The sequence below is a fragment of the Cyprinus carpio genome, chromosome B4 (assembly GCF_018340385.1).
Source record: "Cyprinus carpio isolate SPL01 chromosome B4, ASM1834038v1, whole genome shotgun sequence".
Lineage (NCBI taxonomy): Eukaryota > Metazoa > Chordata > Actinopteri > Cypriniformes > Cyprinidae > Cyprinus > Cyprinus carpio.
In genome coordinates, this window is record NC_056600.1 from 23,323,419 (window position 1) to 23,395,507 (window position 72,089).

At 39.3% G+C, this 72,089-nt stretch overlaps 1 protein-coding gene and 2 long non-coding RNA genes across 6 annotated transcripts in view; 2 read left to right on the top strand and 1 right to left on the bottom strand.

Moving 5' to 3' along the window:
* Positions 1–7,568, top strand: part of LOC122137056 (gastrula zinc finger protein XlCGF57.1-like) — a 15,409-nt gene extending 7,841 nt beyond the window's left edge. For all 3 annotated transcript variants that reach the window (XM_042722418.1, XM_042722416.1, XM_042722415.1), the window contains one exon: positions 6,131–7,568. In XM_042722418.1, coding sequence (XP_042578352.1) covers positions 6,131–7,443 — 1,313 coding nt within the window. In that variant the 3' untranslated portion in view covers positions 7,444–7,568. The remainder of the gene's footprint in view (positions 1–6,130) is intronic.
* Positions 7,569–23,491: 15,923 nt separating this feature from the next.
* On the top strand, positions 23,492–28,787 carry LOC109072781. Its single transcript, XR_006154729.1, has 24 exons — positions 23,492–23,630; positions 23,916–23,961; positions 24,055–24,150; positions 25,298–25,345; positions 25,441–25,537; positions 25,618–25,663; positions 25,748–25,844; positions 25,913–25,955; positions 26,047–26,144; positions 26,221–26,266; positions 26,360–26,453; positions 26,533–26,578; positions 26,674–26,769; positions 26,844–26,890; positions 26,982–27,079; positions 27,165–27,210; positions 27,306–27,400; positions 27,477–27,522; positions 27,614–27,713; positions 27,799–27,844; positions 27,940–28,035; positions 28,118–28,163; positions 28,257–28,353; positions 28,443–28,787. It is a non-coding gene; the product is annotated as an uncharacterized LOC109072781 (long non-coding RNA).
* A 10,049-nt stretch (positions 28,788–38,836) lies between these two features.
* Positions 38,837–44,068, bottom strand: LOC122137272. 2 transcript variants are annotated; one of them, XR_006154731.1, is made up of 4 exons: positions 43,881–44,068; positions 43,728–43,799; positions 41,728–41,784; positions 38,837–39,033 (listed from the first exon to the last, which is right to left on the bottom strand). It is a non-coding gene; the product is annotated as an uncharacterized LOC122137272 (long non-coding RNA). The 2 variants fall into 2 exon arrangements; XR_006154730.1 differs by having other exon boundaries at positions 41,728–41,787.
* Between the last annotated feature and the right edge of the window lie 28,021 nt (positions 44,069–72,089).

Sequence of the window (72,089 nt, forward strand, 5' to 3'; positions counted from 1 at the left end):
CTCCATAATCACAGGTAAACTGTCTGATCTGTCAGGTGTTTGTCATGAGAATTGTACCACAAAACAGCTATGGTTTGCTGACTGTTATAAGAATTGATGTTACAAATACATCTTTTGAATATACTGTGTGAACTCATTTTCCCATTAGCTCTGAGAGCTTTATTTTCCCTCTTCAATAAATTTTGACAGTTGTTTTGTTTATTGGTCTAATTCTTGTTTCTGGTTAGTCACTTAATTCTGGTTAGTCACTCAATTCATTCTCTTGTGCTTCATCCCCACCCTTCTGAATTATGTTGCGTGAAAATCTTGGGAACGTGCTCCAGAAATTGCAGAAACAATTTACATATAACCATACAGACTTCAACAGATGAAAATGTGTAATATGCACATACATATAGTCAGTACACACAGTGTACTATTAGACATACTTACAGTTAGCACTACGAATTATACGCAATACGTACTTATATACAGTTAGCACTACACATTATACACTACACATTATTTACACTTTCTACAATATATAGACATATACACACAAAAATATGCTAAGGTGCAACAGATTGTACATGAACTGGATACAGAAAATGTCATGGATGTGCATTGGATGGTATCCAGTGGTAGCAGATAGATTATTGTATTAAATGCAGTGTGTATTTATAGTCCAGTGTTGAAATGTTGAAGTTAAAGTGCAGTGTGTGGCATACCATATTGTGGGAGTATGCTGTAGGGTGTATTAGTTTTGACTTTTCATTAGGCTGATAGCCTGAGGGAAAAAGCAATCCCTCAGTCAGCTAGTGTGGGATCGGATGCTGCGGAGACGTCTTCCTGAGGGCAGCAGAGAGAGCAGTCCATGGGATGGGTGGCTGGAGTCACTGATGATCCTCCGGGCTTTCCTTATATTCCTCCTGGTGTAGATGTCCTGAAGGGAGGGAAGCTCACCTCCAACAATGTGGCTAGCAGTTCGCACGACCCTTTGCAGAGCTTTACGGTTGCCAGCGGTGCTGTTTCCAAACCAGGCAGTGATGCAGCGCGTCAGGATGCTCTCTATAGTGCAGGTGTAGAATGATCTGAGGATGCTGGGGCTCATTCCAAACTTCCTCAGTCGTCTCAGGAAGAAGAGGCGCTGATGTGCCTTCTTTAGCACTGCATCAGTGTGTGTAGACCATGTGAGATCCTCACTGATGTTAACGCAGAGGAACTTAAAGCTGTTTACCCGCTCCACAGGTGTCTTGTAGATGGTGATGGGTGTGTGTTCTCTGCTCTGTCTCCTGAAATCCACCACCAGCTCCTTGGTCTTGTCGATGTTGAGTGAGAGATGGTTCTCCTGACACCATTTAATCAGGATGCTCACCTCCTCACTGTAGGCCATCTAATCGTTGTCGGTGATCAGGCCTATTACTGTTGTGTCGTCAGCGAATTTGACAATGAGGTTGGAGCTGTGTGTGGCTGTACAGTCATGTGTGTACAGGGAGTACAGGAGTGGGCTGAGGACACAGCCCCGAGCACCAGTGTTGAGGGTCAGCGGGGATGAAGTATTGATGCCCATTCTGACCACCTGACTTCTGCCTGTCAGGAAGTCCAGGATCCAGCTGCACAGAGATCTGCTTAGTCCCAGAGTCCGGAGCTTCGCAACAAGTGCTTACATTTGTAAGGTAAAAAAAAAGGCCTTTATAAAGGTAAATACATCTTGAGGTTAATAAAAAAAATATGGCTTTTTTGTGTTTATGGGGTGCAGTCTAACGTGTTCATGCTTCGTTTTTTAAAAAATGCATTATTTTTCACATAATTTACCTTTATTCCACACTGATCTGTCCCTTCTGACAAACACTTTGATTATTTCCTGTTTTTATGAAGCCCCTCCCTCAGAAATACGCCATGGGCTGAGATTGGTCAGCTGGTTCAGTGTGTTGTGATTTGCTAAACCGCCACTAGAGCGCGTCTGAACATCCCGCCCCTCAAGCTCAGAATGTGCTCCGGTTGTATTGTAAACAATGACGTCCTCTTTATTGCTTATCAATTTGAGCCCGATTGAGATGCAGAGGTTATTAATGAAGAGGATTGTGCAGAACCTGTGCAAGCACGGCTCTTAACCCTTTAGGCGCCAGAGGTTTTTTCCTAAAATGTTCGATTTTGACATCTTAATTTCAAAAGGCTATATCTTAAAAGTGATAAAAGATAGAGACTTTCTGTAAATTATAGAAATATTAAGGATGACCCAAAGTTTATGTAGGGATTACATTTTCCCATATAATTTGCATATTATGTCGTCATATGGTGGCGGCCATCTTGGACTATAGAATTTTCATGAAAAGTCACGTTTAAATGATAAAATGCAGCACTTCTTTCCCCCCAAAATGTCCCTCACCTTCTGTATGCTATATTGCACAATACTGAATGCTCAGGTAAATAGTAAGTAGTAAACAAACTGTGTAAATCATTACTAATAAATGGTAGAAACAAACCGAATGCATGTAGCAGTTGGCCTTTTGCTGTAGAGATTTTCCATTTACTACATACAGTAGGCACTCTGATTCCATGTATGGGGCACATATAATGACTCTCTATCCATCCAGGTGACATTTCTTGTAGTGTTTCATGGTGTGCTACCTTTCATTGCAAGGCACAACACAAAGACCCACCCCACACTGCCTGCACATGTATTTTGTTTGACGGCGGCCTTTAGGGCGGGTCCAATCAGAACAAACTACACAATCTGGGTAACCATCAGCCTGGCAGATAAAGTGGCACTCACTGAGTCTTTGTGGCAAGTCTCCCAGTGAGGACGACTTTCGGCCTTTGTTGCTCTCTTTCCTGGAGAAGCCTTCCAGTAAAGCAGTGATGACATCCTGCACGAAGACTTTCAGGGGCTTGTGAGGAGCAGCAGTGCAGCAGCAGTAAATGATGTGGGCATTCACCATGCTTACACTGAGAATGGCATTGAAAGTCCTGTTGTACCATTTCCTTGACCAGTGGGGAAAGAGGTAGGTCTTCATTCTCTGGTCTGCTGTGTCGACACCCCCATGAACGAATTGTAGTCATCAACACAAACAGGCCTATTTATCTCCCTATAGCCACTATCAGTGTGTTTGGTCCTGATGCGCTTTCTGACACATGTGTTGGAATGCAGTGTAGAGAGCATTGTGAGGTGCTTTGTATCATGCTACGCACAAGCTAGCATTTTCCCTCTTCCTCATGAAGACTGGGTCATCTCCTTTGCTGAATGTTAACTGTTCACGGCTGAGGCCCTTTGGCATCCCCTTCCTCTTACTGCTGACAGTCCCACACAAACCCGAATCATTGCTTGCCAGCTCATCAGCTATGGCTGGTGAGGTGTAATAGCTGTCCATGTACACCTCATGCCCTTTCCCTGTGTACGGGGCCATCAGCTCACGGACAATAAGGTGTGTAGCACCGAAATCACTTGTATTAGGCCTACTTTGTCCCAGTGTACATGGACCACTGTAACACATAGCCTGACTTGGCTTCACTCAGAACAAATACTTTTTAGCCATATTTGTCTGGTTTGTTTGGGTTGTACATTTTTAGGGTTGATTTCCCTTTGAACGCAATGGTCATTTCATCCAATGACAGCTGCTTAGATGGACCATACATTGCTGAAAACCGGGGGATGACCAAATTGATGATTGGGCGGATTTTGAATAGCCTGTCATACCCTGGCTGACACCTGTCAACACACTCCTCATTATTGGTGAAGTGAAGGAAAGACAAAATCATCTCAAATCTATTCCTGGACATCACCTTGCCAAATCCAGGTGTTGCTGTTGGCCAATATTCAGCCCAATAATCCTCCAACTCTGGCTTCTCTACAAGACCCATACTCAAATGCAGAGAAAAGAAGGCTTTCATTTCACTGACAGTTACGTCAGACCATTGATGAAATCTGGAGTGTGGATGGAGTTGATGGGAGGCTAAAAACTGATGGTCTTAGCGATTTGTCTCATTAACAAGTAAATTCCAGAAATCATCAGAAAGACTGATGGAAAATCTTGGGGCGAATTGGCATTGGAGAGTTCTCTTTCCCCCAGATATCCAATTGGCTGATCAAAGGGCGTGATCCAACTTTGGTACACATCCTCATTGGCCAAGTACTCAAAGCCGGCATTACCATCAGCTTGCGATAGACTATGCATAATAGCCCCTCTGCCCTGTGTCACACCGCCTCTGCTCCTGCTACGAGCCGCGCGGCCAGATCTGCCTCGTGCGCGCGCACCGAGTGTGCACAGCTTGGACTATTGTCATTGTGACTCCCCACCCTGCCTCCACGTTGCCCCCTAACTGTCCTATGAATACTTCGACCTTGTCTAACATACCGAGTGGCATTAGACAAAGTCTCTACTGTCGCCGCAATTGCGGAGAGGCACACGGTCAGAAGACAAAGCTACATGGCTACTCCGGTAAAAATCTCCCGCCTCGTTCTCCACAACACTAACACGCCTGCTAACTTCGCGATGAACCCTCCGACCCTGGGAAACATTGTTCCCACCACTGACATTGGGCAAAGGACCATCTACACTGGGCAAAGGATTCACCGTTTGTGCTTGGTGTAGGGCTATACTTTCACTTTCAGAATAACCGTCATCTTCTGAAGGCAGATATTCCCCTTCAGAATCAGGGTCCGCGAATAGAAGTCCCAACACCTCATTGCGGGTAAGCTTTATTGATGCCATTAGATAATAATAATAATAATAATAATAATCTAATGCAAATACTCGCTGACGTTGACAATATTGCTCTTATAAAATGGCTCACTCTCACACTAGCTCCGCTTTTGCTCGCACTGATTCAATGCGCTCTAGCTCGAAGATTTTGTATAGAAGCATGACGTTTTTTTGAGTCAGAGATGAAGTTTGACATGTCTGCAATCTAGTGTAGGGGAGGTCGAATGAAATTTGACACCCTATTTGACAAAATCGGCCATTTTATTCAGTGCTGCATCTTGTCGAGTAAACTCAACCGTGGCGCCTAGAGGGTTAATGGTATGTTTGTTTGTTGTTGTGCTACTGCTTCTGTTAGCTTTTAATATACGGTTTTATTCTGATTAAAGCTTTAATACAGCACAGCAACTGCACGCGCGTCCATGTATAACGCTTCTCATTGTTATGTGAAAATAAGTGCATAAATGGAAGTTTGTTGGAGCTGATCTGACGATCTGAATGAGAGAGATAGATGCAGAGTGACACAAAGAACAGTATTAAGAACCGCTGCTTTAGAACATTGATTTTGAAACTTGTCAATCCATTAGAATCGTTAGAAGACAGAATCTTGATTCATATATGAACCGATTTTTACGTGCACCCCTAGTTTTCTCTTCCTCTTCTCTAAAGCAGCACAACATGGCCTCGCCCACTTTGTTGCGTTTTCCCTGGGGTGGGGTTTATCTGGGTTCTTGGCGTAACGTACCCGGGAAGAAGCTCTTAACAAAATAACAAAAACAAAAGTATGTTTTATGCTTGTAAACATCACATACTGATACCTACGTAAAAACAGTGAGACCAGGCTGGGAATGCAGCATTAAAGTGAAACCTGATGCAGTTTGTGTCACTGATGTAAACAAAAGAAAAAGGGGGAAAGGATTGAAAAAGAGAAATCACTCATTGTTCTGCTCACTGATTAACTTTTGTAGTTTGAATAAAGATTCATTTATATTCAATTTATAGTTTATATGCATATGCTTTGTGAAGATTGTGTTTTAAGTTCACTATTTTTCAAAGCCTATTAAGTGTATAATAAGGAAAACCTATAATGGCTTCCAATTATACTGTAATGTAATGTTGAATGACTAATTAATGGCTAAACTTTCAGGGGAAATGCATTTAATAGAGACGGATCAGTAGCAGTATTGATATCAATTGTGGCCTTCATTATAATATGCTACTTGGATAAAGGATGTCAGTAAACCATATATTTTAAATGCACAAGCTATTTTATTTCTACATAAATTTGGAGATTCAGTGTGAAATTATGACAATATGAATGCATTGTTAAAAAGCACAATTAATTGGTTAATTTTAAAATGGATTGACTGCACTAGTCTAAATGATTTGACATATTTTGCTTTGTGCCATTAAACTGGTTTTAACTTGTATTTTTTCTTATTTCACCTCAGACCTGATGGCACTTAAAGAGGAGAGTCAAGAGCTGAATGAAACAGAAGAGAAAGACCAAAAGGAGAAACATCATGATTTCAAAACTGAAGACAAATCAATTAGTTACTCAAATACTGAGAATATTTCCTTACGAAATAAAGCTCAAAAAACACAAATTACAAACCTTAATTCCCACAAGAGAATGCACACTGGAGAGAGACCTTACACCTGCCAACAGTGTGGACAAATGTTCAATCGAAAAGGAACCCTTTCAGTCCACATGAAAATTCACGTTGAAAAGAAGCCATTAATATGCCCTCAGTGTGGAAAGAGATTTACACAGAAAAAAACCCTTAATGCCCACATGAGAACTCACACTGGAGAGAGACCATATGAATGTGATCAGTGTGGAAAGTGTTTCGCACAGAAAAAAACCCTTAACATCCACATGAGGATTCACATTGGAGAGAGACCTTACACCTGCAAACAGTGTGGGAAGAGTTTCACAGTAAATGGAGATCTTAAAATTCACATGAAAATTCACACTGGAGAGAGACCATTCATATGTGTTCAGTGTGGAAAGAATTTTATAGAGAAAAAATCCCTTAATGTTCACATGAGGATTCACACTGGAGAGAGACCGTATAAATGTGATCAGTGTGGAAAGAGTTTCATACACAAAAAAAACCTTAATGTCCACATGAGGTTTCACATTGGAGAGAGACCTTACACCTGCAAACAGTGTGGGAAGAGTTTCACAGTAAATGGAGATCTTAATAATCACATGAGAATTCACACTGGAGAGAGACCATTCATATGTTTTCAGTGTGGAAAGAGTTTTAAACAGAAAAAATGCCATAATGTTCACATGAGAATTCACACAGGAGAGAAGCCTTACATCTGTAATCAATGTGGAAACAGTTTCAGATATAAAGACAACCTTAAAAATCACATGAGGATTCACTCAAGAGACAACAGTTTTAAATGTCAGCAGTGCGAAAGGAGTTTCGTAGACAAGAAATGTCTTAAGAATCATGTTACAATTCACTTGGGAGAAAAGCTTTTCATGTGCCATCACTGTGGAAAGAGTCTCACAAACAATGCAAACCTTGAGACTCACTTGAGAATTCACACTGGAGAGAAACCTTTCACCTGCAAACAGTGTGGAAAGAGTTTCAGAGTGAAAGGAAACTTAGTGCCTCACATGAGGATTCACACTGGAGAGAAGCCATTCACATGTCTTCAGTGTGACATGAGTTTCACCTATAACAAAGACCTGAAACATCATTTGAAAACTCATTCTGGGAAGAATTTGCCATTTTCCTCAGTGTGACGAGATATTTAGAAAATGAGCAATGCAGTCATTCTGGAAGACAAATCAATTATGGTCAGTGAAATAACTCTGACAGATACATGTGTGAAGTCATGCAAAAGTGAGACCCTGTTTGTGTTCTTTGTTGAAAACAAGGCTATGCTCACACTGTAGCTGAATGCAGACTACATCTGATTGTCACCTTCATGATTCCTTTTACTTTAATATGCACCCCCTTATGCTTCACCATAAGGCTGTTCATTTTCTTTTGTGCATGTGTTTTCTTGTGGCCATACCTGACCATCTTCTTGGCTGTAGTTTCAAGTATTGAGTGGTTACAGTAGATTCCATCTAATTTCAACTATGTAGAGCTGTCACACAAACTTCTACCTTGCTGTGAAATGTAACAATGTAACTAGAATATATTAATAAATTGACATAGACTGAACACAATGACTTGTTTCCATTAGGAGTGTTTTTAGCTTAATAATTCAATTTCACTTCAAAATTTTAATATCTGGATACATTTGCTGATTGTGGAACCCTGTAAATACCAGGCAACTTTAAATTTATGATCTGGAAAAGCATGGAAATACTTTAGTTATGCTTAGCTCTGAAATATTTTTTATCAGCACAGTTCATTCCTTTTTTAGTTTCCAGAAGCCTTCATATACTTTACTGTTTAATTTTAAATTAATTTTCTGCAATAAGCAACCCTAAGCAGTTTGTCTTCTTTTCTTATTCTTGATAAATATATATTAGACAAAGTATTTTAAATCATTTATCAATTATTGTTGCTTGAAGGCTTGCAGGATGCTGGAGCTGATCCTACAGTGCATCCGTAAAGTATTCAGAGAGCTTTACTTTTTCCACATTTTTTTATGTTACAGCCTTATTCCAAAATGCATTAAATTCATTATTTTCAATAGCCCATTAGCCCATTATGACAACGTGAAAAAAGTTTCTTTGCAAATTTATTCAAATTAAACAAATCACATGTACATAAGTATTCACAGCCTTTGTCATGACACTCAAAATTTGAGCTCAGATGCATCCTGTTTCCACTGATCATCCTTGAGATGTTCCACCTGTGGTAAATTCAGTTAACAGTGCATGTCAGAGAACAAACCAAGCAATAAAGTCCAAGGAATTGTCTGTAGACCTCCGAGACAGGATTGTATTGCACAGATCTGGGGAAGGGTACAAAAAAAATTCTGTAGCATTGAAGGCCCCAAAGAGCACAGTGGCCTCCATCATCTGGGCTGACTCAAGCCCACCGTCCACACCGATGTCAAGCCCGACAGTCATCTCCAGCCTCAGCCTCCGCTCCAGCCACAGACCTCACTCTAGTGAGGTCTCCTGTTCCTGAGTTTAGCTCTCAGAGGGCTCCTGATCCTGATCGCCCACCCCCCTCCCCCTGTTGAATGTTGTATGGTGTGGGACTTGCCTTCCAGGAGTGGGGAGTTATGTCAGACTCTGGTCCGTGTTTTGTGTGTGTTTTGCTCCCCATGTGCCTTCCTTACCCTTATTTGCTCTTTCCTGTTCCTGTCCTCATTGTGTGAATTCGTATCCAGCTGAGTTTGATTAATTAGTTCATTTGTTCCTAGGTGTGTCCCATTGGTGTCTGTGTATTTATAGTGTGTTTTGCCCCTTGTTTCCCGTCTGCTGTTAAATGTCATCCTGAAGTTCCAGTGTTTTGTATCCCTTTGTCACCAAGGCACATGTGCTGTGGTTGTGTGACAATAAGTGACTTGACTAGGAAGAAAAAGGCAGAAATGGAACCCTAACAGACTGGTTCAGATGTTGAAAAACAGAAGCTGAATGAACGTGACAACTGGCTAGTTCGCCACTATTAACTGGAATATAGTTAGCATGAAACCTTACAACAAATCAAAAGTTTAGGAACTAAAGTGATGCAAGTAAAGGAACTTAAGTAATTTTACACCACTTTTTGAAAGGAGAATTCACCTAGGGTGTACAGGCATTGTTTTTGGATCAGATTAAGATCATACAGTGGCTTAACATAATGGGCAAGTTGCTGAGGAAACCTATCAGTGTGATTGTCAAAATGAATAGCATACCCTCCTTAAAGATTAAATGTGAACCAAGGTTAAACCATTTAACAGGAGCAAATAGTCAAGTTGAGTGAAAATGAAAATTCAAGACGTGCAATTTGAAGTTTTACATTTTATTCATGTGATAACGTAGAAACACCACAAGCATGAGCAGGTTGGATACACATCATGAAATGATCATTTAGGCAATTGAAATGGATAACTTCTGTAAACAAACTTGGTTAAAAAAAAAAAAAAAAAAATTTCCATTCCACTTAGACCACTTCCCAGAACCTCACTGTTGGCATTCCAGATTTATGTGGGTAGAGATGTGATCTATGGTGTATTGACTGGTAATTGTATGTGTCCATGTAGAAATATGTACATATATTGATGCATACAAGAACATGTGCACGTTTGTTGTTAGTGTATGTGTGTGCGCATGTTCTACGTACGTATACGTAGCTGTGTATGTACCAGTGTATGTGGGCATGTTCTACGTACGTATACGTAGGTGTGCATGTATCAGTGTATGTGGGCATGTTCTACGTACGTATACGTAGGTGTGTATGTGGGCATGTTCTACGTACATATACGTAGGTGTGCATGTATCAGTGTATGTGGGCATGTTCTACGTACGTATACGTAGGCGTGTATGTATCAGTGTATGTGGCCATGTTCTACGTACGTATACCTAGGCGTGTATGTCGGCATGTTCTACGTACGTGTACGTAAGTGTATGTGTGCACATGTTCTTGTATGCATCGTGTAACAAAAAAAAAGTATGGATGCATGTTTTTGTTGGATGGGAAATTATTTTTGTTGGCTGAGGGGGCAGGACTCTGTGGGTTGAATGGCTGAAGGCGTTTCAGTGGATGTTGTTGGAGTGGTTGAGCTGGTGTGTGGGAAGTCCTCCATCATTAACTGCTCCAAATCTTCTTCGGATTGGAACAGTTTGATGGAGGACTGTGTAGGGGATGGTGGGGTAACGGTTATGTGAGGTATGACAGTGTGTGGGATGGGAGGTTTGATTACGGAGATTTGGGTGATGTTTTTTCTGGTATATTGTGATGTCTACAGGTGGGAGATCAAGGAGGGCGTCTATGACCATGTCAGTGGTGGCGTTGTGTGGGACTTGAATGATAGATCTAATGAGGTGGTTTTCAAGGTGAACAGTGCGGATTCCAGTTTGTGTTTTAATTGTAAGTGTACCGTAGCTGTAGTGGGTTATGCATTGTGACTTGTAAAAGGTTTTGCATTTTGTGCAGAGAACTTTTGATGTAGACAATGGTGTGTCTGGGATGTTGTGTTTTTGTGGGCAAATGTGCAAAATGTCTATGCTTGCGCCAACTACATCTGCAGTGAGGTTCTGGGAAGTGGTGTGGGCTACTGGACAGATTTCTTCCGTACATTCAATAACAGTTATTTCAGTGTCTTTTGTGGTGGAAATAAAAGTGTCACCTTGAAAGTGACGAACAGAAACATTTGAAAATCGATACCAATCACCAATGGTAATGTTGAGGTCATCATTGTGTTCCCACACAGTCAAGTCAATCGATGCACTTTGGTCTGCAACGGTGTATGTGGCATTGAGGAGAAAGGTTCCATCGCGAACAAAGTTGTGCCCTTGAATCTTCTGCAGAATAACCTTTGCCTTGACATTAACCTGCATTTTTTTTGGTGGGGGGGTTAACAAAGTTAGTGTTCGTTTGTGCCCCTTCAGAAAGTAGTGATGGCTGTAAATAAACATCATGCAGATGGACTGGACTTCTGTTTTAAGAAAGAAAAAACAAAGTTTGTAGATTAAAAAGATCAGACACAAAGGGATAGGTATCCATTTGAATAAAGTCTTACCTATCGTTGTTGACTGCTTCAAACCGAGTACGCAGTTCAGGTTTGAACACAATGAGTTTTTGAACCTTGTGTTTCTGTTGCACTTCAGCTTCAAAGTATGGTCTTTTTGTTCCTTGTTTCATTTTACTAATATTATGAATGTAGCCAACTACTGACTGAGGGGCAGTGTTTTTTGGTCCAGCTTCCATCTAAGATCAAGAGAAGTTTAGAAAAAACCCAACACACACACACACACACACTCCCCATGAAAGGTTGGAGAATATATAAGCATTTTGGGTATCTACTAAACTAATTGTTTAAACTTATGATCCTTACCTTCAGTAAACCAGAGGAAGTTTAGGATGTCAGGGTCTGCAAGGGACAACTTTGAAAAGGATGGAGCCAAATGGGGTCAAATGTGTCTGGATAAACTGTTTAGAGTATTAAATGTATACAGTGTAAACCTTAATGAATTGAGAGAGAAAAAACTAAATATAGCACTCTTTGGTTGTTTGTGGATGTAGTACCTGTTTTCCAGACAGCAAAAAAGGACAGCTTCTTCCAGACAGCAAAATGTGGCCTGCTTTGCCTTGACAACTAAAGGGGCTGCTTGACATTGTGTAGAAGAGAGGGGGAAAAATAATTACTAAAATAAACCTTGCTAAATATAGCACTCTTTGGTTGTTTGTGGATGTAGTACCTGTTTTCCAGACAGCAAAAAAGGACAGCTTCTTCCAGAGCAAAAAAAGGACAGCTTCTTCCAGACAGCAAAAAAAAGGACAGCTTCACAGTGTAGAAGAGAGGGGAAAAAATAATTACTAAAATAAACCTTGCTAAATATAGCACTCTTTGGTTATTTGTGGATGTAGTACCTGCTTTTTCCAGACAGCAAAATGTGGCCTGCTTTGCCTTGACAACTAAAGGGGCTGCTTGACATTGTGTAGAAGAGAGGGGAAAAAAAGAATTACTACAAGAAACCTTGCTAAATATAGGACTCTTTGTTTATTTGGGGATGTAGTACCTGCTTTTCTGTTAAATGGGGGTTGTTTGGCCTGGATGAACTGTATAAAGTTAAGTCAGATAAGGAAACCTTAAATACATACAATAAATAAAAAAAAAGAAACATTGCTCAAACGGTTTGGAGATGTACTACCTGCTTTGCCTGGAAAGCCAAACAGAAGGTGCGCTGCCCAGGCAGCCAAAGAGAGGCTGGTCTGGCTGGATAAAAGGTTGAAATTAACATTAGAGAATAGAAAATAAGTGGCAACCAAATCAAATCAGTGGAAAATCAGTATTTTTATAAATGACATGACAATGGCATTGTGAAAGATACCTATTTTTGTCCAACAAGTTGCTTGTCCAAAAGCTATAGTAGACATGCCGGTTGTGGCTTACACTTGCGTTCAAGTCATCTCGTATCGATCGTATTTACGAGTTGAATGCACATGAACGCCACCACAATATCGTAAATACCAGTGGGGAGCTCGGGATTTTCTTTAAGCCCCGATCTGTACGAGTTGGGGGCGTGTCAGTGATTAACACGGCGGAATCAATGGATGCAACGTCTGTAGTTGACGGTAAATTTTAATTGAATTTCAATGTTTACTAGTCTATAAACTGTCATTTATCATGATCATCATTAATCTTGTTATAAGCAGCAAGTTAATGAATTACAACTAAAAATCCTAACATTTATGCACCTTTAGACGAGAAATGGTTTGATTCGCAACATTGCACATGGCTTTAACATTTTTTTATCTCTCCGTTTAGCATTTTTCTATAAGCAGAGTTATTAAACCTTGCTGTAATTTCTTGCTATTCATTAAAAGAAGGTACAGCGCCATCTTGCTCCGACGAAACTGACTTGAACGCACCTCACGTCGTCAGCACGACTTCCCTCCTCGTAAGTACGAAATTCCCAGGAGGACTTGAACGCACCATTAAAGCTTCAATTCATTTGATTCAGCTGATTCTTGTTAGGATCATTGGTTGTGGTAAGAAGAAGGTAATTAGTTTAATGATTCTAATATAATTAGATGGCAGATTACTGTAGAAACTTCAAAGCATTTGTTGTTTTGAGGTATATTGGCATTTAGACTTTAAAATTCAAAAAGTGTTCATTGCTTTAATGGCTTTCAAACTTGATTTCTCTGTACATTTCATATAAATGCTTAGACATGAGATTTTTCTGTGAGGGAAGAAATACACATGGTTGCACTTTAAACTGCTACAAGATAGGTCACAGCATGGGAAACAGTAAGCTTAATGTGAAGTTAATATACATATTTAGAACTATTTTTTTAAATTAAAGTCTTTCATTTAATGTGTTTGATATTTATGATGAGTTTGGAGACACTACATCAGGGATAGGCAACTTCGGTCCTGGAGGGCCACTGTCCTGCAGAGTTTAGCTCCAACCCTAATTAAACACACCTGAACAAGGCAATTAGTGTTTTCGGGATTACTAGACAGATACAGGCAGGTGAGTTTTTATGAGGGCTGAAGCTAAACTCTGCAGGATAGTGGCCCTCCAGGACCAGAGTTGCCTATCCCTGCACTACATGTTGACTGGGAGCAGTTAAATAATTGTAATGACAAAAGAATATTTTTTGAACAAAAATAATTATGGCAAGCCTTGAATGGAAAATTTTTAATTACAAGAATAAATTGTATATATAAAAACACTTGTCAGCAGCATAAAATCATAAAAGCCATCTTCATAAGTTACTGCTGAAATACATTAAATTTTATATTAAATTTGCAGTTTTGATGTACAAATTGATTTCCGAATTTCAATAACTGTCTATTCACAATTTAAAAAAAATTTAAGCTTAATAGGCAGGCATGCTTAGCTAATATAGCGTGTGGTAATTGAGAAGTAAAGTGATTTAAAATTTAAGTTTAAAAAAAAAGAGGGCAACTGTTAACAGTATATTACTGAATAGATTGGTGTTAAATTTTCATAAATATTAAAATGTATATCAGTGATCCTCAAATCTGGCTTGCAATATCCACTTCCCTCCAGAGTTTAGCTCTGCCCTGAGTTTGCTAATCAATGTCTTCAGGATCATTAGGAAATGACAAGTAGGTTTGTTTGATTAAAGGTGTAGCGTATGAGGCCTGAACCAGACAAATTAAAGATTTGATCGTGAGCATGGTTGAAACAAGAGAAGCCAAATTCCTCGGAAAGGCAACAGGAGGCTGTAAATCAACTCCTAGCACCACAGTCTGATAACCAACCAACTCTTTCAGAGAACAGCTTTCAACATTAACACCATTAGAACAATTATTGACAATTTCAATTCGAAGAAGAGATTGTCTAATTTGGGGCAAGTAATCGAAGAGATGGACAGTCTGACCCTCACATGTAAAGCTATGAGAGTAAACAAGATCGTTGGATTGACTTCCCCCCACCTAGCAGAACCAGACTGAAATTCCTAAAGAGACCTGTTAACCCCTCTGGTCTTCACAGGACATATCCTTACTCCCCAGAATGGCACAGAGAATGCCTTCCAATGCAGATATGCACCAAAAATGAACTCAAAAAAAGACTTCTAAATGGATATCAGTCCATTGCTTAACTCCATATCATACATGAACCCACACATTTGATTATAATGTTTCTAATCACTTATTGTGTATATCTTTTTAAATAACTCTTGAATAGCTTAAGGGATCATATTCATGTTTAGTATATGTGTGTTCGAATCTTCTTGCTTGAAACGTTTCTGACCATCAGTTATTTGTCAAATGTATCATATTCTTGTTATAGGAACCATGTCCAAATTATACCCTGCAAGAGCGGGAAAATTCGGACCATGTGCTTGATAAGATAACATATGATTTATGAATGGATGGGACAAACAATGCAACACCCCGAGAAAAGACAATATCTAATTGGTCAAGACAACATTTGAGGTGTGGCCAAAAGGCCAGTTTAAATACTCAGGACACCATCAAATTTTGCTTTTAGCTTTGCTTGTAGTTTAAGCTTTTAGTCATGCTTTTAGCTTTTAGCTTTGAGCTTTCGTTTAGCTTTTGCTATCAGTCATGCCAGCTTTTAGCCTGATTTTAGCCTGGTTTTTAGCTGCTGCTTTTAGTCATCACTTTTAGCGTTCTTCGAGGGCTGTTCCAGCGTGCTTCGGCCTGCACGCCTGCTGCTACTTAGCCACGATGAGAAGAAACACCACCTAGTCTCGTCAAACTTTACTTCTTTTCTTTTCCGTTTGAGAGTTCGTGTTCTGAGTTAAGTTTTGTAACGCCGTGTCTCAGAGTCTGACCTCGAGTGCCCGTTCAACTTCAACCAGCCCACAACTCCGCATCTTCAGCCAACGCCCAACCACAGGCTTCCCAAGACGTCACTTTAACGACTACTGAACTTCCAGCCAATCAGCAACTTCGGGAAACCCCCTTTTCAGCAACAACAAAGGGAACCCCGTTAAACAGTCAACGCAAGTAACCTCCAGACTCACATCTGTACTGGTGTTATCTAATATAATTTTAACCTCATTGAGGAACTCAGTGCGAGGGTTAATTAAGTGATTAAATGGTTGTTCATGTCTATGCAATTTCACGTATTGCTGTAAACTTGGGATTTCACATTTTCATCCTCTTAAACTCATTCTTTCCTAACTTTATATCTTCCTGCACCTTGTGTGAATGTGTGAGTGCGTGTGCTTATGTGTTAGATTAGTTTATATGTCTTAGATTTATCTAATAAAGCCTTATTCATATTGAAAAGAGAAGTATCTTGTGTTTTGTGCTTACAAGTTAATGTCTTAAACTGCCGATCTTGTTACTGTGCTAATTAATAGTTTTCACTATACTTTGGATATTAATATCCAGCACAGATTTGATGTTAAACGGCTCGTTCAGTGAATCGCTGGCCGTTTCAGTGATCAGCCGTGAAACAGTGATTCTGTTCAAATTCCCTTTAAAATCTTAAATGATTCCCTTTGAGCTAAATTGACCTCATTCAGGTCTCATTCAGGTCGTTAGCAAGTCGTTGATGAGCCTCAGTGCAGGAGGATGGTGTCTTGTAATTAGTGATGGCTCTCAGTCCACTCCACACTGAAGTTGAGTCATTGGAAGTAAACTAAAAGTAGCCGCTCTAATCTCTTTGTTCAGTGTGTTCCTGGCCTGATTGTACAAGACTCTGTCCCCATTTCTTTAGGCATCCTCTTTGGCCTGACAAAGATGTCTGAGTTTTGCTGTAAACCATGGCTTATCATTGTTGAATGTTAAATAAGTCCTGGTAGGAATGCATATATCCTCACAAAAACTAATATATGATGTTACGGTCTCTGTGAGTTCGTCCAGATCGGTGGTAGCAGCTTCAAAAACACTCCAATCAGTGAGGTCAAAACAGGCTTTTAAATCCTGCTCTGTTTCGTTGGTCCATCTCTTTACAGTCTTTACTACAGGTTTAGCAGATTTAAGTTTCTGCCTGTAGGTTGGTATAAGATGAATCAGACAGTGATCAGACAGTCCCAAAGCTGCTCGTGGAACAGAGTGATATGCATCCTTTATTGTGGTGTAACAGTGATCCAATATATTACTGTCTCTGGTGGGACATGTAACATGCTGTCTGTATTTTGGCAGTTCACGGGAGAGATTGTTTTAATCATTCTTGGGGACTTTAATAAAGCCAGAGTCCGGGTGTTGTTGTTCTGTCTCTGTGATCTGGTCAGCGAGTTTCTGTAAAACCAGACTTACGTGCGCTTGCGGAGGGATATAAACACTCACCAGAATGAACGAGTGAAACTCCCGCGGCGAATAGAACGGCTTGCAGTTAATGAAGAGTGTTTCTAGATCTGAGCAGCACATCTTCTTTAACAAAGTTACATCTGTACACCACCGTTCATTGATGTAAAAGCTTGTCCCGCCGCCGCCCGATTTCCCCATTGATTCTGCGTCGCGATCCGCTCTGAACAGCTGAAAGCCCGGCAGATGGAGCGCGCTGTCTGGTATGGCGTCATTGAGCCAGGTTTCCGTGAAACACAGAGCAGCAGAGTGTGAGAAATCCTTATTTGTCAGAGAGAGCAGAAGGATTTCGTCCGCTTTGTTGGGTAGAGAACGGAGATTTGCCAGATGGATGCTAGGCAACGGCGTTCGAAATCCGCGCTTCCTGAGTCTAACGAGCGCACCAGCTCGCTTCCCCCGTTTGCGCGTCCTGAAGCGTTTGATCAGCGCCGCTGCTCCGCCGACAACAACATTCAGTAAAACGTCTGAATAATTGAAATCCGGTAAAAGATCTTGTGGTGTGTTCTGCCGAATGTTCAGCAGTTCTTCCCTGGTGAAACTGATCGTGTTTGTTAAACAAAAAACAGGAAAAACGAACAAAAACAGTACAAACACTGGAGAGCCAAGCACTGAAGCACCCGTCTGCGGCGCCATCGAGAGCTATGAGCTCTGGCGTTCTAAATATAGTAGAGATGGAGATTACAGAGAGAGAAAAAAGAAAATTCTTTGTAGTAAATATTTGAAAAATGTTGACGTTCGTTTATCAAAGTGTAAACGTTCTAAAGCCAAGTACTCAAGCAATATTCAGTTTCAAAAGCGTGTTTGCCAGTATTCTTGATTGAAATATAAATATAATGTCTCTTTTCAGGCAAATGTATGTGAATATTCCAAGAAAAAATATCTGCAAAACCCGTCCTTCAAAGCAAGAGTGCGTGAGTATTCCAAGAAAAAATATCTGCAAAACCTGGCTTTCAAAGCAAGAGTGCGTGAGTATTCTGTGATGAAATACCATAAAGATGTGAACTTTCGTGCGAGTACAATACAAAAAGGTTGTGAAATGTATACAAGAAAGAAGGAACAAAAAGACATTGATGTTGCTATTGATCATTTTAGACAAGAAGTTAGTAGTGGTCCAGAGTTTGTCTGCTGTGTCTGTCACCGTTTACTTTTCAGAAAGCAGGTTGTTGAATGCAGAAGACAATGCTATGAAGACAAAGGAGTAAAAATTGCTGCTTTGGGGAGAAGATGCATCACAACCAGGTATGTTCATGTCTGTGATCAAAAGTGTGAACGAACTTCTGCTTCTTCCTCAGGGTGCAAATTATGGATTTGTCTAACGTGTCATCGCAAAATCCTTTGTGGACAACTGCCCGAAGAGAGCGTTGCTAACAACATGCATTTGGTGGACATTCCAAATCAACTGAAATGTCTGAACTCTTTGGAACAACATCTCGTTGCACGTAACATTCCTTTTATGAAATTACTATGCCTTCCTCGTGGTAAACAACATGGATGCCATGGCCCTGTAGTGTGTGTCCCGGTAAATGCCACAGATGTGTCCAATATCCTTCCACGAAATGAATGTGATAAGGATCAAACTGAAACGCAAGTTAACCTACAAAGGGCATTATGAGTACAAGTATGTACACACTGATCGTGTTCGAAATGGTCTGAAATATTTGATCAGGTTCAATAAGTGGTTTGGTGATGTGGAGATTAATCAGCAGTGGATCAACTCTTTGAATGAACCTGAAGAAAATGTTGTAGATGAAATGGAGCAACAAGACGTTGTTGAAAAGATTGATGATGAAAATGACCCTGATGAACAGCAAGAGGAAGACCTTACCTACATCAAAGAGCAAAGTGGTCTTTTGTCAGATACATCATTGCAACCTGTGGACATCGGTTCAGAAGTAATTGATCAGCATTTCCAGGATGTATTAAATCTGGCACCGGCTGAAGGTAACAGTCCTGTTAGTTTGTTATCTGATAGGTCTAATGAAGCAAAATGTTTCCCTGTTCTCTATCCAACTGGTGGTCCGACGTTTCATGATAAGAGGGAGGTAAAAATAACTTTGTCAAGGTACTTAAATGCAAGAATCCTCAATGCAGATAGACGTTTTGCACGGAGCACAGACTTCATTTTCTATGCACCGTATTTGTCGGAGGTTGATCAAGTTGTATCTAATGTTTCAATTGCTTTACGCAAAGGATCTGAGAAGAGTTTGTTGGCTGAAGTAACATCGGATATGCTAACAAACCCAGACTCGTTATCTAAAATATAGAATTTTGATGAAGGATACAAGTTTTTGAGACCAATCCGTGGAACACCACCATATTGGCAGTTTACTCAAGAAGACCTTTTTGCACTTGTAAGACAGCTAGGTATTCCGACTTTCTTTGCGTCCTTTAGTTCTGCGGATCTCAGATGGCCTGAAATTATTAGTACCATAACCAAACAAGAAGGGAAAAATCTGAAAGCAGATGAACTTGACTGGTCTGAAAAATGTGGACTGATTAGACGAAACCCAGTGACTGCAGCAAGAATGTTTGATCATAGATGGCATTGTTTTCTGAGAGATGTAATCATGTCTTCAGCTCAACCGATTGGGAAGATAATAGATTACTTTTATCGTGTAGAGTTTCAACAGCGTGGATCTCCTCATGTTCATTGTCTGTTTTGGGTTGAAAATGCACCAAAGTTAAATGAAGACGATGAAGAAAATGATGGTTTGGTTGCTAGTTTCATTGATCGTTACATCACTTGTGAGACCCCAAGAGAGGATGAAACTGAACTGTTTGAGACCGTCAATGGTGTTCAGAAGCACAGTGTTAGACATTCAAAGACGTGTCGTAAGAAAAAGACAGTTTGCAGATTTAATTTTCCACGACCCCCATCTAGCCGTACCTTTATTACAAGAGGTGGTAGTCGAGATGATTTGAAAAGCAGTGACGGAAAAGATACTGCACGTACAATTTTAGAAAAAGTCAAAAAGGCTTTAACAGCTTCTGATATGAATTATGATTCAACAGTTTTTGAGTCCATTGGTATTAACCAAGCTCTCTTCGAGAAAGTGTACATGCAGTGTTCCAAAAAGAAAACAGTTGTCCTGAAAAGAAGTCCAAAAGATGTCTGGGTGAACCAGTATGTCACTGATGCTTACTCTGTAGTGGTTTACATTATTAGTTACATCACAAAAGCAGAACAAAAAATGGGTTTGTTGCTGCAACGTGCGCAAAATGATCTCGCTTCAAGATTTCCATTCATGGCTTCATCACTGAAAATGCTTGGTAGTGCATATCTTCACAACAGAGAAGTTTCTGCTCTAGAGGCTGTGTATCGTCTGACCGGTATGCACTTGAAGGAATGTTCTCGTAAAGTCCAGTTTATTCCAATTGGATTGAATCCTGTAAAGATGAGTTTGCCTCTTTGTGTCATCAAAAACAAAGTTGATCAGTCTGGTGAAGAAACTAGCTTTTGGATGACTAGTCTGGTTGACAGATACAAGAATAGGCCAAACACAGAGGACTTTGAGATTCAATGTCTTGCAAGTTTCTGCTCTGAAAACAGGATGTTGTCAAAATCGGAGGTTTCTTCACAAAAAAAAGTCTTCAGAAGACAAGGTGATTAAGCTTAACAACGACTGTGGTTATATGATGAAGAGAACTCGAACTGAACCTGCTGTTGTCCGATATCCGAGATTTTCTCCCAAAAAAAGATCCTGAAAAGTACTTTCATTCATTGTTGCAACTTTTCTTGCCACATTACGAAGATTGTCAGCTCAAGCCTGAGAGGTTTAGCACTTATGAGGAATTCTACAACAATGGTGCTGTGAAATGTGGAAGAGATGTGACAAGTCAAGTGTATTGTTGATGCCAATCGAGCACTGTTTGAAAAGGAAAGTGACAAAATCTATCGAGCTCAACAGCTTTTGGAGCAAGGTGTTGATTTGGAAGATGCTTGGGCTGTATTATGTCCTGAAACCGAAAAGGAACGTCACGAATGCATAGAACTAAGGAAGAGTAAACCAATTCCTGATGAAGATGATTCTGAGTGTTCTATTCCAGATCTTGTAGCAAACCCTCAAACTCCATACAGTATTGAAACCAACCATACTGGAATGTCTAGAGAAGAGGCTTTATGTTTACTGTGATCATTAAATGCACAACAATCTGCAGTCTTTTACAAAGTGCGGAAATGGTGTTTAGAGAAACTTCTTGGAGAAAACCCTGAACCATTTCACTTGTTTGTCACTGGTGGCACAGGCACAGGGAAAAGTCATTTAATCAAAGCAATCTACTACGAATCTTCCAGACTTTTATCTCAGCTGTCCGAAAACCCTGATGATAGAAGTGTGATTTTAACTGCATCAACTGGAGTGGCCAGTTTTCAAATTGGTGCTTCTACAATCCACAATACCTTTTCCATAGGTGCCAATGTCAAACTGCCATATCAGCCCCTAGGTGATGACAAAATCAATTCACTGCATGCAAAACTTGGAGGTTTGCAGATTCTGATCATTGACGAGGTGTCTATGGTTGACCATCATCTTTTGTCTTATGTTCATGGGAGATTGAGACAAATTAAGCAAACTGGTGACTGCTCCATTTTTGGAAGAGTCAGTTTGGTCTGTGTTGGTGATTTTTACCAGCTACCGCCTGTCAAGGGAATTCCCCTGTATGTTGATCCAAAAGGACTGAATCTTTGGGATAACAACTTTGAAATTGCTGAACTAACACAAGTTGTCAGGCAACAAGATGCATCTTTTGCTGAAATGTTAAATCGTCTGAGAGTTCATAAAAAGAATGAAACTCTAAGCCCAAATGATATCAACATGTTGAAGCAATGTGAAACTGGTGAAGAATGTGATGCTATTAATATATTCCCTACAAATGCTCAGGTTGATGAGTACAATATTCAGAAACTTAATGAGTGTTGTCCTGAGGCAATCACCATTCACGCTAGAGACTTTGCTAGAAATCCAGAAACTGGAAGAATAGAACGAAAAGTTGGATTTCATGCAAAAGTTTTCAACTCCTGTTTGGACAAATGTGTTTCCTTGGGTGTTGGAGCCAGAGTAATGCTAAGGAAAAATGTTGATGTTTCTGATGGACTTGTCAATGGAGCCTTTGGCACAGTTGTCCACATAAGCAGAAAATAGAGATGTGATGATGATGATGATGATGACTTCCCATCAGCTATTCATGTTGAATTTGATGATCCAAATGTTGGTAAAGTTCAGAGATCAAAGCAACGACAGAAATACTCCCCAAATTCTACTGTTATTAAAGTGGAAGAAGATCAAGTCACAAACGATGGTGGTTTAAGACGTCAGTTTCCACTTAAATTGGCATGGGCATGCACCATTCATAAAGTGCAAGGACTCACAGTAGATAAAGCGGTCGTCTCATTTGACAAGGTATTTTCTCCGGGACAAGCATATGTTGCACTGAGTCGTGTGAGAACCCTTGATGGACTAATAATTAATAACTTCAAAGACTCTGTCATATATTGTAATGAGAAAATTGACTCTGCTATGAAAAACATGCCCCGACTTGCTTTAGAAAATTACAGTTTCGTAAAGACGCCTGGTGTGTTTACAATTGCTCTTCATAATGTACAAAGATATTCAGGTTCACAGACAGATAATGAATGCAGATTGTATCTGTTTAACTGAAACCTGGCTAAAAGTTGAAGACCAAGTACAGATTCCAGGATTTGTTTTTAAGAACAATCCAAGAGCTGAATGTTATGACAACAGTACTCCACTTTTCACTGATTTGTTTGTTGAAATTGTGCAAACGTATTAGTTACCACCAAGCAGTCCTTATTTCACTGAGGTAATAATTCATATGTGTGACGTACTGAAATCAGTATAACCGCATTATCTTTTCTTTTCTGTGCCCTTACTATGCAATGTTCATCCTGAGCTTCCAATTGGCATAGAACATACCGTCTCAAGTTGTACACTTGTTCTGCAGTTGTAAGACTGTCTATCTAAATGAATAATTCTTATAACGATCCATCAGTTAAATCATCAGTTGAATCTGTACAGATGTTCCATGTTATCAATAAAATAATATCTGAAGGTAATCAATTTTATCTATGCAACACACTGAAATGAGAATTGTATCACTGTATTTTCTGTTCTGTTTTTGTGTCCATACCATGTGAGCACTATCCTGAGATTCCAAGATGGTCAGCGTCCGGTCGATCCAGCCTCGAATTCAAACAAGTGATCATCATTCAAAATCCTACACCACAAATAATCTCCCTTCTTTATCTAGCAAGCAACATCCATCCAACCAAACTAAATCAATCAATTAATATTCATCCAAATTAATTATATACATTCATAATTAATTCTAAATAAACCTAACTAATTAAGAGCTAAATTTATTAAAATTTTTAACTAACATTTTATCCTTAATCTAATTTCAGTCATATTCTAAGCCATCCAAACAATAATAGATGCTTCCAAACATCATAGGAAGCATCCACAAAGACTGCCTGCATCCATCAATTTGTCTCCTGATATCACAAATAAGTAAATAGAACAACACAAATTGTAAGTTGAGGTAAGTTGACTCAGTTGTGCATGATTACACAAACATTAAATGGTTTATATTTTAAACAAAGGCATTTTTAAATTCATCAACTATATGCAAGTAATCTTTTCAGACATATGAAAGGCATTGAAGTCAGAATTTCTCCCATACAACTGATTCTATACTCCATCCCAACACATCATTCTATACCTCAATTTCCATAAAGAAAACTCATACAAATGTAAATGTAGAACTGTCAGCATAAACTTGAACTAATTTCAAGCACTCTTTCACCTAATATCAATACATCTTCAGGTTTGTGCATCAAATCTCAATATCTACTGTCCACTACTCTCAAAAGGTGAGCATACAGATGTCTACATTAGTTGCACAATGTTTCAGTTGTTTAAACACTGTTTATCAAGCAGGTAATGTTCCATGAATGTTTTTTCAGATTTCTGCAATATGCTACACTTCAAACTTCCCTCTCCATTATATGATTCTCCACTCCAGATCTGTTTTTATAAAACGGCACAAAACCGATAAGAAGGTAAATTCCATTGCATTATGTCTGCAAAACTTGAATTGACTGATTTCTTCAAGCACTCCACCTGTTAAAGGGGTCATGACATGGGTTTTTTATTTTATTATTATGGTCCCCTAGGTGCAATTATAGTATTACTATAGTTTTTTTTTTTTAAAAACTTTTAAAATGTAGTGAATTATGACATTTTCCCACCCTGTTTCTCATCCTTTGATTCAAACAGTCTGTTTTTGGGTTGTTTCCCCTTTAAGAGTTCAGTGTTAACGCCCACTGTTATGATTGGCTAACGACAGTGCCTATGGATCAATTATTAACACCCCCAGCCAGAACATTTGCGGATTGAGCATAACTGTTTAGTAGCGGGTGATTCCATGTACGATGTCGCATTTTCATTGGTCAGTCGTTGAAGCCTATTTCTGATTGGTTGTTGCCATTTTGACAGCGTTTATGCCAAGAGCAAAGAGAAAGAATTCGAAGAGAAGAGTACTTGGCCATGCGCGAAAGCACGGGACACAGTCTAAGCACAAACACGCTTACTTTAAGCGAAGAGGAGAGATTCGCGATTGCACTGAACATGGTTTAAGTGCAGGCAGACTCTCTGAGCGAGCCCAGAGAAAATTCTTACAAGAGCAACGTGTATCTGAGAGCGCGCGCCCAGTTCCCGCGCGCGAGCAGAGAGATTCGCGCTCCACACATTTTATTCCGCGCGCGAGCAGAGAGATTCGCACTCGCACATTATATTAATGTACTTTCACGCTACAATAATGCGCTCTCGACATTTGACAGGGAAATAACGCCATACTGCGTGGCATTGTAATTTTCCTGTACACAGACCCACTCGCTGTCCGTCGACTGAACACTTGTGAGGCGCGCAGCGCGACAACGATACGAAATGAGCGTATTTGTCTTGTGCTGGAGGCGGTCATATGCAAATGGTTGGAACGTCACTTCGCACCGTGACGTCACTTCTTACCATGGATCCAGAACGAGCTGTATTTAGAGCTTGATTAAATAAATCGCTCGTTTATAATGGGGAGGACGTCTTAAGCTATGAAACTTGCAGGATGTTTTAATGGTACAAAGACCTCTTATATTCCAAAAGATCAAGGCAAATTTGGTTTCTCATTTCATGACCCCTTTAATACCTTTTCAGGTTTGTGCATCAAAACCCAATATCTACTGTCCAATCTACTCTCAAAACGTGAGTGTACAAATGTCAAAAGTGTTTGCACAAGTAAAACATTTAGCAATTTATGTAATTATCAAGAAGTTAATTTTCCATGAATGTATTTTCAGATTTCTGCAATATGCTACATGTGAAACTTCCTTGTCCGATATTTCATTCTCTATGCCATGAACTGTTTTTATGAAGAGGCACATAACCGATAAAAAGGTAAATTGAATTAATATAATATCTAACAAATCAGTCAGTTCAAATTTTGCAAAGCACTTAACCTGTTAATGCAATTTCAGGTTTGTGCATCAAAACCCAATATCTACGGTCCACGACTATCAAAAGGTGAGTGTATAGATGTCTACGTTAGTTGCACAATGTTTTAGTTGTTTATCAAGCAGTTAATGTTCCTTCAACGTATATTTTCAGATTTCTGCAATACGCTACACTTCAAACTTCCCTCTCCATTATATGATTCTAAGCTCCATGATCTGTTTTTATGAAGCGGCACAAAACCGATAAAAAGGTAAACTGAATTAATATAATATCTGCAAAATTTGAACCAATTTGTTCAAGCACTTATTACAATTTCAGGTTTGTGCATCAAATCTCAATAACTACTGTCCACTACTCTAAGGTAAGTGTGCAGATGTCTACATAATTTGCTAAATGTTTTAGATGTGCAAACACTTTATCAAGGAGTTAATGTTCCATGAATATATTTTCAGATTTCTGCAATGCGCTACATGTGAAACTTCCTCCTCCATTACATGGTTCTCTGTGCCATGAACTGTTTTTATGAAGAGGCACACAACCGATTAAAAAGGTACAATTAACTGCATGTCTGCAAAGATTGAACTGACTTTCTCGAAGCACTGTTTCACCTGTTAATATATTTTCAGGTTTGTGCATTAAAGCTCAATATCTATGGTCCACTACTCTTAAAAGGTGAGTGTACATATTTTGCAACTAAGAGACATACCATGTTTTAGTTGTGTAAACATTAATCAGGCAGTTAATGTTCTATGAATGTATTTTCAGATTTCTGCAATGTGCTACATGTGAAACTTCCTCATCCTATAGTTGATTCTCTATGCCATGAACTTTTATGAAGAGGCACACAACCAATAAAAAGGTACATTTTAATTGATATCTGCAAAACTTGAATTGACTCATTTCTTAAAGCAGTCTTTCACATGTTGATACATTTTCAGGTTTGTTCATCAAAACTAAATATCTATTGTCCCCTACTCTCAAAAGGTGAGTGTACATATCATACCTCCTATTAGTTAAATGTTTTTTCTGTAAGTGTTTTATCAAGCATTTAATGTTCCTTGCGTTCAGTGCATTTACAGATTTCTGCAATACGCTACTTCAAACTTCCCTCTCCATTATATGATTCTCTACACCATTTACTGTTTCCATGAAGAGGCACACAACCGATTAAAAAGGTACATTGAATTGTATATCTGCAAAGCTTCAATTGACTAATTTGCAGTTTCACCCAATAACTGTATATTTTCAGGTTTGTGCATCACTATTAAATATCTACTGTCCACAACTATCAAAAAGGTGTGTGCAGATGTCTACATTAGTTGCACAATGTTTTAGTTGTGTAAACACTATTTAACAAGAAGTTAATGTTCCATGAATGTATTTTCAGATTTCTGCAATATGCTACACTTCAAACTTCCTTCTCCATTATATGATTCTCTGCTCCATTAACTCTTTTTATGAAGCAGCACAAATCTGTTTAAGAAGGTAAGTTCCATTCCATGATGTCTGCAAATCTTGAATTGACACATTTCTTTAAGCACTGCTTCACCTAATAGCAATAAATTTTCAGGTTTGTGCATCAAAACTCAATATCTACTGTCCACTACTCCCAGAAGGTGAGTGTACAGATGTCTACATAAAGTGCTAAATGTTTTAGTTGTGCAATAACTTTAATTATTGAGAAGTTAATGTAACATGAATATATTTTCAGATTTCTGCAATACACTACACTTCAAACTTCCTTCTCCATTATATGATTCTCTGCTCCATGAATTGTTTTTGAAGCAGCACAAAACCAATAAAAAGGTAAATTTAATTCCTATAATATCAGCAAAGTTTGAAATGATTTGTTCAAGCCCTTCACCTGTTAATACAATTTCAGGTTTGTGCATCAAAACCCAATATCTACTGTCCACTACTATCAAAAGGTGAGTGTGCAACTAACGTAGACATCTGTAAAATGATTGATAAATAGTGTTTACGCAACTAAAACAGTTAATGTTGCATGAATATTTTCAGATTTCTGCAATACGCTACATGTGAAACTTCCTCCTTATCCTTTATTTGATTCTCCACTCCATAAACTGTTTTTATGAAGCAGCACAAAACCAATAAAAAGGTAAATTCCGTTGCATGATGTCTGCAAATCTTGAATTGACACATTTCTTCAAGCACTGCTTCGCCTAATAGCAATAAATTTTCAGGTTTGTGCATCAAAACTCAATCTCTACTGTCCACTACTCGCAAAAGGTGAGTGTACAGATGTCTACATAAAGTGCTAAATGTTTTAGTTGTGCAATAACTTTACATTCATGGAACATTAACTTCTTGATAATTATTTTCAGATTTCTGCAATACGCTACACTTCAAACTTCCTTCTCCATTATATGATTCTCCACTCCATGAACTTTCTATGAAGCAGCACAAAACCGATTAAAAAGGTAAATTCCATTGCACGATGTCTGCAAATCTTGAATTGACACATTTCAAGCACTGCTTCACCTAATAGCAATAAATTTTCAGGTTTGTGCATCAAAACTCATTATCTACTGTCCACTACTCCCAAAAGGTGAGTGTACAGATGTCTACGTTAGTTGTTAGTTTAGTTTTATTTGTGCAAACACTTTATCAAGAAGTTAATGTTCTATGAATGTATTTTCAGGTTTCTGCAGTGCGCTACACTTCAAACTTCCTTCTCCATTATGATTCTCCAGTCCATGAACTGTTTTTATGAAGCACACAACCGATAAAAATAAAAGGTAGAATATAATATCCTTTGTGCTTAATAAATTAAGTCAAATTAGTATCAACTTCTGATTAATGATTTTTCTGCTTCTCTTTCTTACAGTGAATACAAAACCATTGTTCAAATATCTTCAGAAAATGTCCCAGCAAAACTCTAAACTGATGCAGGCATTCAATAGTCAAAGTTATTAAACAAATGAATAACCGCAAAAGTAACACAATTATATATTAAATATTGGATGGATGGCTTGTATTATATTAAAGGCTATGTACAGCAAATTTAGATGCCAGCCAAAGGAGGATGGCTTGCCCCTGCTGAGTCTGGTTCCTCCCAAGGTTTCTCCCTAAACCTCTCTGCTGATGATGCTTCTCTTCACTAATTTAGGGAGTTTTTCCTTGCCACTGTTGCCTTCTGGCTTGCTCACTGGGGTATTAAGGCACAATATTTTCAATGTATACTGTAAAGTGTTTGTAAAGAATAATAAATACATGATGATTTAGAATATACTTTTGTCCTTGCTTTCATGAACTTCCATGTACTCTATCAAGGTCCTTATTTGTTTACTGATCTACATTAGATGTTCGAAGTACTAAAATGGTTTAAATAAATTTTAGTGTACACAGAAGTATTCTTGCTGTAAGGCTTAAATGATCCCATTTAAATCTGAGGAAAAACTGAAAGCTCGACTAAAGGCAGTTTTCAAATATTTTTTTATTCCAGTGATGCTCTCCATGAAACCGACAAAAATTAAATGCTTTGCTATAGGATACAATGGCAGGAGCTGACCCTCTCAATACACTTATACTTGTTAAATTGACAGTATTTGAGTTAGTTGAAATGTTGCAAAGATTGCCCTGTATTGTTGATCAGATGTTCTATTATGTCACCCCACAGAAGAATTGAAACCTGTGACTTCATCTGTGAGAGCACAATTCTTATCACACTGCAAAACATGGCACACAGTCACTATAATGTTGAAGATATGTTTTAATATAAAAAGGAACGCAGATGAAGCATAAACTTGCATGCTGACAAAGAATGTTTTTGAAGTGTAGTGCAGAGCAAGAAGAGCTAATACAGCAGAAATGTAATATACATTAAAAAATAAGTTCAGAAGTAAAGAAGTTCAAAAATGAACAGAAGTTTAGGCGAGAATGAACAAAAATACATTCCTGCTTCAATACACTCATAAAATCCAACATCTGGAACAAACGCAACATGGACCACCCTGGATTCGAACCCACAACCTTAGAGGTTTAGAACCAACAGCTTAGCAGAGTGCACCACTCAGTCAATGCACTTCATGGTATACTACAGAAGAGAGTTAAAGGTGTGAGAATAATCTCACAACTTCAAAATCAAACAGAAGTTCAGATGAGAATAAACAAAAACATGTTTTTTTTTTATTCATTACAAACACATGGAACACCCAACATCTGGAACAGACGCAACATTAACCACCCTGGATTCGAACCCACGACCTCACAGGTTCAGAGTCAGTGCCTTAGCCGAGTGAGCCACATTAGTTGACGCACATTTGACAAGCCACAGAAGCGAGGTTAAGGTGTGAGAATGATCTCTCAAAAGCCTGAATTAGCATTTTAGCCAGATTAGCATGCTAAGCTAAAAAATGCTAACGTTGCTCAAAGTTAACCAGATAGCTCAAGAGACCCATTAGAATGAATAGAAACGTGTTAGCATGTAAGCTTATTAGCATGCTAAGCTAACTAGCACAAATCAACTAGCACAGGCACGGTCAACTTCAGAGATGTACATGTTGGGAACGGGAGTGTAAATCAAAAATCTGTTCAGTCATTTCTTTCCGGCTCAGTCTGAAGATCATGTGATAAAATTTTGAACAAAATTGAACAAGATTTCAGGGAGGAGTAGCGAAAAAACAGTTTTTCATTCCATTCAATATGGCGGACAGACACCATATTGGAAAATGACAAATGAGACATCATCAGACTCGACATAACCCAAGGAACGAAATGACATAAAAATAACAAAAATCGATCAACGATTTCAAAAGTTATAAGGGGTTTTGGAAGAAGCGTTATATCTCTTGAACACTAGGTGGCGCTGTCTTCAAACTTCCGGGGTACCTCCGGCACATGGTGTTGATGATGCCTACCGATTTTTGTGCAGATTTGTCCAGTAGATCAAAAGATATTGCAATTTATGACAAATTTCAAAATGGCGGACAGGTGGTCCAGGTGGTCTTGACAAAATTGACATCCACAGATTCAGAATGACCCAAAGAATCCATAGACACCAAGATCATAATTTTCTGACGAATTGTTCAGAAGTTATAAGCAAAAAAGTGAATTTTTGGTATCTCAACACCCATAGGTGGCACTATACCCAACTTTGGCATGGACCCTCAAATCATGGTGTAGATGAAGTGAACCAAGTTTGGTTTCGATTGATCAAAGTTTGACCGAAATACAGCCTCTGAACCGATTTGAGGTCGACCTCATTAGGTTCACAATTTAATAACTTTTGAACAAAGATGAATATCAAAAATCTGTTGAGTCATTTCTGTGCGGCTTACTCCAAAGATCATATGAGCCAAATTTCGGAAGAATTGGACCAATTTTGAAGGAGGAGTAGCGTTTAGACTGAATACTGTACTTTTCAAAATGGCAGCTACTGTAATGGGCTGTAATGGGCTGTACTGTAATTTTTGATGAGTAGACTGTAGCCTAAGACTATCCTACATTTTGAAATTAACTCACTGTACATTTTCTAATGGTTTTTAAAGATGGTACAATGTTATATCATAATGTTATTGTTGTTTTACCTCCTCCTTTTATCTCATTTTACAATTACATTCAGTTCGCAATCCGTCCCTTTGCGCCACCTGGCGGTAGTTTCGCGAATGAATTTAACACGCGGCGGTAGTACCCATTTTGGTTGTCTACCATCTGTATGTCCCAAAGCTTGCCTACTTTTCTGCTACTGCTACTTTTGTTCACAAAAAGAGTACATTATTTTAGGGCACAGTATAAGCAGGCAAATTGGGATGCAGCGTGACACTTGACACTTCCAGTTCTAATTTATTTTTAATTATTTGCTTTTTTTATATAACTTACAGATTGCTAAAAGGGCAGGTCCAAGAAACTGAAGCAGATTTCAGATATAATCAGTGTCTTGAAGGTCCATGACACATGCCACTTCTTGACCAGTTACTTTTTTTTGGGTGCTCTTCCCAAAAGCAACTATGGTCGCAAGTTCCATCGTTACCAGTAGAGTTCAATGGAACGAACCACCATAGTTAGCCAACAATGATTTTGGGAAATGCACCCCTGGTAATGTGAATGTCCTGATCTCCAGGCTGGCCATGAGGCTGATCCTAAAACACATTAACCACTGTGTTTTAGAGGTTCAATCAGCTAAGCACTAAGATGTAAATAGTTATCTGTCTGCATTTATCTGTTTATTTTGTTTGTGTTCCCCCCACCACACAATTTTTTAAAGGTCCCATGGCATGAAAATGTAACTTTATGAGGTTTTTTAACATTAATATGAGTTCCACTAGCCTGCCTATGGTCCCCCAGTGGCTAGAAATGGCGATAGGTGTAAACCGAGCCCAGGGTATCCTGCTTCGCCTTATAGGAAAGATTGGCCCATCTGACCTTTAATTTTCTCAATGTTGTCATACGGGGAAAGGTTACCTCCCCTTTCTCTGCTTTTCCCGCCCAGAGAATTTGGCCCACCAAATGAGCTACTACCGTGCGAGGCGAGCGCAATATTTTTTTTTCCTCGAGAGACATTGCTTGCAAACGAGCGAAACATGGCAGTTGCTCAGTGTTTGGATGTACAAATGAACACCAAAGTATTTTTTTAGTTCCTTCATCCGAGCCTATGAAGAAACAGTGGGTAGTGCCGACACAACTTCCCAAAGTTTTGTATGTCTGCGCCAAACATTTCACCAACGACTGTTTCCTCAACTTGGGCCAATACAGAGCTGGCCTTGCTGAACGTCTGAAAATAAAGTCTGGATCAGTATCAACTCTCCTTGGCTCAGCTAACGTTACAAATCTCAAACAAGTAAGTCAACAACGCTATACAATTTTGTTGCTTTACTGTATATGGTTACCTAGCTTGTTATCCTTAGAATGTGTTTGTAACATTAGCTCTGCAGCTAACAACCCAGTTACTGTCGCTAATGTAAAGGTAGATAGCATCAAGAATGTGTGTGAATACACACACTGTAAGGCGAGTGTTGTACATTTCTTTGTTGTTTGGATAACTGTTCTGGTATTGGTGTTATGGCGCATGCGATATTACATCAAGCTCTGCAATCTGGAAATGTGGATAAGAAAGATTGTAAAAACTTTTAAGATATTTTATATTTCATATATGTATACAAATAAATGATGTAATAAAATTATATCTATGAAATGATTAAAGAATAAGTATTAATGTTATTCAGTAAACATGCTTATCTTCTATCTTATTACAACTTGCACCTGGAAGACATATATACTGTACATATACATTATATACAAAGTAATAAATTGAGGACCAATTTGACCTTATTGTCTCTACACAGGCCAGCACATCAAGTGCTTGCATTCAGCTGCCTCTCTCAAGGGATGTTGCCTGCCAGACAGACCACCTAGAAACACATACTGTAGGCACACAGCTATCCTGAAAGACTCTGCCGCCACACTTTAGAAGTGAAGGTATGTATTTAGGGCAAGTCGTGGCCTAGTGGATAGAGAGTTTGATTCCTAACCCTAAGGTTGTGGGTTCGAGTCTAGGGCCGGCAATACCACAACTGAGGTGCCCTTGAGGAAGGCACCGAACCCCCAACTGCTCCCCGGGCGCCGCAACATAAATGGCTGTCCACTGCTCCGGGTGTGTGTTCACAGTGTGTGTGTGTGTTCACTGCTGTGTGTGTGCACTTTGGATGGGTTAAATGCAGAGCATTAGTTCTGAGTATGGGTCACCCTACTTGGCTGTATGTCACGTCACTTTAATATCTGCCACCTTCAGTACATTTACTTTTGGTGTAGTTAGTAAGTTTTCTGGCATTTCTCTTTGCTTTCATTATGTGTTATTTCATTAGACTTTCCTTAGTAAAGTTAATTTTGGCCACAGGTAGTCCAGGCAAATGTCTCCTGCAAAGATTTCAGTGTTGGGACATCCAATGCAGGCCCTTTGTGCCTGTCATCGACACCTTTAAAGAGAACACCCAAAAGACCTTGTCTAGACCTCGATGAACAACTGGAGGATAATACATTGGAGGACAGATCTTTAGTGGAAGCTTCAAAGGGACAGGATTCCACTTATGATCCTACTGTCTCCATCACAGCATCATTAAACTTTACACTTAAGTCGTAAGTTACTGAGTGTGAAGATATGTGTAGCTCGTGGCTCGCATTCTAACATGAAGAATAAGTCTCAGTGAGACTGTTGTTGTTTATAGCATTACTTTTAGGATTGTTTATGTGCATAAATATTATTAAACCAGATGCAAACAGGGTGATGGTTTAAATTACAGACCAGATGAAAGATCAGTCTGTTTAACTCAAAATGAGTTTTTCTTTCTTTGTGGTTGGATATAGAGAAGATTCATCCATTCCCACCCACAACAGCAAAAAGTACATAGTGTGTAAAAACTGCATCATGGAGTTGTTTAATGTATGTCCAGTCTGCACGGGGGCATGTGATGTGAGGAACCAAAGGCTCCTGACTGTGAAGCAGTGGTGCCCCCATTGCACATTTAGAAGACACTGGAATAGCCAGCCTATCCTTGGGAGCGTGCCATCTGGAAATCTGCACCTTTCTGCCACCGTGTACCTGAGTGGTGCATCTTTCATACAAGTCGTAAAGGTAAATGATGTGCAACTGTAGTTACTTTGACTGTGAATTACTTATATTTAGATCAAATTACATGTATTATTTATCACCCCACACCAACAGGTCTTCAAGGCAATGAAGCTAAAGTTGTTTAGGTATGAAACATTTCGACGCCATGGCAGAGCTTTCATTGAACCGGCAGTTATTCACCACTTGAAAGTCACACAGGATGTGAATCTGCAGTGGCTAAGTCAGGAGGAAAAAGTGATCGTTGGTGGTGGTGACTCTCCAGGTATTGATACTTTACTGAAATAGTGTAGTTTACACAGCAATCAGTAAGCAGAAAGACTGTGAGAAACTCCAGAAGTGGATGAAAATCATCAACAACCACGTATACCGGACTGCAGCTGGCTCAATCTCCGAGCCAGAGAGAATTGCAAAGTGGACCGCGATCCTGAACCATGTTCGAGATGTCCATACACATGAGGATCTTCTTTACCCCAAGTGCGAGCATGCGATCCGCAAGACAACTGAGAAGAGTAAATGGTTCCAAGCAGGTATTTAATCAATATACAGGCTTAATGTCAAAACAGTAAACAGACAACTACACAGTTATTTAGTCACTTTCAGAAATTGACCAGAGATAATCGTTGTAATATTCTGTACTGTATTGTTTTCTAATTTGATATTTTCTTATTGTCTGCAGATACTCTAGCTTTCAACAAGTTGGGGAAGTTGCTGACAAACAAAAGAACGCTGAAGGATGTTGCAAAACGCTCTTGGTTACAAACGTAACCTTAGTTCCCTGAGATGAGGGAACAAGACATTGCTATGGAAATTACCCCTTCCTCCAAATACTACTGAAGCCTTATTGAATCACGTCAGTGAAACTGGCAAATGGCGTTCAAGCGCGCAAAATATGAGGGGGCCCCCCACTCTATAAAAGGCAGCGCTTGAACGTCATCCATTCAGAATCTTGACAGAAGCAACTTGGCATTCTAAGATCCTGAGCTTGGTGACACGGCAATAAGAACAATGTCTCATCCCCTCATCTCGAGTCCGCGGGTTGAGTGGGCACGAACCCCTGTAGGACATTCCATGCCCTTAGAGCTATAAGCCAAGGCAATTGCGTCAATGATCCAGTGTAACAGCCTTTGCTTGGACACAGGCAGGCCTTTTGTGCAACCTCCAAAGCATTCAAATAGCTGCTCCGAGAGTCTGAACTGTCTAGAGCGCTCAATATAAGTGTGCACCGCACGTACAGGGCACAGCAAGAGTGTATTAAGCGGCCGGTGTTTCGGGGCGGAAAGATAGTGTTATGACCTGCGCTTTAAATTGAGTCAAAAGCACTTTAGGCACATAACCTTCTCTAGGCTTCAAGATGAGTCTGCAGTCACCTGGCCCAAATTCAAAACATGTGTCGTCAATTGACAGCGCCTGTAGGTCCCCAACTTGCTTAACAGATGCCAACCCGAGCAGGAGCGCTGTCTTGAGGGAGAGCAATCGCAAGATTGCTGATCGCATGGGCTCGAACGAGGGTCCCGTGAGAGCTTCAAGTCCAAACGCCAAATCCCAAGTGGGTAGGGTGGAAGGGCGAGAAGGGTTCAGCTGTCTTGCTCCTTTTAAAAATCATATGATCAGGTAATTTCTGCCGATTGGGCGATTATTCAGTGGAACAGTCCACGGGGGGGCTACCAGTATCTCCACTAGTTCTGGGAACCACGGCTGGTTGGGCCATTTCTGGCCACTAACAGAACAGATTCCCTTTCCTCTCTGATTTTGCAAAGCACACAAGGCAGAAGTTTCACTGGAGGAAAGGCATACTTGCGTACTTTCGGCCAGCTGTGAGCTAGTGCATCCACTTCCAGGGGAGACCGTGTAAGTGAATAAAACAGCGGGCAGTGAGTGTTCTCCGTTGATGCGAAGAGATCCACCTCAGCCCTGCCAAATACACTCCAAATGATATTGACTGTCAAAGGGTGTAATCTCCACTCTTCGTGGATCACCCCACCCCTCAACAGTAAGTCTGCGCCGTGATTCAGGCGTCCGGGGACATTGCCTGGATGTAGAGGAGGTGTTGATGTGCCCAGAGAAGAAGGTCTCTTGCCAGCCGCTGCAGCGGCCGTGAGCTCACACCCCCTTGGTGATTTATAAATGCTACCACTGTCATGTTGTCCGTCCTGATGAGAACGTGACGGTGGAGAATGTCCGGGAGAAAGCACTCGAGCACTAGGTGTACAGCACGGAGCTCCAGACAGTTTTCTTGAGCAACTTCTCCATTTTTAACCACTTCCCGAAGGCTGGTCTGCCATCGCATATGGCTCCCCAACCCATCCTCGATGCATCTGTCGTAACAGATGCTTTCTCCTGATCACTTGGCCAACAGGAACACCCCGGCAATACAGTGTCCTATCGCGCCAAGGGGTCAGTGCTTTCAAGCAGTCGCACATTACTCGTACGTGCAAGGTGCTCATACACCATGCGCTCTGTGGCATGCGACTTTTCACCCAGATCTGAAGCAGTTGAATATGTAGGAGTCCTAATTTGCACACTGTTGAGGTGGCAGCCATCTGGCCGAGCGTCCTCTGAAAGCATTTCAACAGGGGAGAGTGTTCTAGCTTGAAGACTGCCAGAGAGCTGATCAATTTTTGTGTGCGCTCCTCCAACAGACGCACTCGCATATTGATTGAATTCAGTTCCACTCGTAAAAAGGAGATGCTCTGGCTCGGTACCAGCGGGGTAGCCGAATGTAGAAATAAGCATCCCTTGGAGGTAAACCAATCTCCCGGTCTGATGTGTGAGAGGATTTGCTTTAGTGTAATCATTTTAAACGAAAGAGCGTGATTCAGCGGTCTCAAATCCAAGAGAGAAAGCCGTGGAGAAAGCCTTGCCAGCAAAGTCTGCGGTGGGGCAGCAAGGTTTCGAGGGGAGACACTCTCCAGTTCGCCGCGGCTGCAGAACAGAGGTGAGCAGCAACAGCTTTCTCCACAGGGAGAAGTTTAACGTACCCCGCTCAGTCAGCACCATTCACAGATGACAGGAGTGAGGATCCCGGGTTGTGCACTCGACTGGTGAGTGGCGCGTTCCACAGCGGTTCCTGTTTGACCACTCCTCCATCGCAGACGCTGCCATCGAAATGGTATCATCTTCATCCTCAGCACCCTCCATGGCACTGAAAGACATCATATCCCGCGTGCTGGGGGAGGGGCGGTGCTCAAGCTCGTCACCTGACCCGGAAGCTCACAGCACTTTACTCCGTGGCTCAAAAGAGGCTGCAGAGGAAGAGCGCAGCAGAGCTATTTGAGCGAGTTCATCGCCCTGGACGATAGCCACATGGAGCCTGAGAGTCCGAACGCTCATCCCATACAGAAGTCACATAGATCGAAATATATTTAAAATAAATACATTTTTATATATTGAAATATCTTAAATTTAAATAGAAGAAAATATATTTTTGTAATATATTTTAAAATATATTTACATATATTTTATAAAACATATTTAAATATTTGATTTTGGCCGCATTTTAATATTTTCAACATATATTAAACATATGTAAATATATTTTTATTGTAAATATTTACATATATTTATTTCCCATATATGTAAATACATTTAGATATCAGACTATGTAAATATATTCATTTGGAATATATGTCTATATATTAATTTCTAATATTTGTTAACATATTACATTTCAGTACATGTAAATATATTACATTTATATATATATGTAAATATATTTTATATTGTAAATATTTACATATATTTATTTCCCATATATGTAAATACATTTAGATATCAGACTATGTAAATATATTCATTTGGAATATATGTCTACATATTAATTTATAATATTTGTTAACATATTACATTTCAGTACATGGAAATATATTACATTTATGTATATGTAAATATATTTTATATTGTAAATATTTACATATATTTATTTCCCATATATGTAAATACATTAAGATAACAGACTATGTAAATATATTAATTTGCAATATATGTCTATGTATTCATTTCTAATATTTGTTAACATATTACATTTCAGTACATGTAAATATATATATATATGAATTTAAACATTCAAATACTGAACAGAAATTGGAGACTGAAAAATTTACAAATCCCCAGACAATGCAACTTAAAAACTGTGACAGTATAAATTCACTTTCAAAAATGAGCAGTATATTCAGATGACATAACACCTACTATAGAAAAATAGGAATTTTATTGACATTGACAAAAGAACAGAGTGCACATAAACTGCACAATTAAAAACATAAATCAAATCAGCAACTTTACTGAAATTGCTATTATGAATACTAAAGGATGATGCTAAAACCTGAAAAAGTAATTCTTGAAGAGAAGTTTTTTTTTTTTTTTAATTAAGAAAGAGGGTGAAAAAAAAAACTAAAAAAAAAAAAATTAGAGTTGTCTAATAGAGAGGGTGAAAGAAGAACATCCAAACCCTTGCCCCTGATTTCTTCAAGATTTTATGGATTTATTAAATGATGTTTTTTCGTAAAGTAAAGGCAGTGGCAAAATTAACATGACAATACTTTGATTTTTTTTCTTGCAAATGCAAATTGTATCAAAATTGGTGTTTTTGGAGTGTGTGTGTGGTTTAATTTGTAGAACAAAACATCAAAGTAGTGTCATGTTAATTTTGCCACTGCCTTTACTTTACGAAAAAACACCATTATATAAATCCATAAAAAATCTTGAAGGAAGCAGGGGCAGGGTTTGGATGTTCTTCCTTCACCCTCTCTATTAGACAACTCTAAACTCTAACAGGGAATTGACGCCAACTTGGAATTGATGGCCTGTCCCAGGTGTCCAGCAGTTGCCTTTTCATGGCGTTTCATGACAGCATCTGCAAAACAAAACAAAACAAGAAAGAAGATAAAAAACATTTGGATTAGTCAGTTGTCACTTGAGATGATTCTGGTCAAGTGTTTGTACCCTTAACCCTTAAGGTCACTGCACACTCTATAGTCAGATATTTTCACACACATTAAAAAATAAATACGACCTCACATTGTGTCAATCACGTTTACACAATGCCTCCGAAACTTGTGTCCGTCATAAAAAAATATTGGATCTTAATCACTGAAAGAAGACTAGGACATAAGCCGTGTTTCCACCGCTGGAACTTTACCCAGGAACTTGGGACTTTGGGCTGGTACTCGGTGTGTATCCACAGCAGGAACCAGGATCTAAATAAAGTTCCGTTAGAAAAAAATGCCCCTCAGAAAGTCCCTGCTCAAGAGGTAGTACTTTTTCAAAGGTCCAGAACTTTTGGGAACAGGACTTGGGCACTAAATATGGTGATTGGTTGAGTTCACGCAGCATTGTGATTTCAACCACCATTTATTCTGATAATTTTCAAAATATTATTGTTATTGTGTCATGAAATGTAGTTTTAAAAGTATTTCAGGCAAGAATGTAGTTGTTGAAAACTCAAATCTGTGGTTTATTTATAAAGACAGCGCCTATTTAAAAATGTGTTTCGCCGATTTCGGAGACGGTCAACTCCATGCGATCAGCGGGAGCTCATTGCTCATGTATCCGCCTAGAGCAGTCTCAACTCGGCTAGTCCTTCTGATATGTGCCGCTGGCTCTGATGTCTCTTTAGTGGTTAAAAATAAAATATAATTCATTTTGGGTAAATCTAACAGGTAATCTTTGGTCTTCATTCAATTGTGTGACTGACTGCTGTGACAGTTGACGTACGACGCTGCTGACGTGTTATCTTTGTAATTGGGCGCACCAGAAAACACGTCAGCAGCGTCCTACGTCAACAGTCACAGCAGTCACGTTCACAACAGACCCAGAAGAGAAGACAATCCTGAATAAAGTCATAATTTTTGTTATTTTTGGACCAAAATGTATTTTCGATGCTTCAATAAATTCTAACGGACCCTCTGATGTCACATGGAATACTTTGATGGTGTTTTTATTACCTTTCTGGACGTGGACAGTATACCGTACATACATTTTCAATGGAGGGACAGAAAGCTCTCAGACTAAATCTAAAATATCTTAAACTGTGTTCTGAAGATGAACGGAGGTCTCACGGGTTTGGAACGACATGAGGGTGAGTCATTAATGACATAATTTTCATTTTTGGCTGAACTAACCCTTTAAAATGAAAATAAAAAGGAAATTGATATAATATTTAATTTCATTGTATTGTAGGCTGTATATATACACATTTCCCTGAACTAAGTACATTTCTGCGGCTATTATTATGTTTAAATGAAAACGAAAGGAGGCAATGGTATTTGATATCATAGCCTATTTCGTCTTATTGTAAATATACAGTGAGGAAAATTGCAGTAGCCAAGGCGAGCTGACTGATGTTAAGTACGCTGTTGTTTGCAGAATTACCAGACTTGCGTCGTTTCATCCGAGGGAGATCACACTCCCGAGTCGAACTCGCAAGGTCTGAACTACCGAGGATGCAAGTCCAAAATTTGCATACTCTGTATTGAGAAACACGCGCAGGCTTACGTCACCAGACTATTTGCCTAATCTTCACGGTACTTTAGACCGCGGTGGAAACGCAGAAAGCAACAGGTCTGTGGGGGAAAATAGTTCCTGGGCAAAAAAGTTCCTGGTACAACTGTTACAGGTAATTTCGGTGGAAACGCGGCAATAGATATGACTTTATGGATATACAGCAAATGTGGGGGAAATTATGATTCACACTGGTGCACTTCTGAATAGATGTATTATAGCACACCAAGTTTAATGAATCTCACACCTAACATACAGCATTATGGTCATTTCACACTGCCACCAATTTTGTTTTGTTTGGTCAGTGCGTTCACCTTGTTGGAGTATGGCAAGTGTGAAAAGTTCATTTGCAAAAACTGATAAATGCCATTTAAAAAAAAAAAAAAAAGTGCATTATTCTCCACGTATAGCGCGATCTGAACCCTAAATATGTTTGGTCAAAAAATCCGGTATTGTCCACTATCAAGGCATAATATAATTCAATATAATTCAAACATTAACAATGGTGGTTATAAATGTAATGTGAAGCTTTTACATTCACAATGCTCATTTTGATCTTGGTGGGTGAAATGTGCAGAAAATTCTGCTGTACTGAAATTTAGTCTTTGGTGAACAGTTTTCAAGAGTGCAAATAAGATTTTAAGTTTAAAGCACCTTTCAGGCTTGTGTGAGGTTTCCACAAGCAACAAAGTCTACTTGAATAAACACTTTACTACATTTAAAGTTTAGAAAATCTTACTTATAATTCACCACCTTCACCATCGATCTGGCATGACAGATGACCATTACAGACTGTTTCACTCTGAAGTGAGGCTCAGTCACAGTACTCGGTTCTGTCTTACCAGTATTAATTTTCATTTCAAAGCACTTTATTATCATCTGTGTCTCATTTTGAATTATGTTGTACCTCTCTGGTTGTAGTGTCCTCAGTGCAGTGTTAAACAGGATGGCCTTGTAAGACATACAGGACTCAAAAAATATTTGATATTTATTTGATATATTTTTTTAAATATCTGATAAACTTCTGAATGTTTGAGGTTTTACTTACTAGTCAGATGGTTCATAGTGCCTGGAGAAGTTCTTCAACAAGAGGTCCACTCCAACTCTGCTGCACGGTCATCAGCATGGAAGAATATAGGAAAATAAACAATGTGTCACAGAGCCAACAATACGTAGTATACAATGTCAGACTTATTAGAAATAAACTACAGCAGAGGTGAAATGCAGAAAAGAGAAAGAATAATGTACAGAACATACAAAAAATCTTAAGAAAAGAGAATTTACGTTTTTAGGTTTTAAAGATGTTTGATGATATAGGTGAAATATATTATATATATATATATATATATATATATATATATATATATATATATATAAACGGGTATATATTGTTTAGATTTGTAATGTTTTTTAATGGAGTCTCTTATGCTCATCAAGGTTGTATTTAGTTGATCAAAAACACAGAAAAATAGTAATATTGTGAAATATTATTGCAATTTCTAATATTGGTTTCCTTTCTTATTATACTTTTAAATATAATTTTTATTAATTTACTTCTGTGCCGCAGCACTGTATTTTCAGCATCATTACTCAGAACATCATTCTAATAAGCTGAGTTATTATCAGTGTTGATAATATTATCAACTGTTGTGCTGCTTAATATTTTTGGAACCTGTGTTCCATAAATTAAATAAAAAGTTAAAAACAAAAGAATTTATTCAAAATAGAAATTTTGACAATATTCTAACAGTATCACTTTTTAAAAATGTACTGACCAAACAGTAGTGTATATTTAACACACACACACACACAAATATATTTTGAATAAACACTGTTATTTATACTTTTTATTTATCAAAGAATCCTTAAATAATATCACAGGTCCCGAAAAATATTAAGCAGCACAACTGTTTCCAACACTGATAATAAATCAGCATAATTTAATGATTTCTGAAGGATCATAATGATGCTGAAAATTTAGCATGGCTTTACAGGAATAAATTATATTTTAAAGTATATTAAAATATAAAACTGTTATGTTAAATTGCAATGATAGGCTATTTCACAAAATTACAGTTTTTTCTTTATTTTATCAATTTTTTATTATCTGTTCACATCTTATTTTTTATTATCTGTGTGTTGTTGTTTTCTCTGTGTTCTGGAAGCTTGTGACACTAAAACAAATTCCTTCTATGTGCAAACATACTTGACAATAAAGCTCTTTCTGACTCTGATTTGTGTGTGTGTAATAGCTACACAGTAGGCCTACTACAGTACAAATGGAAATGCTTATTTTTCTATTAAGGATAACTTTAGAATTAATGGACTGCTTTGGGTGCTTGACACTTCATTGGTCGTTTTGTTTTGTTTAAGAATGATATTCAAGGTTAAGAGTACGCTGTAAGTTATTTAAATATAAATAGTTTCATCTAGGTATTTAACAACATTACCTACATTAAAGAAAGACGACTTTCCTTATTGATTATGTCTTCCCTCGGGTAAAATGCACGTTTTCTTGCATGACTGGATGTTGGAATCACCTTGTTTGCATTCTCCCAAACTGATTAGCTGAAGACGAAACGCGAACGTTAAAAACACCTAACTCCGTTAGCGCGAGTCGAGCTGCCGGCAGAGCATTCCGCTTAGTCTTAAAGCCTCCCTCGAACGGCTATGCTCACAAATCAAACAAAGAAAAATAGATTCTCAGCTTAGAGTTTGGTATTCGTATGGTCTAGGTGGTCATACGGCATATGCCTTAAATACGGGACAAACTGCGTTCCATACAGCTCTCATAATGCTTCTTTGATGCCTTAAATACAGGACGATTCCATATTATACAGAATATTATATATTATATATCCATATAACGGTCGGCAACCCTAACAGTGCATACTTTTAGGTTAAATCAATTAGCTTTTTTAATTTATCCATTAACAAATTGCCAGCAAAACATTTACAAAGCTATATAAAAAAACTCATCTACACATAATATGTGATTAAAATCCCAAACTTTCATAAATAAGAGCTCAAATCTATAAGCTAGCTTACCTCTTATAGTTAGCCTCTGTTAGCTCACGGTTGTGATGCTAACGGACTTATTCCCATGACACTGAACCATTTCTGAAGCTTGTCAATTACATGTAAGATAGTGTCAGGAAAAGTTGTATGTATTATTTGTGTAATTTTAGGAACTAAACTTACCTGAAAGCAGTAAAAACATCAGTGAGAGACGGAGAGATTCGCTACTTGTCAGCTGTGTTGCCGCCCCGTTTCCATGGTAACTCCCTCCACTCCAGTTTAAATGCGCGTCGAATGTTCAACGCGCGCGCCCATCAAACACATTACACAGCGTTTACATAGTACATAAAATTATAAACTTGTCCTGACGCTTAATAACATATTGTTTAAGTTGATAGTAGGCCTAAATAGAATTAGAATATAGGATCTATATAATATAATATTATATATAGATAGATATTATATAGATAATATAATACCACGACTTAGGTGCCCTCGAGCAAGGCATCGAACCCCCAACTTCTCCCCGGGCGCCGCAGCATAAAATGGCTGCCCACTGCTCCAGGTGATTGTTCAAATTCAGAGCACGAATTCATACACTGCTGTGTCATTCCACTTTCAATTTTTTAAACTCATATCAATAACTCAGAGTATGGGTCACCATACTTGGCTGAATGTCACGTCACTTTCACTTTTTATAATATAATATAATATAATATAATATAATATAATATAATATAATATAATAATAGCTTTAAAAATGGTTAACAGTGTAGAAACAAAATGCATTGCTGCACTGCAAAAACACATTGATTAAAAGTTATTTGAGGCATGAATATAATGTAACACACACACGCAAACATATGTATTTTTAAAATAGATTTTCAAAATATATTTCAATATATTTAACAGTGCTTCACATATATGTGAATATATTACCTTTCCGTATGGCATATCTCCACAGTGGGGGCAGTCTGTACCCCCAAGCACCACCTCTGCATGGGCACATCCCAGGCAAAAGATGCACAATTCGTGGCCATCAGAAAGTTTGATTGGCTCCATGCATGAGAGGCAATTGTGAGAGGTTATCCTTGTCCGAAGCTCACCGCAACACAGCAGGGGAGAGAAGGCATGTCCGCTGCAGCGTGTAGATCATGGTGAGTATTCTTGATGATAAGCTTCTTGCTTCTTGTAGAAGGTTGGCTGAAGGAAAAGATTCTGAATGGATGACGTATAGACCGTGGGCCGAGGGTTCATATCTGTTTTACTTTTCGAAATGGATGATCCCCATGGAGGGAGAACCTGGATTTGTAAAGTTGGGACGGTTGTTTTATTCTCAACGATATGAAAAGTGTTGCCACTCCCAATTATTGCACATTTTCCCCGAAATCATTATGCATGACCCGTAAATATGCAGACAAACGCGGTTACCTATTATATTAGTTGAGCCGATAGCACGGCAAGATACTGACATGGGATTATTATTATCCAATCAGATGTATCTTATTTAGAACAGCTGTTACACGGATGATTTAGCTATCAGACACGAGCAGCAGCAGCGCATTGATCATCATCAAGGACATTATTTGTGTGATTGTAAGTATTCATTTAATTAGAATATGATATCTACATAAAATGATTGTTTTGTACACTGTGTTGTTCAAACGTGTGTAAGCGTCTCGTTAGTGTTGTTTTAAGTAGGGTAACATTTCAGCTGGCGAACTAGCAGTAGCCAGAGCCGTTGAGAACATCATATTTAACCGCTCTGGCAGTAGCTAGCATCATGTGATTACATATTTGATTTGGTGTAAACATTCCATTCTAACGGTAACACTTCATCCAACTCACATAGACTACAGCTCCACTGTATGTTGGCGGATAATTACCTCAGACCGTTTTGCAAACGTTCGCCAAAAACTCAAGGCAAACATGAACATGAACCTGTTGATGTTTAAGACATATATTTAATTATCAGTTACATCTGACATAATGTTAAAGGGTCAGAATTCTAATATTCTAACCAATATTCAAACCGGAGAGCTAAGAGCTGTAACGTTATTTAGAACTGTATGTGATAGAAATAAGATTATAACTATCAAAGAACATAGCCTGTTTCTTTTACATGCAGTTTATGTTCTTTGATAGTTATACTTATAATCTTATGTTCGATAGCCTATCAAACAGAGCAGAGTTATAATGTACATAAACATGTCATACAGATTTACTTCTGCAGGAGTAGCAAACACACAAACACACCACTCTCCACATGTGCCCTAGTAATCTTCAAGTGACTTATTGTCACAGTTTACACACTGACAGAGGGTTGTACATGGCAGCTCATGCAGTTTACATGTGCATCTCCCCTTAACACAATTAGTTTTTTTTACACGATCAGTGCACACGTTTCAGTATGGCCTCTGGAGCTGGCGGAAGTGTCATCCCTTGCAATATTGACATCTTGGCAGTCCTTCTGATCATATAGGTCACACGTGTAAGCTTCCAGAGCCTCACATAGTTCTGGTGATGGGGTGAAACTTGTTCCTAGTTCTCTAAACATAGTGATGTATTCTGTTTTTGAAATTAGTTTTTTGTATGCTTTTGCTTTCCCAACCTTATGCAGAGCGCTCACTGTGTCACATCCAGAAAAGGCATGCAGACCTACAAGGGCATCACATTTGTCTTAGCCAAGATGGGCATGTAGCTTGGTAATGTCAGTAATGTAATGTGTGTGTTTCTCCCCCTTGGATGTATGGAAATGGAGGTGGCCATCAATGTGGCTGCAGAAAGCTAGAGCCAGCACAAAGACATCGGTGTCTGGGCTCTTGATTACCAGGTCATGGCTGTGTTTGGCTGCAAGGGCTGCATGCAGTATCATTCTGGTGTCTGCCTCCTCTTGACTTATCTCTAGGTCTTTGAGTTCCAGTATCTCAAGGTCAGTATAGCTCACATTCATCTTAATTGCGTGACACTTGCTTCCATGTGCAATAACGACGGTTATATTGTCAATTATATTCTTTGCAGATGAGCTCCAATATTGGAAGAAATAATCCAGTAAGTTTTCTTTATTTTGGCCACATGCCAGGAATTTTTCCCACTGCTTTGAGTTTTTTTTTTTTTGATCATCTCAATATATTTAGATTTTTTTGGTAGCCCTGTTCTGCACGCCGACTACGCTCAGCATTTTTGATGCTCAGGTTGCTGTATGTGTCGCATACAAAATGAAGCTCTGTTGACTTGGTTGCCTTAGCTGCGTGAACTAATGTCTTCAGTACATGATCAGCATACAACCCAAATGTTGGCTGTGGCTTTAGCTGTTTCACCATAGCCATAGCATCCCAAATCCAAACTGAGCCATCAGGAATGTAACTCACTGTTGCAGGCGGGTTGATCTTATCGAGCAAGATGTGCATCAGCTTAGCTTTGATGGCTCTCTGGTCAAAACCAACAAAGTTGGAAAATTGACTGTGGAAAAGGACCCAAACTGTAAGTGAGCATTTCATCGATGTTAATTTGCCTAACGCTGCCCACAACAATTAGCCCTTGCAAACAAGTTGCGATGTGATGTTAGGGTGATTTCTTTTTCCTCTAATTTTGTGACTGTACTTTGTCCAGTGTCTTTAAATGTTTTTTATTTTCATTTTCTTTATAGGGTTATGGAATGATGTTTCGCCATTGACGATCCTTTTTTCACAGATTTTTCAGTGAGTGCCTTAACACCTCTTTGTTTAGCCCCTAGTAAGTCTGTGGCAACATTTTCTGATGCCTGTTGGCCAGAAGAGATGTGACAAAGAGACTCTCCATCCAGTAATGGGTCAAAAGGGTTAACCATATTTTGAATAGTGGCCACAATGTTCATCACATCAGCCTGATCTCTCTGCATTCTGGTGTTGTCTAGCTCCGACTTAAGATGTCCTACCGGGCACTTTCCTGCCATTGTTTTGCTTTCAAAAGTGATTGCTGCCCGCTCATGTTGTGTTAGGGTCCAGCGGTGATTTGCACCCTTGTTCAGAGAGAACCCACTGATGCCAGTGTAAAGATCAAGTCTGCACAACAGAGTTGTTGTCTGTGAAGGATGTAGAATAAGTGGACTCTCACAGTCTGGTTGCAGACATTCTTGTGCATGACAAGATGTATATATCCAGACTTGGAGAGAGTTTGTGACAAAAGTCTCGTTTGTTGACAGAAGTGGCAGCAGGAGTGAAGGTGCTTCTGTTGCAGTGGAACACACAGCAGGCAGAAGAACAGAAGCTTCTGCATTTGAATTAGAGGGTGAAGAGACTGCAGCCCTGGAAGCCCTGTTTGATGAAGGAGAGTGAAGAAGCACCTTCTGCAGCACTGGAGGGGTCCTGTTGAACTGTGTATATGTAACGCATGGTTAATAGGAGAGAAGAGGCAAGAAGTTTCAAGAGCACTGATTATTTAATGTGTAAGTGTTTTTGTTCCCTTGTGAAGAACTGCTGAAGCTGCGCACCTCTATGATGACAGCATTATGTAGCTTTGTTGTGTTAAAGTGCAAATATTGTGTTAAAAGGAAAGCAAAATTGGTTGCAGTATTTATTTATTTTTTTATTATTATTAGAAAAAATGTTTTTAAATCAAAGCAGGACTTTGGCTGCGCCTTCTAATTAAACTTTAATGAGATAGTACTCTTAAAGTACAAATTCAAAAGCAGAAAGACTTGTGTTTGATCATATCTTTTGATGTGGAAAAGCAAATGAAATGGCAAAATAAGGACATTTCACTGTGTTAAGTGTAATGGAAGCAAATGGTGCCTAAAATTATGAATTATGAATTAATATTCGCATAATCATAAATTATGCAAATATTAACCAAAAAAAATAAAAAATGAGGCAGACTCGTGTTATCAGTGCGTTCGCCTGATCGGGAAGTTGCAGTGACAGCAACAGTGACATTCCAGATAAAGTTTGAAAGGAGTAAAGAGTTATATTAAAAATTGTCTTTGATCTTTCAAGCTGTTTAATGCCAGTCAGCGGGTGTTGCATTGCTTCAGTCCAAAAGAAGTGAAATAAAAAGAGCCCATCCTATAAATAAAAAAAGGAGGGGGGGGGGGTGAACAAAGGCCTTCTGTAGCAAAATCGATGCTTTTAGTAATAAAAATATTCAAAACGTAATAATCACTTTAATCTAGCTTGTGCCAACAGTTGAACACGGAAGCAGTTCTAACTTAACAGCTAAACAGGCACTGATGTAGAATTGGTGGGCGGGGCTAAAGGGGCAGTGATGTTTGAAGTGGCATTGATCATTTTTTTGGTGGGGCTCATCTATACTATTATATCATAGAGTAGAACATTGCAAAAATCTGTCATTTTTGGGACGCCACAGCAAAAACAACTAGTGATATGAGTGTATGAGTATAAATATGTGAGTTGAAATTATGTATTTAATTTATGTCATTTTGGGAGACTGGCTTTAATATAATCTGTTTTTAGACTAGCTGACTTTTGAGGTTTGAAATTTACAGGACGTTTTATAATACAATAACCTCTTTATGTTAAGACAGTGGTTCCCAATCCTGGTCCTGAAGAATCCCCAACACTGCAAATTTTAGATGTCTCACTATTCAAACACACCTGATTTAACTCATCAGCTCATTAGTAAAAGACTCCAAGACCTCAAATGTGTGTGTCAGATAAGAGAGACACCAAAACCGTGCAGTGTTAGGGGTTCTCCAGGACCAGGGTTGGGAACCACCGTGTTAAGAGATAATGGGGATTTAGGTTTATGAGTACATGACCCCTTTAAATATGCCATAGTATAATTTAAGTTGGAGGAACAGATCATCATAACTTTAATTTACACTTTTTAATTGTTCAAAAGTTTTAGGTTAATAAGACTTTATGTATTTAGAAGACGTGTTATGGTCAGCATGGCTCTTTTTATTGTATGAAAATAGAGTAAAACAGTAACATTGTGAAACATTATAATTAAACAGCTTTTTATGTAAATATCTAGTAAAGTGATTCCTGTGATTAAAGCTGAATTTTCAGCATCATTAATTTAGTCTTCAGTGTCACATAATTGTTCAGAAATCATTGTAATGTGTGAGGTTTTGGTCAAGAAGCATTTCAGATTATTATTAATGTTGGTTTTTGTTATGTATGTAATATCGTTATTTCCCCATTGTGCCTGCGGGTGGCACTGCCACTTGTAATTGTGAGTTGTGTTCCTTAAAGAAATAAATCCAGAAGAACAGTACCCCTGAATGTTGGTTGTGTTATTTGAACGTGGTTTAAACCAAGAGTTTTATATATGTTTTAATCAGATAAAACATAACATATTTGGCGACGAGGTGGATTAAAATTACCACAGCTACTAACTAACAGTGAATAGTAGTTAGGCGTTACGTTACCATAAATTTTCTTTTCTTTGCGTAGCTTAAGTGTTCAGATTACCTAGGATGGCTGTTGCCATTGGCCACATGAAAGCTTTTGACGAAAGCGTCGATACGTAGACCACATACATCGAACGACTTGAACACTTCATAGAAGCGAATAGTATTGAGGCCGAAAAGAAAGTGCCTGTGCTACTCAGTGTGATCGGAGGAAAAACATATGGACTTCTCAGAAGTCTTTTATCGCGCCAGGAACAAACCGGGAGAGAAAAGCTTCAAGCACATTACAGACACGCTACAGCATACCGCACTTCTCGCGGAAGCCCCTGGTCATCACGGGCATTTTCGTTTCCATCGGCGGAATCAGGAGGAGAGCGAGTCAGTGACACAGTTTGTTACAGTGCTTAGAGGATTGTCAGAATGAATTTGGGGGACATTTGGATGATGCACTTCGCGATAGATTTGTGTGAGGCTACTTAAAAAAAAACGCTTGTTGACTGAGTCTACACTAATGTTTCAGAGAGCGGTAGAGTTGGCGGTCTCCATGGAAACAGCGTAACGTGAAGCACACCAACTCAGCGGATCACTGACGGTAAATGCACTGTCTTCATCAAAGAGTAAGACTGCAAACAAATGCAAAAGATGTGGAAAGAATAACCATAATGATTATGACTGTTGGTTTGAAGACAAAAACTGTAATGTTTGTGGGAAAAAAGGCCACATCAGTCGCGTTTGCAGGAAGAGTAACAATGACAGAAAAACAAAGAGTGGCAAAAAAGGCTAGAAAATAAAGCTGCATGGCCAACTAAAGCATTTAAGCAGAAAGGCTACATAAAAAAGGGAAATGTACACCGCCTTGATGCTGATGCAGTGTCTAATGATGATGACACAGACTCTGATTTAGCTCTATATAAACTGTCGCAGCCAGGAGAAAAGTCCAGTATCACCGTGAAACCAGAAATTGAAGGGACATCACTGGAAATGGAACTGGACACGGGCGCAGCAGTGTCATTGATTTCAACAGAGAGGTATGATCGAATATTGAAACACCTGCCCCTATGCTCAACGGACATTGTTCTTCGAACATACACTGCATGTGAAATTGTCCTGAAGGTGTAATTGATGTGCATGTGAAATTGGGCAAGCAGACAGCTGTTCTTCCATTGTATGTCGTGCAGGGAGACTATCAGCCACTCTATGGCAGAGAGTGGTTGCGTCAGATCAAACTGAACTGGAAAGAAATAAAAGCAGTCAAATTGAAGACGCTTGAATCTGTGTTGCAGAAACATGCAGCTATTTTCTCTAAACGTTTGGGAGAAATGAAGAACATCACAGCTAAAATAACATTGAAACCTGAACACAAACCCAAGTGTTGCCAGCCCAGAGTCATTCCGTATGCTCTTCGTCCAAAAGTTGAAGCGGAGCTGAACCGTCTCACTGAAATTGGAGTATTGTCACCGGTAGAGCATAGTAAATGGGCTACTCCAATAGTCCCTGTTGTAAAGAAAAACGGAGACGTACACATCTGTGGTGATTTTAAGGTGACAATAAACCGTCTTACACATTGAACACTATCCATTACCATGCATTGAGGACCTGTTCGCTTCATTAGCGGGAGGACGGTGTTTCAGCAAATTGGACTTGTCACATGCTTACCTTCAAATGAGGGTCGAGGAAGAGTCCAGGAAGTTCCTCACAATTTCTACACAAAAAGGACTATTCCAGTACAATCGCCTTCCGTTTGGGATCGCTTTGGCGCCAGCTATTTTCCAGAGAGCTATAGACCATATATTACAGGGCCTGCCTAATGTCCATTGTAACCTGGATGACATTCTGGTTACCGGGCGGACTGAAGCTGAACACCTGGAAAACCTGGATGCAGTCCTTGGACGACTGGAGCAGTTTGGTTTGCATAAAAAAAAAAAAAAAAAAGGGGAAATGTGACTTTTTCAAGGAATCACTGGAATACCTGGGTCATTTAATTGATGCAGAAGGTTTGCACAAGTCACCTCAAAAAGTACATGCAATTGTCAATGCACCAATTCCATCAAACATCACACAGCTGAGATCATTTCTAGGCCTGTTAAACTATTACGGGAGATTCATACCCAATCTGGCAAACATCAACTTATGGCATTGGTGCCGTCATTTACCACATGCTACCCAGAGGTGAAGAAAGCCAATAACTTTCGCGTCCCGCACACTTAGCAAGGCAGAACAGAATTATGCACGGATTGAGCGCGAGGCTCTGGCCATAGTGTTTGGGGTCAGAAAATTCCATCAATATCTCTACGGACGGAAATTCACGCTTTTTTCACGGATCACCGCCCCCTTACTACGATCTTTGGGCCACAAAAAGGAATTCCGACTATGGCGGCAGCGCGGATGCAAAGGTGGGCATTACTTTTGTCTGCGCACAACTATACAATAGAGTACAAAAGAGCTGAGCATCATGCAAATGCTGATGGTCTTTCCCGTCTGCCGTTACATGTAGAGCACAGTGAGAAAAACGGATGCAGTAGAGCTATTTTATGTCGAACAGATGGAGAAACTCACCTGTCAGTGCCACGGATAAATCCGACGTGAGACTATGAGTAACTCAACCTTGTCTACATTCGTCGAAATAGTCATAAAAAGGGACCCAAGCTGTCAACCTGACTAGTAATAATGAATTCTCACCTTTCATCTCCAAAACGCACTGAGTTGTCCGTCCAACACGGCGTGCTTAATGCGGGGCATGAGAGTTGTTGTTCCCCTTAAGCTGCGGAAAAAGAGTACTGGAGGAACTGCACACTGTCCATCCACTTTCCTGAAGGCCAACCATGTGAAGCATATCCATTCAGCCCCATATCATCCAGCAACCAATGGGCAGGCTGAAAGGTTTGTTCAGTTGCTAAAACAAGCATTGAAGGTGTCTAAGGTCTCTTCTACTCTTCAGAGACGGGTGGAAACATTCTTGCTAACGTATCGCAACAGACCACATCCAACGACTAGACAGGCCCCTTCTTTGTTGTTTTTGGGACGACAAACTGCGCACATGGCTGGATGCCTTGAAACCCAGTGTGACAGCTACCGTGCGACGCTCTCACAGACCTTTCAGGTCCTCCGCCGTGCTGGTCTTTCGAAAACCAAGACAGTTTGGAGTTGGCGATGCAGTGCTGGCTAGTGATTACAGAGGCAGAGAAAGATGGACGTCAGGTGTGGTGACGGCTCAAAGTGTCCAGTATCTTATACTGTGGATGTAGGAGCTTCTGCGGAATGGCGACGCCATGCTGATCAAACTCTTGTCCATTCCGAATCAAACAGCTGAAACTCAGGGTGACACAACCACCTGACATCAGTGATGTATCTGTTCCTGTACAGACCTCTGTAAATGACACTTCTTCAGCACCACCAACCAGGGAACAGGATATTAACAGTGACACATCAGAGTCTCAGATAAAAATCATGGCAAACTCAACATTCCATCAGTGCAGGTCAGACGTTATCCAGCCAGAGTGATTAAATCGTCCAACCGTCTGACATTATAAGGCCATGAGAAACTCCTGTTGAACTGAAATGTAATTAGTTATGTTAGTGAGCCTGTTCTGACAAGGGGCAGAATAATCCCCGAACTGGCTCGAGGCAAGAGGCAGTCTACCCTCTACCTCTAGAAAAAAAAAATGCATAATTTTTGAGTAACTGAGAATGCATTATTTTCTTTTGTTTGTTGATTAAGAGGGAGGAAATGTTATGTATGTAATATCCTTATTTCCCCATTGTGCCTGCGGGTGGCACTGCCACTTGTAATTGTTAGTTGTGTTCCTTAAAGAAATAAATCCAGAAGAAGAACAGTACCCCTGAATCTTGGTTGTGTTATTTGAACGTGGTTTAACCCAAGAGTTTTATATATGTTTTAGTCAGTTAAAACAACAGTTTTGTTTTAGGATTTGTTGTTAAATAGGTTACTTTTGAATGACAGTGTACAGTCCTGGCCAAAAGTTTTGAGAATTACATAAATATTAGTTTTCAAAAAGTTTGCTGCTAAACTGCTTTTAAGATCTTTGTTTCAGTTGTTTCTGTGATGTACTGAAATATAATTACAAGCACTTCGTACGTTTTCAAAGGTTTTATCGACAATTACATGACATTTATGCAAAGAGTCAGTATTTGCAGTGTTGGCCCTTCTTTTTCAGGACCTCTGCAATTCGACTTGGCAAGCTCTCAATCAACTTCTGGGCCAAATCCTGACTGATAGCAACCCATTCTTTCATAATAACTTTTTGGAGTTTGTCAGAATTAGTGTGGGTTTTTGTTTGTCCACCCGCCTCTTGAGGATTGACCACAAGTTCTCAATGGGATTAAGATCCTGGGGAGTTTCCAGGCCATGGACCCAAAATTTCAACATTCTGGTCCCCAAGCCCACTTAGTTATCACTTTTGCCTTATGGCACGGTGCTCCATCGTGCTGGAAAAATGCATTGTTTCTTCACCAAACTGTTGTTGGGTTGTTGGAAGAAGTTGCTGTTGGAGGGTGTTTTTGGTACCATTCTTTATTCATGGCTGTGTTTTTGGGCAGAATTGTGAGTGAGACCCACTCCATTGGATGAGAAGCAACCCCACACATGAATGGTGTCAGGATGCTTTACTGTTGGCATGACACAGGATTGATGGTAGCGCTCACCTTTTCTTCTCCGGACAAGCCTTTTTCCAGATGCCCCAAACAATCGGAAAGGGGCTTCATCGAAGAATATGACTTTGCCCCAGTCCTCAGCAGTCCATTCACTATACTTCCTGCAGAAGATCAATCTGTCCCTGATGTTTTTTTTGGAGAGAAGTGGCTTCTTTGCTGCCCTTCTTGACACCAGGCCATCTTCCAAAAGTCTTCGCCTCACTGTGCGTGCAGATGCGGCTCACACCTGCCTGCTGCCATTCCTGAGCAAGGTCTGCAATGGTGGCACTCCGATCCCGCAGCTGAATCCTCTTTAGGAGACGATCCTGGCACTTGCTGGACTTTCTTGGACGCCCTGAAGCCTTCTTTACAAGAATTGAATCTCTTTCCTTGAAGTTCTTGATGAACCTATAAATTGTTGATTTAGGTGCAATCTTAGTAGCCACAATATCCTTGCCTGTGAAGCCATTTTTATGCAACGCAATGATGGCTGCACGCGTTTCTTTGCAGGTCACCATGGTTAACAATGGAAGAACAATGATTTCAAGCATCACCCTCCTTTTAACATGTCAAGTCTGCCATTCTAACCCAATCAGCCTGACATAATGATCTCCAGCCTTGTGCTCGTCAACATTCTCACCTGAGTTAACAAGATGATTACTGAAATGATCTCAGCAGGTCCTTTAATGACAGCAATGAAATGCAGTGGAAAGGTTTTTTTGGTATTAAGTTCATTTTCATGGCAAAGAAGGACTATGCAATTCATCTGATCACTCTTCATAACATTCTGGAGTATATGCAAATTGCTATTATAAAAACTTAAGCAGCAACTTTTCCCAATTTCCAATATTTATGTAATTCTCAAAACTTTTGGCCACGACTGTAGAGTATGCATGGATAATGTGAAAGTGGAATGCATGTAGTATTATGAGTAAATAGGAAATGATGAGTGCTACGTTTTGTGTGTTTTTGCAGGACTGCTATGAAGCTCAGCGGTGTTTGTTTGTCTCCATCAAAACAAGACAAAAAAACACCAATGACATACTGGTCAACAATAGGTCAAAGGTGTCAGTCGTGCGATGCTTGGTTTATGCATTCAAGGACAGACTGAGTGCAAACAGCACAGTGAGGACGCTAAGTGACATCAAAGATTTGAGAGAGTACCAAAGGGTAGGGGTAAATCTTTTTTACGTGAACAGTAACAAATATCAGTGTGATGTGTTTAAGCAGGTAATTGAGGAGGAGTTAAAAGTGTGTGTGTGTATATATATATATATATATATATATATATATATATATATATATATATATATATATATATATATATATATATATATGCACACAGACTAGGAATATTTACAAAGGAACAGAAGGGGAATGTGCAAGCCTAACATGTACTTATAGTGTTTGCATAGTGTAATTATGCATTTGTTTTTTAGGCCACTGTTAACATCAAAATGGTGCAGACCTTGGAGGAGGAGATGATGGTTTGGGGGCAGAGGGTGCGCAGGAAGAGCGTCGTCATTGCTGATGCAGAGGAGTTGCTGCAGTTTGCTGCAACTCTCTGGGGGCCACATGACCTGGTGCAAGGCTCCTGGTACAAACCTGAAAACGTGTCTGTGAGACAATTTAAAGGCATGGCCACACTGAGTACCACTGTGCAGACAAACGGTGAGTCAGATAGAAAAGTGTGGTATGGCAAAAAAGCTTCACAGATGCTGAACTGCAGTCTGTGGTAAGAGAAATCCTTAATGCAGAGGTGAAGATGGAGCACTTCTGCCCTAAAACACCACTTGCTGCAGGCTGTCAACGCAAGTACTTTGATGCGGTGAAAACCAATGCCAAGCCTTTTGCAAAAACATGGATGAAACTAATGAAGCTAAATGTTTTCCGGTTCTCTTCACAAAGGGAACAGGAACATTATATGATCCACGACCTGAAATATAAACACTGTGTAGATATTTAAATAACAGAATCCTAAATGCAGATGGACATTTTGCTCAAAAGCTAGAGAACATCTTTGGACAATATTTGTCTGAGCTTAATCAAGTTATTTTCAAATGTATCTATTGCTTTGAGGAAAGGAAAATTACTGCAGAGATACTGATAAATCAAGAGTCACTGCAAGCTGTTTCTTGGCAAAGCGTTCAAAAAGATTTGTTTGCAATGATGAGACAATTAGGTATCCCAACATGGTTTTGCTGATTTTCATCAGCGGTCTTGTGATGGACAGAGCTAATGCAATCCATTGTAAAACACTCCTATTGATGACCTGTACTGGTCTGATAGATGTGGGATGCTTAAACGCAATACTGTAACTGCTGCCAGAATGTTTGATCATCGATTCCATTGCTTCATAAAGGATGTCATTATTCAGCAGCCCAACCAATTTGGAAAATTAATAGATTATTTCTATCGAACAGAATGCCTCTTTTGGGTTGAAAATGCACCTCAAGTGGACAAAGATGATGATAATGAAGAGTTGCAGCATTTGTTGAGTCGCTATGTCACCTGAACAGCAAAAAACAAATTTGTGAGCAGTGTCCATCAACACAGCAAAAAAAAACCATGCAAAAAAACGTAAAAAGAAAGGCACTGTGTGTAGATTTAACTTCCCATGTCCACCAAGCAAAATACATTTATTACAAGAAGCAGCAAGACTGATTAGGATGAAAAAGAAACTGATGATGGAAAACATGAAAGTAAATGCAAAAAGACAAATAACTGTAAACAAATATCAAAAGAGGTTAGCTGAAGCTATAATGAAAAAAAGTGAGAGAGTGTTGAATAGTGATGCTGCATGTGGCTCAGTTGACTATGTTTGCATCTATTGGTATAAATAAGGCATTTAAAGCAGCTTACAAGTTTATGGGGAAAAAAAAAAAATCGTAAAAAAAAAAAAACTTGAAAAAGACAGACAAGTGATATATGGATAATCAATATAACTCTGATCTTCCACGATGTTGGAATGCAAACATGGATATAAAGTTTGTTGTTGATGCTTACTCTTGTATAGTATATATAATTTCCAAAGCAGAGAGAGCAATGGGATTGATGTTGGCAGATACTCAAAAAGAAGAACACAATCAAGGTAAATATGGATGCAAAACAGGCTTTAAAAAACTTGGAAGTGTGTTTTTACATAATCATGAGGTCTCAGCTCAAGAGGGTGTTTATCGCTTCAAGAAAAGTGGTGTTCATTGAAACTGGTACTAATCCCATAAAATTTGTTTACTATTAAAACATTATCAGGCATGTGTTACGTTCCCCTCTCAGTGTCTAGGGGTCAGACGGGGAAGTAACAACGAAAAAAAAAAAAAAAAAAAAGTAACGAGCCAACAAAAAGCGAGAACACACTTCAATCCTCTGTCCCAGAGTAAAGAGGACACCAGATGATATATATACAAAAATTAGATTTATTTACAAGAACAGAAAAAGAATACAATATAAACGGGAGCAAAAGGCTTAGGGGAGGGCAAGGCCTATATTTGAGCTGAAATTATGATTTATAGTTTTTATTTTTTTTTTAGTTATGTTAAGATAAGGAGAACATGTTTTCTTTTAGGTAATTTAATAATTGTTTTAATTTATAACTTTTTTGTATTGAATATTTAATGATTTATTTTATGTGAGTGTATGAGTATAAATACAAGTTGAAATTATGTATTTAATTTATTGTTTTGAGTTAATGTTAGGAGAACAAGTTTTTCTTTTAGGTAATTTGATAATTGTTTCTAAATTTATAACTTTTTTTGTATTGAATATTTAATAGTTTTATTATTTTATGTCTGTCTTTGAGTCAGACAGAGGGTTTTTATTTTTTATTTATTAGGGCTATTGCAAGGAGAGTGGCCCCTCTCCTTGGATTTTCGGAAAACATTCAGTTACAACTGATGAAGGCAAAGTCATTGTGCTCGACCATTACTTCAGTTGAGGTTGCAGTTTCATGCTGATGTTCACAATGCCAGGCTTGGCAACAGACTTTTGAAAGACAAGGTTCCATCGTTGTTTTCGGTGCAAGAGACTGCAGTATGTACAAGCATATCAACCAACTGTGAATGCTTCGGTGACCTTTGCTGGTGATTTTGGTGATCGGGAGTAGACCTTGCCAAATTCTGTTATTAAAAGGTATTGTTTAATAAAGGTTCAGTGTTAAATATTTTTAAATTGTTTTGTAATTATTATTTTTTCAAGACAAAACAGTAAAAAGAACATTTTGGCTATTTAATTTATGCAATGGTGAAAAAAAAGCCAAAACACATGGGAAAAAAACCTTGAAAAACTGTGTTCGGTATTCGGCCCAGTGTTTCATTTTGTTCGGTTTTGGCTTTGGCCAAGAATTTTCATTTCGGTGCATCCCTACTTATGAACTCTCATCCTATTCTGTTCTGTCCAAGGAGGCCATCTATGTACTCTCTGCCTGCCCTGTCATGGCTATGGAAGCCACTTGTGAACTCCATGTATGTCCTGTCATGGCTACGGAGGCCACTTGAACTTTTTGTCCTGCTCTGAACCGGCCGAGGAGGCCATCTCTGAACTCTCATCCTGTTCTAAACTAGCCATGGGGGTTGATTGTGAACTGTCTAGCCGTCTAGTTTCAATTAATGTGTCTGATTTTGAACTGTCTTGCAGGTCTTATTCAATGAGTTAAAGAATTAACAGTCTTTCTATTTCAGTTTCAGTCAAGGAGCTTCCTTTTGAACTATCTTTCAACTGAGTCTGACAGTGAATTGTCTGCCTGTTAGTGTTACACACTAAAATATCTACCAGTCCATGCACCTGGTTTTGATCTGTCTGCTGGTCCACTGGTCCCAATTGTGTCTAATTCTGAACCATTTGTCTTAAACCAGTCTCAGTCCATGAACCTAATTCTGATTATCTGTATGTCCTGTTTCAATCCATGAATCTTATTGTACCCAATATTGAACCTTCTGTCTGTCCAGCCACTCTCAGGGAAACCAACACGGAAACATTCAGCACTGTTTGTCACAGCCCAAAGACCCGCCTTTGAACCTTTAACCCTGGCCTGTCATAAGCCCAGAAACTATAAATGCACTTCAGGTCCCGTTAACCCTGTTTACTGCCATAGAGACCATTCATGAACTGTTTTACTTGTTCTGTTTCCCCAAATTTGTCTGAACTTTCTGTCTTGCCAGTCCCAGTTAGTGAGTCTAGTTATGAACTGTCTGCCTGTTCTGTTTTCCCAAATGTGTCTGTTGAACCATCTGCCTTGCCAGTCCTAGTCTGTGAGCCTGTTTATGAACTGTCTTCCTGTCCAGTTTCATTCAGTGAGCCGGTTGATGAACTGTCTGCAGTTGTCATTGTGTCATCAAGGAAACTATTGAATGAACTTTTGTGTTCCCTGCCTCAATATTGATGGCGTGAATGCACTGCCTGTCTTTGTGGGGAAGTCATGGCCTAATGATTAGAGAGTGTGACTCCTTACCCTAAGGTTGTGCGTTTGAGTCTCAGGCCGGCAATACCATGACTGAGGTGCCCTTGAGCGAACCCCCAACTGCTCCCCGGGCACCGCAGCATAAATGGCTGCCCACTGTGTGTTCACTGCTGTGTGTGTGTACTTTGGATGGGTTAAATGCAGAGCATGAATTCTGAGTATGGGTTACCATATTTGTCTGTTTGTCACGTCACTTTTTTAGTATCTCAGTTTTCCCTAGGTCCCAGTCTCTGCCAGGGGACCCTGATCCGTCTGGTCTGTCGTGGGCGTCTTCTACTCTTTCCTGCTCTGCCCCTGGTTTCTGCTCCACCTTGGCATCCAGCTCTGGCTGGCTCTGCCTCAGTCCCCCTGTCCCTCCACTTCCACATGGACCTGGCCCTCCATCCCTCTGTCTGGGGGGTCTCTGTCAAGAATCCTGGTCCGTGACCTTTCTGTCCGCTTGCCACCAGAAGGTCGCCCTCTAATTATACTGACTCTCACATTACACAGCCTGTCACATCACTCCAGACTACATTTCCCATGTTTCATTTCACTGATTACGTTGTCACCTGCAGCCAATTACACACACTATAAAGATCTGTCTCAAACCACCAAGTATTGTTATCTCCTAGTGATAGCAACTTTACGGAACCAGTTCCCTGTCCTAGTGTCTAGTTCCCAGTTCCTGGTTATAGACTATCCCATTCATGTCTAGTTTAGCCTGATTGTCTGTTTCCTGATCGCCTGCCTGCCTTGGATTTTATCTAACATCTTGTCATTTGGACACTGTTGGACACCTTTACTGGAACTATCGCCTGTCTGTGGATTTACCCGTTTGCCTTTGCGCTATGGATTACATTTGCCATTGTTTGAACCCATGTCTGTTTACCAGACTACTCCTTTGTCTTGCCCTCGATATACCTGTGTGCCATTGTCTGACCCTTGCCTGTTTTCATGACCATACCTTTAAATAAAGCTTTGCAAATGTATCCGCACACCTCTTGTCTCTGTTGCTTTAGTAACAATAATAAAATTTCATAAACTTTGTCATTATAACTTTGTCCGATAATCTTATAATAAAACTTTATGAAACCATGATGACCATCAAGAAACTACCATTTTGGTACTTTTATGTTGAAATCCATTGAAAGACAGGACGTTGCATATCAAATACAAATTCGCCAAGGACCCATAGAAGCATCAAGCCTGTTTGTAACTCTCTCAAATTTGGAAAAAAAAAACTTTTTTAATGGCTGGGATGTAGTTACCACATTTGGATATCACATGGTATGACCTCAAACAAACAAACAAACAAAAAAACAACGAATACCGCTATCAAGTTATTTCTACAGGCATGTTATTTTTTATTATAAATTTCATAATGACCTTTCATGGGAAGACTAGCTTGTTTTGTTTTTGTGAGTAAATGTGGCTGTGTAAATTTTTGACGTGACTTTATCCCATATGGTGCAACCACTGCAGATTGTATTCACATTATAGATCTATGTCTCTCCCAGATTCACAGTTTTTTTTTCTTTTCTATTCAATCAGTGGTTTCTATTACACGCAAATACTTTAATTTTTAATATAAATTGGGAATAGATTTTTTTTTAATCTTTTTTTGGTACATTCTTGTACACGAACCACAATTTGTTCCCATGCACCTGTAAAGGGGTTAAAGTTGCTCCAGATCCCGTCCTCAAGCTTAGATATTATAAAACCATTATCTATTCAGCTTTACCACTTCAGTTCAGCAACATTTGCCAGACATGTGTTACAGAATAAGGACAGATCCGGCTCCCGTCGAGGTCGGCCGCCGCTATATTCATGTGCGGAAAACATTTAGTTCTTCTGAATAAAAAGGTGCAGGGAGACGGTCCCCTATTCATGAGCATGTGTTTATAATTAATTCTGCAAGTCTGAGGTTGGTTGCCTGGTTATCCTGAGCAATTGCCATCTGAAAATCTGTGTTTGGATGATCAGTTTCTCCCCGCAGATCGTTATATCACTGATGACGAACGATGACATCTGCCCTGAACCACTGATGAAAGGAACCAAAACTATTTGGAACACTGTTCATTGGATTTGTCCATAACATCACAAAGATGATATGAAAATTACGCGTTACAGCTCCGCTGTGTTACTGCTCACATTTGGAGCACTACCATTCTGTGAGGTGCACCCCGCGAAGAGATACAGATAGGACTGAGCACCATCGGAGTAACTCAAACACTGGTCTTTAATACACAAAATCCAGAGGGCTAACACAGGGCAGACAGAAGCACACACGATAGAGGGAACCACAAAGACATTCAATTCCAGACAATAGACAGACTGTCTGCACCACGACGTCAGTCTGACTAAATTAAATACACAGGGAAACGCGCATAATAGCAAGGTGGCATTGTAATGAATTTAATGTCCCACGGTTTATTCAAAAAACAAATTACATAGAGGAAAGCGAGCAAAAAACACAACGGTAGCTTTTTGAAACTCCGAATAGTTTAACCAAATTGAGTCCAAAATTTGGGGTATTCACTGTTTCAAAGCGCTCCAATCGGACCGCGTTATCGCGAATCATTTGATTCAGATCGGGACGTGCAGAGCGGGTTTGCATGATTGTTTTTTTTCATCCCACCGGGGAATAAACTTTATTCAGCAGAGGCAGGGTGCATAGACCAGAGGGGGGAAATCCCCCATACCCCCCGGCAAATCGCACGCCTGGCTGATCACAGCATGAAACTTTGAAGATAATGATGACCATGATTGCTGGGGAGTCCTCACAAGCCCCTTTCACACTGCGATTCTGGAAAATACATGGGTACTGCTGTCCCGCAATTGTTTCCCGGGTCGCTAGATTTGCACTTTCCATCCCACTGCAGTGATTACCCGGAAAATATGTGCGTGCGTCACACACAGCAACCCATAAAGGTCCCGTGAGATCACGTGATATCAGATAGTGACGTGTAATGTACGAAGTCGAAAACGCCAGGCACGTTAACTTTCGACTAAGCTGGCTTGAACATCTCAGCTTCAGCGCGGAAAAGTAAGGAACTAACTGATCTCTGCTCATTACAGGTTTTGCCATATTTTGTTTCGTCGCGAACGTTGATCGTCAATTCAAACACACTCGCTAAAAGTGTCGCATCGTCATCACTACGAACAATGTTGGTGGTACACCCTCGATACGCGGCATTAGATCTGGCTTTTTTGTTCACACAGCGCTCGTTCCGGGACTGAACCCGGCAATGTTACTATGTCCCCGACCCGGGACCAATCCAGGAATCAATCCCGGGACGTGTTTGCTTTTGCACACAGAAGGCGACCCGCAATGTTCCGGGTCCGACGTGCAGTGTGAATGGGGCTACACACTGTTCAAAACGGCCCTACTGACACTGAAAGTGTGGATTATTGAATGTCTTTGAGCATAAAACGGGACTTCTGTATTTTTGAAAAACTGCAAACAGTCTTGCATATATCAAATGAGTGCCAGCCACAAATAGTGAGGAAATGCATGATATATTGCACTTTTCCAAGTCTCTTGCTGTTGAAAGCATCAAAAATATTTTGGTCAAATGAAAAATTTATGTAGATAATTATATCCTTCAGGAAATTAACAGTGCAATTTTTGAGACCAATCCTGTTCTCCTGACTACTTCAGAAAAAGGAAGTTTGTCCACAGACCACAGAAGGAATATATATTTCAAAGAACACTTCTCTGTAATTGAGCCAACGACAGAGTATCTCAATGACAGGACACACAAAAATCATTTGTTTATGTGTCTTTGTATCATGTTCTGGAGCGCTTACTAGGTCATAAAGATCTTTTGGATAAGATTGTGTTGCAGTGGAGAGTCTACTCCTGGAACATTTTGAGTCTTGTTCAAGATGTGTCGTTCTTTCTAGGATAACAGACTTCTAGGTGACAAAGACCTTGCAATATCTTTGGGACTGTATGTGGATGAATTTAAAGTGTGCAATCCCTTGGGCCTGGTCGAGAAAAGCCATAAGATGGTTGCCATTTATGGTGTGTGTCTAAACTTGCCTTACAAATTCCGCTCTGGTCTTTACTGGATTCAGCTTGCTGTCCTTGGTAAGAGTGAGGATGTGCGCCGCTTTGGATACAGAAATTTCTTGATCCCACACTGATGGAAGATGTGAAGTGTTTTGGGGCAAACAGGTGTTTTTTGTGCTTGCTTGTGAATCATTACGTAAAGGGGACAGTCTTTTGAGTATTTGCTGATAATTCGGGAGCCCATAGCTTGGGCAGGCTTTCAAGAAAGCTTCAATTCTGACAAAACTGTGCAGTCTTGTTTGATCAGTAGCCTGAAGTCCATCTGGTCAGGTTTTGAGATCAGTGATTTCAAATTAAGAACTGTAGAAGAACACAATTCTTTTGTCAGAAAGTGCAGACCGATGGATGTTTGCAAAATGTCAGTGGTGTGAAGGGGGACTTATGTGGTCTGCTTAAGCAAACACTGGTCTTTCTTTCTTTCATCCTGTCACTGGTTGCCCGCCGATGCATTACATGATTTTTTGAAGGCATTGTATTCGGTGTAGAACTGTCGAGTGTGCCTGAAAGATTTAATTTCAAAAGGAAAATTTTTCATTTGATGATGCGACAATCATTGCATAAAGTCCTTACCCGTTCAAAACGATTCAGACCGGGTTAACAAGCCAAAGGTATAAACCAAGTCAAGTTTCACCAAGGGTACAGTAGGTGGTAACGCACATGAGAACTGGACACTTTTACAATTGCTGCCTCTTATGATCGGTCAAAAAATTCCTGAAAATGTGAACCATCTTGGGGAGATTCTAATGGACCTGAAAGTCATTGTTGAGGTAGTTTTCTCTAATCTTCAAAATTTTTTGGTGAGGAGTCTTTTGTTACCTAGAGAGCAAACACCGTCACTTGAGATCATCAAAACTACACTACTGACGCCTGGCTGAAACCCTTTCCTCTAACTTAATGCTCTACATCCAAAACACCATTACATTACCCGAGCCGCCAGCCACGCTGATTCGTTGTTTTGGACCATGCCTAGTATCACTATGGACCAATGCGCTTTGAGGCAAAACACAGATACATGTTACAAAAGAAGGAAGTGCCATGACACTCAAAACTTTAAAGATGTTCTACTGACACTTTTCCATTTTTTTTCGTTAGCATCAACAAATGAGTGGATCGTGATTATCTGAATGGTGAGGATTTTTCAAACAGTCACTACATGTGGAGAAAGCAAAGGTTTTCACACTTGCTTCTCTTGAAGCCCCATTTATGTGAGCAATTGAGAGAAGGTATCCAAATACAAGCCAAGTGAAATTTTTTTTCTTTATTTGCCAAAAATGTTAAAGAACACCAGGTTTGTTTTGCCTAATTGTAAGGCTGCACAATTTGGCCAAAAAAAGTTTTTTTTTCACATATCAATGACTACTACTAAAGGGTATTTTTTTATTATTTTTTATTATTAAATAAAAACAGCATTATAAATATATTTCACAGAAAACTGTGCAGCCGCGTGACCTGTTAACATGCAGGAGGCTATAACTCTAAATTTCCATGAACAAGATGAATGTAGAGCTGTCCGGGCTTTGTAACACTTGTTACGTACCCCTTTAAAAAAAAAAGATCTAGGGGTGAAAGGGGTGTAACAAATAAACGGTGGGGAGAGACTGAGACAACTGCCGTCTCCAAGTTCCAGGGCGACACACAAGAAAGCTCAGTAACACCAGTTTGAGCAAACAAACAGAGGCATTTTTTTTAACAGAATGGAAAAAAGATAACGTAAGGCTTCAGGAGGAGAAAGGCCCAAAACAATAACCAAAAAGGTTCCTCTAACTAAGGGTTTTAAGTATTAACTTACCTATCAAAAGAAAAAAAAAAAAAAAAAAACAAAAAAAAAAACACACGAGAAATACTTCCCGTACGGCCTCTCTAATCTCAAAACACAGGAGAAAAAGAGGTAATTTCTAAAAACATAAATGACATCCACCTCCTACAAGAAAAATATTCCACTTCCCACTTAAGCAGTTAAAAAAAAAAACTTAGACACTCTGCTACTCCTCAATAACTTCACTTTAACACCATAGGTAAAGCAAATCAACCAAACACTTCGGTAGACAAAGAGTTTAAACAAGAGCTTAAACACAAACACTGGAACTGGAAGACGGCAAGATGCAAAGATGTGAACACCTCAGCCTCTCTCTCTGGACGGCAGGTCCTTGGGGTTCCTTTATACTCCAGCAACGAGCTCAAACACAGGAGTCCAGTGGCACTCATTAGCCCCTGCCAAGCAGAGAGCAGCAGGAGGAGAAAAAGAACACAAGATCACAGTCTACACCCCACCACACCACCACACACACTGTAAACCCAATGTTAATTTAAATCATACAAGACAGAATAACTTATGTCCCGCTGGACGAACACACTTTGCTATGTTATTTTGTAGTTTTGAATCTAACATAGTTGGCATAAAAAATTTACAATATAATGCTTGTAATAGCTGCATGTTACATTTATTAACAGTTCTGGAAATTTCTGGCAATGGAATTGTATGCTAAAATGGAAAACTAATTTGTGTTGTGAATGTTACCAGCACTTTCTCTCCAACACTCAAATCTCGCACACAAAGTGAGACCCTTGCAAGGGAACCATGGTGTGTGTGTGTGGGTGTGTTGTGTAGTGTGCAACTTGGATGGAGAGAAATACACAGAGCACAAATTCCAAGTATGGAATCACCAATACTTGGTCACATGTCATGTCCTGCTTCCCATGAAAGCTTAGGTGAATTAATGTTTTAACAGACCTTTGTAACGAGTTTATTTTCTGGTGCATTCCAAGTCCTCCTGGAAGATCGTATTTAGAGTTGCCAAGATGAGTCGTAAGCATTACGTTAGGCACGTTCAAGTCCTGGTCAGAACAAGATTGCAATTTTAAACTTTTCTACATAATTTAAGGTAGGGTGTTTTTATTTATTCACTTATTAAAGGGAGTGCAAATTGAATTAGTATATAGTCTATGGTATTATCCAATAATATAATTTTGCACATTAAATTAGTTTTATTGCAAATGACAAAAATAATTTTATTCAAATAAGTTTACCCCTGTGTCAATACAAACGCTTCATATCTATAGTCTTTGGCTGCATCCCTTGCATCCGACGTGTTTTGACTGACACGCCCCCAACTGGGGGTTTTCCACTCATGACTTTATTTTAAAGTCATCCGACATGGCTTGAACATACCATTAGTTACTTTTAATTAAACGCAGAAAATCTCGTTGCGTTTAGCTTTAATTGATCAATTCAATTATTGATCTAGTTACAAACAAGCAGGTATTTGCAGGCATTTTTTAACACAGGGAAGAAGACTTTGGACTTTGGACATTTTGGAAATGGTTGAGGAGGTACTGAAGGCATCTCAAGGTCTGGAGAGTGTTGCTGTCAGACTCAGAGAGCTCACCACACTGGCCACAAAGGAAAGAAACCCAAACAAGTCAACACAGCAGGCATGTTTGATGTTAAAGTACCACATTTCTGTCTAGGAAAATATTTAAGATGTTAAAGAGATCTCATTTTTGTTTTTCTTTCCTGGGATGTGCTGCATATGCAATGCTGGGCATTGAACATAAATCTCAACTTTAAACTAGTCATTAATTATAGTTTCCCACCTAAAAATAAACAATTTATTAGACATTTTGCTATTTTTCAACTTAAGCAGCACTGTTAGACTTTTCTGTAATTTCTACAGTTATTTACCATATGTCAACCAGTATAGTACTGTAAATTCGCTTTACCGTTCTAACGGTAATTCCTTTGCTCTGGAATTTTTCTGTGACATAAAACACCGCACTACAGTGATTTGCTGTATTTTAAAAAATCAACGTTACATACTGTTATCTCTTCACCACATACGCGTCCCTATTTTGGCGCTATTTGGATCGTCAGGACGTTTGCTTTACGATTTTGAGTAGGAACCATCAAGTGGCAGGGTTTGAAGTTTTGCCCAGAGGAGAGTGCTCAGTTCACGATTCCGGAGAACATAATATGAGCTTGTCCAAGACAAGACACCTTGGCGATAGATATTTTTCATCCCCTTGAGAAGTGAAGAGTGAATGAAACAGCAAACAAGGCAAGGTAAACTATGGGCATGGCCGTGTGGAAGTTGTGTGTGCCCGCCGGTTGTTTCCCACACCAATTTTATAGGTTAACAATTTTGTCATCATTGGCCCTAAAAAGTGGGTAAAACCTAACGTTTTGTTAAAAAAAAAAAAAAAAAAAAAAACCTTTGTGAGTTGAATTTATTGAATTAACCGATTAAATCAAGATTTTTTTTTTTATCCACGAATGCATCTTACTTTACCCACACGTTGCGAAATAGCAATCGTTTTTTTTTTTTTCTTTTTCTTTTTTTAAAATTTAAACAGGTCGTTTGTCTTCTTCCTTTTTTTTTTTCATTTTTGACATTTGGAACGATCATGCAGTCGCAAGTTTTGCTCGAGAAGCAGAGCTCACGGTTCTGGAGACTGTGTAACGTTGTTCTTGTCAGCCTTTGGGCTAACAACTGAGGTAAACCTAGACGTTTTATTTAAAAAACAGACTTGTGAGTTCATTGAATTAACCGACTAAGAAGCAAGATGTGTTTTTTGGTTATTTAGTTTTTTTTATCGCGCATCAGTTTAAGTGAGTTAACGTTACATTAAGATACGAATGTTGTTAGTAAATAATCTTGTGGGCCATCTGAACTTGAGTTGACGAATAGCACGTCCGTGTTTTTTGGGTTTCCATTTAAAACAGTGGTCCATTTTTATCTTTTTCTCATTTTTGACATTTGGTCGACCTACCCCGGGTGCTTTGGAACTAGCAGTTGCAGTCGCAAGTTTTGCTCGAGCCTAGAGCTCACGGATTGTGTGCGTTGGTAGTGGTCGGTGGTGGTGAGAGTAACCTGGTTTCTGGTCAGCCTTTGGGCTAAACAACTGAGGTAAACCTAAACGTTTTTATTAAAACAAAAAAAAGACTGTGAGTTTAGTTGTGAATCACGATTGAAATGCAAGATATTTTTTTTTTTTTTAATCAAGCAAACTTAATCCCTTACATTAAGAACGAATTAGGCCTAGTCTAGGTTAAAACGTTGGCCACTGCGAAAATAACGTCGTTTTACATTTCATTTACAGACACCATGTCGTTTTTTTGTATCTTTGTTTTAATTTTTGACACTTTGGATTTGACAGTGATTTATTTTAGCGGGTTTAAGATTAAGAAACTAGCAGTGGAGTAGCAAATTTTTGTCTGAAGTAGGAGCATTTGTATTGGTGGTGTCGTATTATTGAATGACCAAATGAAACCAAAATTTTACAATTGCGTTACATGAAGTTAGCTACTGCGAATATTTCTCTGTCTTTCCTTTCCCCCCCAACAAATGTTACATTTGTATTGACAATGATTTATTTTACATTTTAGATAAGGAACCAGCATCGTTTTTGGCAGAGGGGAGGAGCTCAGGAGCTGAACGTAGGCACTGTGTGGAGACACTTTTTGCTAAGATTTTTCAGAAAAATAATAAGACCAGCCCTAAAGCAAGGTACAGAAAAGGAAGAAAAGGCATGGATGGGGGATTATATGTACTTTCGAAAACAGGAAGAGAGATCCATTATAGTTCCAAAATTGGGTACATTGATATAATATTGTCTGCATCAGAATTTCCAGTGACAAGACTTATAGCACTATTTTAGCTGTAAAGTTCTTTGTAGCCACCACAGACTGACTGTGTTGAAAAACCTTCTATTTGCCCATGTAAAAAAAGTCATAGAAACTTGGCTAACAACAGGTTTTCCATGTGGCATATAAAACATTGTCCCTAGGTAATAATTTCAGAATCTTTTCTGCAGTAAAGTCCACACATGCCACAGAAATCACCCACCTGCTGTCACTGTGTCACAGAGACAAGTATAGGTTATCAGTATAGTGGGGGTGGTAACTGCAAATGCAGTTAATTCAAGGATGGTGAGTTATGTGGTGTCGATAATGTTTAACATGGTGTTGTGCCATTCATTTGAGATTACACATACGGAATGGCAAAAAAAGTGCCGTGTCCTTTTCAGGGATGCTCAACAATATTTTAGCGTGAGGTCGCCTTTGCTACCCAACATATCTCGGAAACACAAGCAGTCATTTGTAGCAGACCGCAAGCACAACAAGATAACTGATGTCCAAGTCCAAGGCCATCCAATCCATGATGAGACTGTTTATCCATTTCTTGATAGTCAATGGAACAACCCAGATTCAACCCTGTACCTTTCCTAAAATCTGGCCTGTTTTAATTTAAACTTACGTCAAACTGCGTTTGTTGCCAGCCCCACAGTACAGTGTATTGTTGAGGAATTTCAGGAGGTCCACAGCAGTGTAATGAAGCAAGTGCTTAAAAAAGTTAGAAGAGAAAATGAACAGGGCCTAAACATGACAAAGGAAGAAATACAGGAAATAATTAAGGAACTTGAACAAGAGGATCTTTTCAAATATTTACAATGAAGGTGTCTTGAGATCAGACAAAACCAGGACAACATATATTCAAAGAAATTCTTGATTCTGTTTGCACCTGCTCAGATTTACCCTGAGGAACAGATACCAGGGTAAGGAACGCTTTTTGTCAGTATTAGTTCCTGTAAAGGAGTACACGTGCTACCTTACTTTAGGCAGTCCACTGCGAAAGGACCCAGTATGCACTTTCTAAACTTCATTGTGGCACAGTGATATGGTTTTAAAACTGATCGTTAATGATGGCAAAAAACTTCAAAGCATCAACCCAATTTTACGAAGAAATCATCATCTGTGTTCAGTTATACTGTACTTGGATGCCTTTGAGGTGGTGCAAACCCCCTAGAGCTCTGGGAAAAAGAAACACACAAATACATGGGCCATGTACATGACACTTGGGGAAATATCTACCAACATAATTGATCCACTGTTTGACCCAGCACAACTTGTTTTGCTATGCAGGGAGCAGCGATTTAAAATTTTTTGGTCAGGGACAAGATATTTTCCCGTCTATAATTGCTGACCTAAAAGACTTGGAGGATTCAGGCTTTCAGCTGGAAGATGGGAGGGTACCTTAAGGCATCAGTGATTGCTACATGTGGCGTAATCTTGGTGCCCCTCTGTTGGTGGGATTCACAGAAAAATTTCAGCAGTAGCAAGAACCTTTTGTAGGTACTGTTTGAATTAACAGAGATAGAGGACATTTGCCCAAACCACCACTGGCATTTGGCCCTCCACGAAAAAACAGCTACAAATTTAAACGACAGTGTACACTAACTGACCTCCTGGACCATGATTTAATAGATGGGGAATCAAATTGAATTCCATGTTTCACTCACTTAAGAGCTGTTCATGTCTGTAGGCGGTCCTTCCTCCATGTCTTGGACATGACGTTTTTTGAGGGAGTAGTAGCAAAATGATTTGGCCCTCTATAGTTGAACATTTTGTAAATTCCTGAAAAACATCTCACCTATGACCAGATAAATCGGGCCATCTCACAGACAAAACTTATTGGGTAGTGACTCACAACAACAAACCATGGTGAGATTAAGGGAAAAAATGCTCAAAAAAGCTCAGTGGTTCAGCTACACAGAATTGGTGTCTTTTAACGACAATTATACCAGTTTATATTGGTAGATGGATCAAAAACCCCATGGAAAGTAGTTTGCCAGCTGATGCCTTAAGCTAAAGGAAATAGTTGAATTCATCTGTGACTCCAAAGATATCACCAGAAATGAGGTCGCATATATAAAAGTTTTGCTCGAGGAATATGTATATTTACGGAACAGTATGTTCCCTGACCACCCTCTCAAACGAAAGCATCACTATTTGTTGCATTAGCCTGACCTAATCCTTAAATTTGGGCCACTGATACGATTGTGGACACTAAGGTTGAAAGCAAACACTCCTATTTCAAGGAGGTG